The sequence below is a fragment of the Volvox carteri genome (genome assembly GCF_000143455.1).
Source record: "Volvox carteri f. nagariensis unplaced genomic scaffold VOLCAscaffold_60, whole genome shotgun sequence".
NCBI lineage: Eukaryota > Viridiplantae > Chlorophyta > Chlorophyceae > Chlamydomonadales > Volvocaceae > Volvox > Volvox carteri.
This window is the reverse complement of record NW_003307603.1, coordinates 554,833-622,589: the sequence shown is the minus strand read 5'-3', so window position 1 is coordinate 622,589 and position 67,757 is coordinate 554,833. Positions and strand designations below refer to the sequence as shown.

Below are 67,757 nucleotides of genomic sequence, written 5' to 3'. Positions count from 1 at the left end.
CTGAGCGGCATCAAAGCGCCCTGGCGGGCGACATCGTCTCCAGGTAGCCGTCCTGGATACGTCTCGTCCTTTTCATTTGTTTTTCTCCGCATCCTCAAATTCTCGCGCTGATCAATGATGTACAATTGCATCCGTGCGCTCCGCTTAGCATATCTCCAGTTTTCAGTTTTGAAGCTTATAACAAAACAAGGAAGCAAACAAACAAGAAGTTTCATGCATCAGTTGAACGCGGCCGAAAGTTACATACAAATTGCGCTATCGGTGCCCCTGTATTTCCCCGCCTTCCCCACGCTAGGTCTGGAACGCGAACAGGTCACAGCTGTTCAAAGTTTTTCCCACCAAGCTTTAACCCTCGGTGAATATTATTCTTCATAAAAGTCAGTCGTAATCAGTTCACGTGACAAAAGTAGCCTTAGGCTGCGCCGATGTCAGATGCATCTGCAGATGCCGCCTCATGCATCGCATCACGTGATCCATGCAGGACGCCCTGCGGCCGCAGCTGCTGCAACAAATATAGGCTCCTAACAGGAATTGTAAGGCAAATAAGTTCAGCTCTGCAGACAGGGATGATATCCATTCGCAATGAAAGAATTCCAATGGCAGCGGCTTCACTGCCGCAGTCTGGGTGATTGTCTCATTTGTATAATAGTCTCTACTGCAGTGCACGGCCAGCTGGCCCGATGGCTCTACTCTTCGGGAGTCTGGAGCCCACTGTAACAACCACACACACAGTCTGGCACCTGCTACCCTGAGCTGCTTGAGACAATTCAAATAGCTTTAAAAGCTATGTGTCATGGTGAACGGCTTTGAAGCGCTGTTGCGTCCCGGGCAGTTGAGAGACGTACGGAAATCCATATCGACAAGATCGACTTCGCGGAACAACCTGGTGCGTGTCCCTAACACTAAGAAAAGAACAAACTAAGGCCCTTTGTACAAGATCAACTGGCGCGTGAGGTGCTGGTAATCTTCGCCTCTTGAAGAGGGAAGCTTGCAGATCCTCCAGCCGCGTGCCATCCAACGAATAGAATGATGCTTAAACGTTACAATATCAAACTCTTAACCTGGACAGGCTTGCGCCTGATTGTGGAATCTAACCAATCTGGGAAGTCGGAAGTGGCAAGTTTTTGTTTCGGTACCAACTCGCGGCCAGTCACGGGCTTGGCACATTTGCATTTTTTTAAATAGTACTACCCCTATAGAATCACCCGTCCTTGACGGAAGGTGCTGTGCTTCGGCGTGTCAGGTACGCGAGTTTTTGTTATAGTCAGGGAGCTGAAGGATCGATTAAGCGTTTCTGATTCGCTGATTATCCTGCACCGATCACAACAACTTCAATTTCATGAGCATAGGAGTGGCATTTTCGAATTCATCTCCCTGTCTCGAGCACGACGACTCTGCGCGACCCAACCCGGGCGTCAGGCAACAGCGCCAGCCCTTCCCACCCCGGTGGAATCTGCTCATATCGCTGCTCTTCCCTGACTTTCCAGCGGTACTATCTGTGAACAGCGAACTGGTCTGGACTCGTATGGAAAGGTTTTTGGATGCGCTCTTTTGGACTGACACGCACTCCTTACAATCTCTCACTAGCTTCATTACCTAGCAGGCATCGCTTATGCAGATATAAATACGTACATTCGATTAGCAGACACGGAATGATGATGATGGTGGATTATAACACCCGGGTAATGGATCGTTCCCTAAAGGGTTGTCCCCTTAAGTTCCCCTTCAGGGGATGAACTGAGGGAAAGTTCCCCCTTGGGGGATGAAGAACGAAAAGGGGGGATGGGGAACAAGTTTGGTGGCATCAGGGTGGCTCCAGGGTTTGGAGCCCGGCAAGACGGCTGAAAACAGTTTCGGGAAATAACCTGGCCAGTGTAATCATCAGGCCAAGCGTCAGGAAACTCATGACACGGGTTTCTACTACATCGCCGCCAACCCTAATCGCAACCTTTTCCAGAGCTCGAAAGACGCCCAGAACTGAACGGCGCACATGCTTTCGACGCTCAAACGTTCATTAGACTCTACGTGGAACCTGTAACGTTGAAAGTTGGTGGGCGTGAGTTCCTCGTATATGAGGTTGTCTTGGGCAAAAGTAATTGCGCTGCTCTATCGCCGCATCATAAATCTGAGAAAACGGTTGCAGGATCGGGACTGGGACGGCGAGCGTTCAAGACGGTCAGAGCTTCCCGGCGAAAACTACGACAGCGCCGTTTGTGAATGGTACATGCGGCTGTGGTGCCTGCACAGGGCCGGTTGCCGCGATATGGTAGCCTGCTGCTGCAGCATCTTAAAAGCGGCATGGAGTGTGCTGCAACTCTACATGAAGTGCCCCTTGACACTAGAGGCAAAAGGCAAGGACATCAAGAGGCAATTAAGATTTGGCCACAACTATCGTGAACAGCGACCCGCGATCAGGCGATTGGGCATATCCCGAACCCAAGGCGTATTGAAATGGTAGACCAGGAATGCATCCAACCTTATGTGCACAACAATGCGGGAATCGTGTACGAGCAGATTCACCCCGATCGCCTCCGTGAGCTTTTTGGTTTGGGCAGCTGGACACGATGGTAATTTTGATTCCATATTGTAAAAGCTGTTGCTGCATGAAGCCTTTTCGCTGTGTTTTGAATGGCCGCCACTTGCTCGTGCGTTCCTCGAAAATATTTTGTAAACCCGCCGAAACTGAAATGCCCTTCCTTCCAGCGCATGGAATTCAATTGCACCACATGCTGTCAGATTAATATGTAGAACCCATGGATTTCGTCACAGCGCGTGAACTTATTTCATACCCTCGCCTTTCAGTCGGAACCAAGGACCAGCTGAATAGTGCCTGGAAGCAGCATCAAACTGGAACTTTGCATAGCTACCTTAACGTGCGATTCTACGTCGGCGCAGCTAGGACACAGCAAGGGGAGACTGTCAACAAAGACCCAAAGAGCTGCAGTCCATGGCTTCCAGGCGAACCCACTGCCCCTTCCCAGTTCATTATTCAACTTGTTCCCAGAGCTCCGAAACCAGCCCATAACGTGACCAGCTCCCCCGAGCTGCTGCAACGCCGAAAAGTACAGCGCATCGCAGCACAAGAGCTCACCCGGAGTCTCATCAGCGTCAGCAGCATCGCGGACGCAAAGGCCTTGTACGAATCTCACGGCGAGAAATTCAATGCCATCCACTTCGCTGCACTATTCACGGCGCTGGGCCGCCTTGCCCCCGGCCCCGCCTCGTCACCGTCCCACCACACCACACCTGCTGCATCCACGTCACGCGGCCCTGACATGCCGTACATGACAACGCCGCCGCCGTCACCGCCACCTTTACTTAGCGTCCGCCACGGCTTAATCTCAGGACCCACCAACGCCATCACCCTCCCGCGGCCCGCACACCCGAACTCCGCCAGCGGCCCCCTCAAAGTCCTCAGCGGCGACGGCGACGACGGCGATGAGCTGCGGGACTTCGTGTCCACACAGCTAGTGCCACACGTAGGATTACGTCTCATGGGCTTTGGATCACGACAACTTGTTACCGTACTGGTGGCGTTGGCGAAGCTGGACTGCCCGCCGCCGGATTTCTGGATGTCAGAATGGCTACAGCACTTTGCGCGTGGAATGGACAGCCCGCTTGCTGCTGCTACTGCTGCATCCCCGGTGACCACTGCAGGAGTCGTACGGCAGTCGTACAACACGGCAGTGGCGACGGCGGTAGGAAGGGGGATGGCTCAGAATGTGGCGGCAATGCCATCGGAAGTCGATCGGAGGTGCACCCCTACTTCGACTGAGATGGCATTGACCATGTGGGCTATAGCAAAGCTGCAGGTACGGCACCGTCAACACAGCAGCGGCGGCGACTTCGGTGCCATAGCACCTCCGTCTGCGAAGCTTGCCGGCAATGGCGCCGCCACGGGGCTCCGCCACTCGCGTAGGACTGACGGCAGCCTTACTTTGTCTTCTCGAAGTACGATCTTGTTGCCGCCGTCGCCGTCGCCGTCGCCGCCCCACCGCGACGTCGCAGCCGGCCCAAGCCTCGTCTGGCTGCAGACCGTGGCGCATGCGTTCGCTGCCCAGTCCTCCGCCGCCAGCGGCGCCAGCATAGCGTCTTTTCTGTGGGGCGCGGCACGCCTGGGCTATCGTCCACCGGCGGCGGCGATGGCGGCGCTGATGGCGCGATGCCGGGATCTCTTGGAGGAGAACAGCTACGGCCGCTGCTGTAGTCGCGGCGGCGGTGGCGGCGGTGGTGGTGGTATAGGGCCCCGGGAGCTGTCCGAGGTGATGTGGTCGCTGGCAGTCATGGGCTTCACTCCAGGGGAGGCCTGGCTCCGCCGTGTCGATATGGAGCTGGAGCGGCTGGCCGGCGGGACCGAGGGGGAAGGGAGAGGAGGAGAAGGCTTGGCGGCAGTGGCGGCGGCAGTGGCGGTGGAGGACAAAGCGCAGGAGGACGAGGAGGAGCCGCAGCAGGGTGTCGTACAGCTCTCGAGGGCGCCACCGAAGGCCGAGCCGGCGGAGCAAGAGAAGGAGGAGGAAGGAACAGCAGACTGGTGGAATGATCACTTGAGCCATGAGGGCTGTAGCAGCAGTAGCAGCAGTGGCGTAGGTGGAGGCGTCTCTCACGTCGTTCGTCGCCGGCTGGGCGGAGCTCTACCTGGTGGCGGAGGCGGCTTCGCACCCGCCGCCGCCGTCGCCGCCGCCGCCCCGCCACCGCTCCTTCTTGACAGCCGACATGCCGCAACGTGCATCTGGGCGTTTGCGCGGCTGGGCCACAGACCACCGGCGAGGGTCCTCACAGCGCTGTTGCGCCGCGTCTGCGCGGGGGCCCCGGCTACAGCCGCCTCCGGCGCCGCCGCCACCACCGCCGCGGCGCCGCAGGACCTGTCCATGGCTTCCTGGGCACTGGGCGTGTTGCGTTTCCAACCGGAGCCTGATCAGGCAATCGCCCTGGTGAGGGTCATGGCGGTACGGCTGCGTGACGCCAACTCGCAGAACTTGGTAATCTGGTTATCGGCGCTGGCTCGCATGCGTCTTGCAGCCCCCTTGCCCTGGTTCGTGTGTTACCTGGGTCGCATAGAAAGGAAGTTGAGGACCCTGTCACCGCTGGCGCTGGTGAACTGGGTGGATGCAGTGGCCAAGTTGCGGACGGCTCGGCCGCCGCGGCGAAGCCGCCTGGAGCTGGCTGTGAGGGCGACACGATGGCAGGAGCAGCAGCAGAAGCAGGAGGAGGAGGAGGAGGAGGAGGCGGCTTTGAGGATGTCGCCTGCGGGGACGGAAGAGGGGGAATGCGATGGTGGCGGCGGTGGCAGCGGCGGCTGGGGGAAAGTATCTTCGACGGCGGTGGCGGAGGTGACGGCGGTCGCCATGGCACGTGGCCCCGTCCTCAGGAAAGGTGCTGCTGGCAGCTGTAGCAACAGGGCCAGCAGTAACAGTAGTAGCAACATTACCAGAAGCAGCAGCAGCGGCAGTAGAAGCGGAAGCAGCAACAGCACGCGGGCGTTTGAGGGATCCAGCGGTGATAGCGGCGGCTTCAGGGATCGGTGGGTGCTGGTGGCGCTGCCCGGTCCGAAGCCGCCGCGGGGAGCAGCGACCCGTGGGCCGGCCTTGGACCAACAGCACCAACAGCTCCACCAGCACCAGCGCCTTACCTCCCACATTTGCTCGACGGCAAGGCCCTTGGCTGCCGGCCAACGACGACCACCACATTCACCGCCGTCACAAACATCGTCTCCACCCCACCTCACATGCCGCCCTCCACGCACAGCTGACTCAGCTACGCTGACGGCTGCGACGGAGGAAGCAAGCCCAGCGACGACGGCGGCGGCTGTGGCGCCGCAGCCGCAGCCGCAGCCGGCGCCAGTCGCCCAAAGGCCGGGCCGCGGCAGCAGCGGCCCCGACTCGGTGTTTGTCCGGCCTGCAGTACGGCAGCTGCAGCGTCACCGGATGATGTCGCCGCTGCTGCGTCTGCTCGAGGCCCGAATGCCGTACATGGACCTGGAGCAGCACTGCCGACTGGCCTGGGCTGTGGCGCACCTCAACACGGCCATCCGCAGACCGTGGGTGGACTCGCTGATCGCACACACGTCCGAGGCCCTTGAACGGCGGCTCAAGCTGCGACAGGAACACCACCAGCAGCAACAGCAACAGCAGCAGATGCGAAGTGATGCGGGAGCAGCTGCGGCCGGGGCCGGGGCCGCATCAAGTGGACTGGAGGGTCACTCTGTGACTACGGTGCCAGCACCGGCGGCAGCCGCGGCGGCGGCGGCGGCACCGGTGGCGCCGGTCATCGATGCCAGGTGGTTACTGAAGCTTGTACGGGGAGTTCAGATGATGTTGCGGGGTCCGAACAGAGGGTCGGGCTCGCGGCGGCGACGGCGACGGCAGCGCCTGACGGAGCTGCCGTGGGGCCGACGGCTGTGGCGGCTGCGGCGGCACCGCTGTCGAGCGACGGGCGAGGAGGCGGCGGCGGCGCCGACGGCGCTCTCAGGTTCCGCAACTCGTGGCGGGTCGGAGCCGTACAGCTACATCCCGCGGCGCTGGCGGCTGCTGCTGATGGTTGCGATGCTGCCGCAGCTGTCAGCGCTGACGAACGCGCAGCTGCTGCGGTTTGTGCGCACGATGGCACAGCTGCGTTGGGGCCCAGCTGTTGCAGCCGCTGCTGCTAGAACTGCTAGTAGTGCGGGTAGTGCAGCTACTGCCGCGGGCGCCGACCGCGGCTTTCAGGCTGCCGCGGGGGGCGCTGGGGGTTCTACCCTTGGTGCTGCGAATAGTACCGATATAAATTATGGTGATGGCCGCTTCGATCCGCCTCTACGCCCCCGGCGGGGTCTTCAGCGGCGTGTGGTGCGGGAGCTGGGAGCCTACTGCCGTCGGCGCGTGGCGGCGACGTGCGGCGGCGGCGAGGAGGAGGCGTGTGACCTGACCACCCTGGAGCTGTTGAGGTGGACCAGGGGCTGGGATAGCAGCAGCAGCAGCACAGGGAGAGACGGGGGTGGCGGCGATGACGGCGAGGAGGACGGCGGCGACGGAAGGGGGTAGCAGCGGCGGGGAGGTTTCGGGCAGTAGCGCCAGCGGCAGTGGGAGGGCCTGTGCGGAGAGGGGGTTAGCGACAGCGGAGACTGCAGCGGGAAGGGCGCCTCCGCTTCCATTGCCGCTCCTGGGGTACTCCGGGATACGGGGAGCTGGGGGAGTGAGGGCCCTGGGGCGGTGGGTAGGGGAATGGGAGCGGCTGGGGGCGGCGGTAGAGGCAAGGGACAGGAAGCATGGTGGAGGTTGGGCAGCTGCTTCCGCTGCTGAGTGTTGTTATGGACCCGGTGCCGGTAGGGGGAGGGGGGAGGGGGGGGGGACATGGGGGTTAAAACCCGCGGGCTGTGTCGACTTGATGGGCTGTGTGGGCTGTGTGTATTGCCCCCTTCACCCAGAGGAGGTTCCAGAGCAGCTGGGGGCTCCGAGCGATGGCGCCCCCACAGTCCCAGCGCATTTCTGTGTGTGTGCGTGTGTGTGCGTGTGTGTGCGTGTGTGTGCGTGTGTGTGCGTGTGTGTGCGTGTGTGTGCGTGTGTGTGCGTGTGTGTGCGTGTGTGTGCCAGTATAGCAGTGTGTGCAGTGGACCCTGTGCTGCTGTAACTCTTTAACCTTAACAGCTGGCGAATGGCATTTTTTGGGGGGGACATCGATTGCGGGGGGATGTGCACCAGCTCAAGATTGCTATGGGGTGGTTGCCTTCTTCCTTTGGGGAAACAAAGCAGCTTTTCAGTAATGAATCTAATTTTGCTCATGTGTGTACTGCTCATCGCGGAATGGCCACAAGGGACATCTGGAACGTCTGGCGTTGGGTCGCTGTAACCTTCATTGCCGTGCATTGTCCGTACGGTCCACCGCGTCCTAGGTGGCATGGCATGCTGCAGTCGTACACGTCGCCGTCGGGCTGGATGTTGTCCTGGTTTCGGTGGCGTTGATTGCATGTTGCCGTACATATGTACGGCATGTATATCTGTGTATGTGTCATGGCAGCCTGCCAGTCACGGCTTTTGCGGTGCATGAGTACGGCTGGGCTTATGGATTTAGGGAAAACAGCTTCTGTTTTTTCTTTTCTTCTTCTTCTTCTTCTTCTTCTTCTCCTTCATGATGTTTTGTGCTTATTATCTTATCTTGCGACCCATCGTGGTCTGTCATGTGGGGGTAGAGGGTAGGTAAAGTCTTTAGCTAAGACTCTCCTTAGAAAAACAGGCATTGGACTTGCAGGTTTCGGAGCGGAACAAGCCGGACACTGCCGGAATCCATTGAAGGCAGCTGGCCAAACGCACATGGAGGGCGGGTGGCGGTGACGGTGCCCTTAGCGTACAATATAGCTGGTGACATAGATGTTAGCTTGTATTGGTTGCCAAGTCCGTTCTTTGTGTAGCTTCTTGGCTTTCCTCGTAAGAGGGTGCAGGACGTGCACCTTGCGTAGTCAGTGCCTGTGAGCAGTTGTCAATGTTTGGTTGTCAAATTTTAAAGACAACCAGGTGGCAACGTGGCTTGTTAATTTTTTTCTTTTCCTTTTCCTCTCAGTACTGTGGCGTTTCTGATTTGCTTACGAGGGAGAGTGGGTTGGTGAGTAAGCGAGTGCTGCTGGTTGGGCTGCGAGGGGCTGCGCGTATGCGGCGCATACGCCCAGTCGGACAGGGCGGATGGGATGTAAAGAGCCTGTGTAAGGGGAGATTGGGGTTCAGGGGGTAGAGGTGGGGGATGGTGGTGAATATGTGGATGGCGGAATGGCAGCGATGCCGTCCTAACGTAACGCCATGCTGTGGAAAAGGCGAGATTGTTGTGTAAAGTTTTAGGTCATACGCAGAGGCGAACCTAAGTAGATCTGGGTTTCCTGCGACCTTGCAACGTGGTACTGAGTTTCACGGAAACTGGCAATCAGGAAACTTGTGTACGGCACCCCGAATAACAAGCACTAGCAAAGCGCAATCCCAGGTATGCCATCACACCATAGTGAAAAGGGTATGCTCTTGCTTATAATTTTCCAAAATCTGTGAGCGACCGTGGCGTTTGTCGTCAACTTTTGCAGCTCATTAGTCTTTGAACACTCGACTTTTAGCAAATGGCCGACGGGAGCCTTGCAGGATTTGCAACGCTTGAAGAGCTGATGGAGGTGTGAAATGCAAGCCAGACCGATGCTGATCATTTACGAAACCCTAATCCGACTGTCCATCTCGCGTCCCACATAGGAGTACATCCCGCCTGAGAAGCTGCAGCAGGCTCGTCGTGTCTTATACGGAGTAAATATGGGCCAGCTTGTGACGGGGATGGCGTTGGATCTGGCGTTATGCGAGCGTGCAAAGTTGATGGACTTTGACCTCCGCAGCGCAGTCTTTCGGGCAGCGCCGGAGCAGTTAAGGCCAGCTCGCATTGTTAGGATCGGTCTGATTCAAAATAAAATTGTGCTGTCAACGGATGCTCCGTTCGCGGAGCAAGCCCAGGTACGCGAGATGTGTGTGTACATTGGACCTGACAGCGTCCGCGCCTGAGCCATGCTGACTGAGACCCCTGTTCGATATTACTGTCACATAGGCTATCCGAGATCGGGTAGGGCAGATGCTGGAAACTGCAGGACAAGCTGGTGTCAAGGTCGTGTGCCTACAGGAAGCCTGGTACGTGGGTCGTTCCCAAGCGGACGCGCGCACGGCCAGAACGTGCAGCAACAGCAGTCCAATCAGCATCTCACACGGGGCAAGGAGCGGCAAACCATGCTTTGTCCGCCCTTCTGCTTAGTCCCCAGCTCCTAGGAACTCAGGCCTCCAAACACGTCCTGTAACCCACCTGCTAGAGTTCCCCGCACCCAGCCATCCTTCCCCCCACTCCCACCCCTGCGCGAGCCGTGTCATGCGTACAGCACTGAAAACTTTCCGAACTCAACCCCTTCCGCACGATCTTCAACGGTTGTTAACCAGCGCCCTGCAAGACTACGTGCAAACATTTGCGTTCTCCCACACTTGAAACCCGCATATGGCACTTACAGCCCCCTGGGGAGCGGGTCTACAGTCCTACTGCCGCTTAAGGACCACAGCCACAGCCGAACTCCGTCATGCCTTGGCCCTTTCTCCCCTTCTCCCACCCCCGGACACCACCCTCGCTACGGCCCACCCCCCTGGCGTTCAGGCACATGCCATTTGCCTTCTGTACCCGGGAGAAGCGCTACTGCGAGTTCGCCGAGTCGGCGGAGACGGGGGAATCCGTGGCCTTCTGCCAAGCAGCAGCAAGGAGGTACGGCACGGCGCGGGAGCTGAGGTCACACGTGAACACAGACCCCTGTGTACCATCATCGGTGCTTCCTTCCTACTCGGCTCAGATCATTAAAACACAAACCCCCTTGCTGTTTGTCCGCGAATTCTTTTGCTTTATCCCCCAACTTCCTGTCTTTCTCTTTATCTCTCTGGCTGTCTCTTCCGCGCGTGCACACGTGCACGCGCAATTGAGACGACGCTGAAAATGTGCGACGGTCTTGTCCGGTTGTGAAAAGGCTTACAGGGGCTTGCTCCAGCCAGCACCATGCCATAAACAGTGGTGTGACCCAAAACGCAGCGCAGCCCATGGACCTACAGCGTACGGCTGAAGTGTACGGCAAAACTGTGTCATGGGGGTCCTTATACAGGGGTAGCATCTATTGCTTAATCCCAGACCTGGACGTGGCCATACGAGCCCTAAGGATGCCTAAGGGCCAGGTTGCCTAGGACTGTCCAAAAATGGATGAAAACGCAAGAAAGAAATAATGGTCCTATCAACTCAACACGATGTGTGTGATTGGCCCCGCCCTCCTTTACAGATGGGGCATGGTGGTGATCTGCCCCATTTTGGAGCGCGACGCAGCCCACAGCGACACGATTTGGAACACGGCGGTCGTGATTGGCCACAACGGGAATATCATTGGCAAGCACCGAAAGGTGCGCCCCGGCCGTGCGTGTGTATGCGAACTGTGTCTTGCTGTTGTCCCTATTATTGTTCGCGCTGCGGAACGCCTTTGCCTTACGTTTAAAAAAATCGGTAGTGCGGGCACGGCGCTGCATTAAAACCACATGTAAGGCCGATCCTGCACTTCCGACCGCCCCTGCATGTGGTTTTCTCCTCATCTCTCCCCCCCCCGGCCGTGATCCCCTCTCCCGCAACTCCCCTCTCCCCCCCCCAACCTCCTCTCCTCCCCAAGAACCACATTCCCCGTGTGGGCGACTTCAACGAGTCCACCTATTACATGGAGGGCAACACCGGGCACCCCGTGTTCGAGACGGCGTTCGGGCGCATCGCAGTCAACATCTGCTACGGCCGACATCACCCCATGAACTGGCAGGTGGGTGAAAAGGGGAAGATCCTGGGCTTCTGTTATAGCTGTCGTACAGAACGGCACACATACACCGCACTCTTTCCCCTCTTCACCCATCCGCATACCCTCCTCGTTTATAGCTGTCGTACAGTACGGCACACGTACACCGTACTCTTCCCCCCACCCATCCACCACCCACCCATCCGCCTACCCATCCTTGTCGCCGCCGCCAGGCGTTCGGCATGAACGGCGCGGAGCTGGTGTTCAACCCCGCCGCCACCGTGGGCGACCTGAGCGAGCCGCTGTGGCCCGTGGAGGCCCGTAACGCCGCCATCGCCAACAGCTACTTCGTGGCGGCCATCAACCGGGTCGGCACGGAGGTCTTCCCCAACGAGTTCACGTCGGGAGACGGCAAGCCGGCGCACAAGGTCGGTGCGGGTCGCACCGGAAAGGATACAACAGAACAGGAAAAGGAGGAGAGCCGGAGAAGAAAATATACGAACGTAATTGTAGAGGGCAGCTGGTCTTCGGCCCTTGAAGACACACACGATTGGGAATGGGTTCCTACTTCCGTTGCCAGTACCGTACCTAGTACCGTACCCACTACCGTACCCACTACCGTACCAATAGGCGAGTCATTACACGGGAGTGAGATGCGGACCGGACGCGGCACGGCACTGCGCCATAAAGAGAACTTGCTCGCGCTTTAGTTGCGTTTCCTTTCTAACGCATTTCCATACCCGTATTGTCGCCGCTGGCGCCACCGCCACCGCTGGTGCTGCTTCTGCTTCTGCTGCACACAGGAGTTCGGTCCCTTCTACGGCAGCAGCTATGTGGCCGCACCTGACGGCAGTCGCAGCGCCTCCCTGGCTCGCCACAAGGACGGCCTCCTGGTCGCGGACATTGACCTCAACCTCTGTCGCCAGGTGGGTGGTGGTGGGTGTGCATGTAATTGGGGAAGGAAGGGCCGATGGTGGGCACGTCGTGTGCGTAAACTTTCCCCGCAGCAGCTTCTCCCACCTCGCATAGCTGCACCATGGAGTGCCATTAATTTTCTCTTGTCGTATTGTCTTACTCTCGCTTTTCACCGACCTGTTCCGCATTCTCCCACCCTGTTCTCCCTCCCTCCTTTTGCCCCCCACTCCACATACGCAAACTCGGCGGGGCTCCTGCTCTCGGCGTCCTCCCCTGGGTCCCCTCCGGCCTGTGGCCCTTACGAACGGCCTCTTTGGTCCCTCTCAGACCAAGGACAAGTGGGGGTTTCAGATGACCGCGCGTTACGAGATGTACGCAGAGTTCTTCAACCGCTTCGTGCAGCCGGACTTCAAGCCCCAGATCGTCCGCGACCCCTCGCTGTGAAAGAGGTCGCCGTGGGAGGGGAAAGAGCCACGAGGGGCCGTGGGGCCCGAAGGGCCGTTTTATGGATGTGGTCATGGTGGTGAACAGATGCGGACGCGGACGCGCAGGGCACTGGTGCCACTAGTACCGGGCACGTGTGTGTATGTATGTATGTCACCCTACACCTCAAGCTGAGCTGAGCGGTGCCTCTTGTACAATGTGTGTGTGTGTTTGTGTGTGTTACACACCGATCTGGGCCGGACGCTGGCCAGGGGCATCTAACCGTATACCCCAACGGGAACGGCCGCCGGAGACTCTCCTCCTAGCGGTGGTGGGAGAGAGGTGCGTGATGGGCCACAGTCCCCTCCTGCTTATCCGAGGGCGAGTGTATGTGTGTTTGTGCTGCATGCTACGTGGCTTGGCTGGGATGGAGGTGTGTCTTATTTTGCAGGTGTCCGTCGGCTTCCGTTTGTTCGACAAGCGCGGTGATGTAGCCTGGCGGGTTGGGGGTCCTTACAGGCGCTAATTCGTGTACTCCATACATATGTATGTATGTATGTTAACAAAAACTCCTGATGTTCTGAGACGCATGCACATACCTACAAAATACGTATTATTACAGAGTGTACTATTCCTCGTCGGAAGGGGGAGGGAGGAAGGACCCAGGCAGGGTGGCAGCAGCACAGGTCTGCGAAGGAGGAAGCTCCTCTTCACTACCAGGTGGTCTAAATGAGAGGAAGGAGTGCTCTCGGAAGGTCGAGGTGGGCAGAAGGGATATCCCCAATGTTTTTGCTTTGCGGTTCGCTTGGTGGCTGCTCAGCCAATTTTGACGAAAATTGACGCGGACTTCCTTTTCATTGGAAAACGTGAGCCATGTACATACGTCACGGGCGTGGACCCGCCTCGCCTGGGGTTAGTAGTAGTGGCAAATTGTAATGCTGCTGCTGCGGGCGGCAGGGGCATTTGGTGATGGGATCGTGTCCTAGCCTCGATATCCTCAAAGATAGCGACAAAACACACACACACATACATACACACGCAGCGGCAAGCCCCCATGCTCTATATGCCACGTGATGCGATGCAATCCACAAGCGGAAACCTCGATTACCCGCTCAAACACCGAGAGGTGCAGTGCTGCAATGCGTTGCAATCTAGTCCGCACCTTGCCCTGTTGCTCCCCCCAAGTCTATATCCTGTTGGTAGCCCACAACAGTGAAAGGAGGATTTAGAGCCGTCGCCATTTGGAAACCACCTTCATTCCCCCAATATGTGCACTCTCAACATTACTCCGGCCTACTGGTAGCAATTCAACTTCATCCATGCTGAGTTTCTGTCCTGACGCCTCCACGTAAACCTCCATGCATAATTGTTGGTTTCACTGCTTTCCTCTAGACGTGCATAACTTACTATGTTTCGCGGTGCTAAGGAGGTTCGTTTTGGCGGCGACTTGTTTCGCTTGGTGGTCTGACGGGCGCAGGCAGTTGACATTTAAATCCTTTCCTTCCTTCCTTTGATGCCTGCATGTCTCTTGGGTACCTACAGCTTCTTTGAAGCTTAGCCGACTCTACCTCTTCCTTCAAAACAACATCATCCTCATTATCATCGGCCTGCAGCTGCCCCAACAGACGACTGACCGACGTACATCAAGCAACGCAGTGAAATAGGCGCTTTCACTCCTCTCGACTATCATTCGACATCACTCTCACGTCGCACAGCAGCTCACGCGACTATTTTCCCAATCAAGTTAACAGAGCCCCCCTCACCGTAAACAGAATAAAGTCATTCCCTGAGGCCACTAGGACAAGGAATCTAAACACCTTCCCGGCCGGAAAACCAACGGGCGCTACTGCCCCCCTCTTCATCCCAGTTTTCTCAGGATCCTGCTACCACATCTCTACGCCGCTAGCATTTCACAACTCAGCACTAGCACTCAGCAACCACTTGCACTTGACGGATAGCGCAAAACTCTTCCTCTCTTAAGGAGGTTGGCGGTTGAGGCACCGTCACCTCTTAACTCCATATACATCGTCTAGAAAGGGACAGTGGCGATTGAGGCCGCAGCGAACCGAATACACATCCGTCGCCCCTCCCCCGGGGGCCCCCCCGCGACCCCAACCCCAGCTCAACATATCCCTCTTCAGCCCTTAGTTCCAGGGGCCACATCGTGAAAGCATCATTAGCTGGTCCTTCAAATTTGGATTGGACGCTGTGCCATGGGCGGCTGCCAGTCGCCCCGCCGGGCTGCTGCTGCCACAGCTGCTACAGTCACCGGTGTGGCTGTAGCCACGCTGCTGCTCGCTAGCAGCTTGGCGACTGCGGCGACTTGGTCCAGTGACGCCGCCCCGCCTCGGGATGAATCCACAGGTGACCCGCGTATGTATGTTTGCATGTTTGTATGTGTGTGTTTTGTACGCGTAAAAGCGTGTGTGTGATGATAATGAAAAGTAGGTCGGGAGAGAGAGTGAATGTGGCTGGATGCCTGGGTTGAGGGAAGGAAACAAGTACAGTACGCACTTAGGCGGTTCAGGACCGAGCAACAGCCATGATAATACTGGCTTGACTGTAGGCAGCGTTGGCATTGGCGGTGACGGTGACGGTGGCGGCGGTGACGGCGGCGCTGATGCTGCCGGCGCCTCCGCCGGCAGCGCCGCTGTGGACGCCTCCCCTCCAACGGTGCCGTTGACCAGCTTGTTCGCTGTCGTCGACGGACTACTCCGCCCCACCACGATCGCGCTCGAGGCATTGACGTTGGCTTTCGGAGCCGCCAACGCCAATGCCAGAGCCGCCGCCGCTGCCGCCGCTGCTGCCGCCGCCGCCACAGCCACCAAAGCTGCTGCCACGGGCAGCGGCCTGGCGTTAGGGCAGCAGTACGAGCTTGGCGGCGCCCCTCTCGCCGAATCCGACTCCATCGCCGACATCGGTGGTGTAGGAGGCGGCGGCGACCCCGCCGCCGCCGTCGCCTCCGCCATGGCGATGGCTCGCGATATGGACCTACAGATCCTTCAACTACGCATCGCGCAGCTAGGGGCGCTCCGCGCGGGTGGTGCCAGCGCTGGCGCCGCCGCCAGCGCTGCGGATGCTGGCGGCGACGGGGCCAATGCTGAGGGCGGGGACGATATGTACGACACGTATCTGGATGATCAGCTGCCAGAAGGCACTGACGCAAGCCAGAATGATATTATGATCTTGGAGGACGTTGGCCAGGGAAAGCTGATAATTGCGCCGTACGACATGGATGGCTTGTACGACATTGACGATCATTTGGAGGCGGATGAGGAGGCGGGGCAGGTGGTGGACGGCGGCTGGGTTGACAATGCTTTTGAAATGCAGTTGACCGACGCGTATGACGGTGATCTGTATGTTATTGGCGACGAGGCTGCCTCCAGCGCCGACGACGCCGACGACGCTGACGCTGACGCTGATGCCGAAGACGTCGGCGTGCCGGCTGCGGCAGCGGACACTGCATCTGCTGCCGCTCAGTCGCAGGACTCCATGTCCGCTAGTGACAGCAGCTCCGCCTCGAGGGGTTCCTCGTCGTGGTCGTCCCCCTCGGCTCCAGGCGCCGCCGCCGCCGCCGCCGCCGAAGTTGTTCGGATCAGCCGCCGTCGCCGCCGCCTGCTTGCATCAGGGCCCAGCTCTGGTGGGTTTGAGGCTGGCTTGTGTTGCGCATCCTGGTGGCGGTGTCCTGACATGTTTCCTCGCGCAAGAGACAACCTGCGTTTCAATCACCTTCAGCACCGCCCTCCGAACACTTCGACACATTCCTGAAAACTGCCGCTGCACGCATGTACGGGAACATCCACCACACCACCACACCACCACACGCTGACATGTACACGAACATGCTACATAGCAAATTTGAAGGCACGCGCTGTAGGCACCACATCACTGTAGGCATCGCGTGCACAGCGCTCATCAATCTGAGCGGTCATTTCTTGCCCCGGGTCCGCCGCCGCACGTAGTGGGCAGCGGCAGCGGTCCGGGGCCCGACGCCGACGCTGGCGACGTCGCCCCTAGCGCTAACGGCGATGCCATGCGGAGCGCCAGCGGCGACGCCCCCCCCCCGGGTGCCAACGGCAACGTCAGCCGAAGCGCCAGCGGCGACGCCACCGCCGTCCCTAGCGCCAACGGCGATGCCATGCGGAGCGCCAGCGGCGACGTCGGCCCAATCGTCAGCGGCGGCGTCGGCCCAATTGTCAGCGGCGGCGTCGGCCCAATCGTCAGCGGGGACGCCGACACTCCCGACCAACGCCTCCGCCGCCAGGGTCCAGGCCCGGGCCTAGGCCCAGGTCCAGGCGATGGACCAGTTCGCCGACTACCCCGCCGGGATCCCCTGGACCAACCCCCAGCCAATGTAAGCCATGCAATGTACCCACCGTCTCACACCGCCCTCCCTGCCGTTCTCTCCTTGCCGTGCTAGAACGACTTTGTTGTTCTTTCTTCCCCCTTCCTTTCCCACCGAGATTTTCTCACAACATAAAAACAAATCAACACACGCTTCGCTGAAAAAAGCTCATCACGCCAACTGTCACGGCAGGTCTGGGTTCCCGGCATCGTGCGTGTCAGTCGAGAGCCCGACGGCAATGTACGGGTAAGTCAAACTGCCGTACTGAGTCCACTGTTCTGCTGGAAGCTTATGGCTCCCAAACCTTCAAACCTCGAATCCGCGGTCCGAGGAAGAAGAACCCTCGCGGGCCTTACTCCTCCACTTCTCACCTAAAACCATCCGCGTGCTAAACCCAGTCAAGTTGCTTATCTAGGCTACAGGCCACGTCTGCCCGTCGGGTTCCGTTGCATATCTTCTTAGGTAGGTCAGGAACGAGGGGAACCGCGCCCCGCCTCTCTTCTTAGGCACGACTAGCTGAGCTCAAAAAAAGGAGTAGAGGATGGTGGCGCCGACCGTTGCGGGGGTTCTGTGTCAGTTAAGACGAGAGACAGATTTGGCTGTACTGCTGAAGCAGCAACCCTCTAGCAATCCCTCAAGCGGTAAGCACACACACATGCTCAGCTCAGCTCAGGGTGGGTCGGATCCCTTACACAAAGCAGAAAAACGGCAAAGGGGATTATTTTACCTTCTGTTTGCTTAGTGGTGTAAGGTGTTTAAGGTGACCGGTGATTAAGGGATTTTGAGTAACAGATTCGGTTGTCACCGGTACTCAGTGCACCTTACAGGAACACACCCTCTCTCTCCGTCTCTCTTTTGCGCAACTGTACGGACAAAGCTTGCAACTTTTGCCACGCAGGTTCGCGTGGGGCCGCTGGGCGCCATTACTTCCGTCACCGTCGCACCGCAGAACAATGTCAGGGAGCAGCCACGCGCGGCAGCCGCAGCCGGCGGCGGCGGTAGCGTTCCTGTTCCCGACCTCGCAACCGCCGCCTCAGCCGTCTCCGCGGCCACTGCTGCTGCTGCGGCCGCTGCAGCGGCGGCGGCGGCGGCGCCGATCCTCCGCGCCACCGATAACAGTGCTACTACTCCCGCCGCCGCCGCTGCCTCAGCCGCCGTCGGGCCCCAGCCCGGGGTTGCATCTGGAAGTGCCGAAGGGCTTCCGCAGCCGCCGGTGGTAATGCCTGCCACCGCCGCGGGTGCCGTACTCGGCAGCGCCATAGGGGACCGCGTCGGTGATAGCATCGGCCGCGCCGTCGTCAACGTCCGCGACTCGGTCTTTGGCAGTCGTAACGGCGGTCGTACCGGGGCGGACGCGACCGACGCCGCCGAGTCGCTCGATGCTGCCGTAGCTTCCACCCGCAGCGGCCTGGTCAACGTATTTGAACCCAACCCAAGCGAGGTTCTCATGCAACAGTCCGCTAGCCGCGGAGACGACTCCACCGTGACCGCTGTCACCGCCACCCCCCTTGGCGCCGCCGCCATCACCACCACCACCGCCAACAACAACAATAACAACGGCGGCGGTGCCGGTTTCAACCAGCGACCTGGAACGTACCCCATTTCTGATCGGGATCGGATTCACAACGAGGTCCAAAATCGGATCCAGGATCGCGAACGCGAACGTGATCGGGATCGGAATCGGGACCGCCCCGTTGTGTCAGTTAGTGTGGGTCCAGGGGGCTCGCTCGTCCAGTCCTTCAGCGGCCCCCAGGGCCGTATGACAAACGTGGGGCTCGGGGGCAGCATCGCGCGAGTGGTGGCATTGCAGCCCTGAGACGAATGTCGGGGGGAATAAGAGGAGGAGATGGGTTCGAAGTACTACACGAGGGTACGAATAAGGGTACGGCGGGCGGGCGGTATGCTTGTTTGGAGGGCCCGTGGTGAGGGAAAGATAAATTACACAAGAGCCAGTGACCCAGTGTACGGCACCGGTGTGACCTTTGTGGTGTCGTGGCTTTGAGGACGGGCAGTGGTCTTGGTCATTGTGGGGTGATGGATGAAGTAAGGGAAGTGGGGGGTGGTGGAAGGGAAGGGAGAGGAAGGGCGGGAAATGGAGGTGGCCATGGGACCATGACAGGGGGCAGCAGCAGGAGCAGAGGAGCGTGCGTATGTCCCTTGTCGAAACTGCGGAATTGTGACATTACGATGGTTGGAATTATTGTTGACGTTTTACTGCTGACGCTAGTCTTAAGCATGCGCAATAGGCATACATGCTTAGGACGGAAAATGAGGCGGTGCGAGGGGGTTAGGGGTCTCAATCACGGCTGTGATGTGATGTGCTGCTGACATGTTGGTTTGGAACTTCAGGGAACTTCAGAGGTCAAGGCAGTACGGATGATGTACTACACGCCGTACTCATACCGATGTAGGGCGTTGCGTAACTCTTCCACGTGCGTCGGGTGGTCTTCACAGTTCCGAGGACTGCGGCTTTTGCGTTAAGGAACTCAAAAAACTTTACCTCCTAAAACTGTGTTGTTGTTATACACAATTTCCCCAACTTTACATCATACAAGCCTCTATCATAACATGCGTTGTCTTTCCGAATAGATAGGCGACTTTAATTTGCACACCGTACGACGTACAGCACTGTACAGCACTTCCACCTTCTCACATACCAAGCACCTCTTCACGCTTAAAAAATACATATCCAAGTCCATCACGTCATCACCTACCAGGCCCCCGATAAAAACCATGTAGCGCATAAGCCGTGAAAGCCTGGAGCCAACTCCTCCGTCAGGCAATAAGCCACCTGCACTTAAAATACTACAATATAGCAGCCATATAGCCACAATCACAACTTGCAGACTCAACATCATAACAATGACCGAACCGGGTTAACCCGGTCGGTCTATTTACCATAAATAACTTTTCTGAGAACAAAGACATCAAAATGGCTCGCAACAGCTCAACGGATCAAGCCGCCGGTGTGACGGCGGAACGATCCGAAGCAACCATATCAGTTTCCCTTCTTAGGGAAATTACGAAGATGGAGCAACCTTTTGGACAACTTCGATCACTGGCAATGAGAGCACTTTTTCAAGGAAACTACCTGGAGAACAGAAAACAGGTAATAGACATTATGGCAGGACCGATAGGACACCGAATAGTGCAGACAATACAACAGGAGCTAAAAGCTCCTTACGTTGTCGTCGGAGAACCGGTGGCTTGGGAAGCTCGCAACGACGAAGGAGTCGTTGGACAGATCAACGTCTACGTGCCGGAGGAATGGATTACGCCCGTAAAAAACTTAGCGGACCACTGCGGACGTATCAATCTAGCAGATCTCCATCTAGGAGAATACCACATTCAAGATCTTGTGGTAGACATAGTGGGGGCATCTGCCCAATATTTCCGACTGTCAGGACTACCTCCGGCATTTCCTCAGAAATGCCTATTCTGGCTTATCGCGGATGCCTACGGCTTTGACGTAGATCAATATGGAAAACAATGGGGGATAGTGGAGGCTAATCTCAATACAGCCGTGGTGTGGGTGCAATGGGATCAGCCCGCATTACCCGCCAGGATGAATATTTTCTCCATTGAGGAAGATGGCAGGCGGATCCACAGGGGGCCGTGGAGAGCGCAACACACGTACTATGATACACAGACTCCAGCTTTGCCACGCCCACCAAAGATCCAACGACGAAACCGCGTGATACCGAATCTCCCGCCGCCCATTTCGGCGGCGGCAGTCATCGCGGCGCGAGCACGGCCAAATCTAGCGACGCCAGCTGTGGGTGAGGTAGGAGGATCAAGTAATGCACGTTAACCCATGGCTTCTGGACAGCCCCAGACAATCCAGCAAACAACTCGACAACAGCAGATGCAAAACCGAGTATCCAACGAGGAGGCAGCAGAAATGGCAGGCAGAGCAGCAGCTGCCGTTGTATGACGACAAGTACAACAACAGCAGCAACAGCAACAACAGCAACAGCAACAACAGACACAGCAACAGCAAACACAGCAGCAACAACAGCAACAGCCACAACAACGACAGAACCAGCAACCACAACAGCAACAGCAGCAGATACAGCAACAGCCGCCACAGCAGCAGCAGCAACAACAGCAGCAGCTCTCATACACAACTACCAATCAACCGGTGCTACCGACATCAGCTCCTATCCCCAAATCTCACTCCATCACGCACCCCTTGCTGGGTCAACCGATTCAAGATGTAAACATTCTGGCCGGAAATAGGCCAGATGAACAGCAATGGCAACTACAAAACAGACGGACGCATCATGGAAACCCAAGTCTGCCCACTGACCAACCTGTGCTGGGCAAACATGCGGACAAACCAACGTCACGCACGTCATCTCCAGGGGTCAGTCCCCAGCACAAGAGGCGGGACTCGGTAATAAACCCGCCCAGGTTTCATGTTCTTCCACATGACGACCCGGGTGACCTCATGCAAGTCGGCGAGGAGGAAGAAGTGGGAAATAGAATAGTAGTGCGCGGAAATGGAGATACGGAAATACCCCCTAGGTAAATGGGGCGACGGACAAGATGCAGGAGGCCTAATAATAGACCCCTTCGTATAGCGTCCCATAATGTAGCAGGTTTATTTACGCATTCGGCATTTACTCGTATCCATGCTGCGGCTAGAGTATGGGCCCAACATAGGTTGGATGTCATTTGTTTACAGGAGACACATCATATGGGAGATGGAGACCTGACAATTCTCACTAGAGAATTGCAATTCGCGGCTCAGAAAATAGGGATACCGGGATGGGATATAATAGCACAATCCCCCACGACCAATGCCCGGACGGCTGGAGTGTTAGTGCTAGTGCGCAAAGATCTTTATCGCGACTTTAAAATAATACAAACACCGGCACGACTACTTCCGGCTAACATTCCCCAAGGCCGTAGCGCGTCGGTTTCGTTCACGTGGTGTGGTCACCGTATTCATTTGATTAATTTGTACCTCATGACATCTACTTACTCGATAGATCAGAGGAAGGCGTGTGTGCATTCTCTTGGCGATGTGGTAAACAGGATAGGACAGGATGATCATTTGCTTTGGGCTGGAGATTTTAATTTTGTCCATAATCCGATGCTAGATTCCACCACAGGAGAAGGGAGTAGACCCGCGGACTTGTCCTTAGCTAAGGCTTTCTCCGAATGCTGCCCGGATATGGTAGACACATATCGCTACCTCCACCCTGCCCGTCGCGACCTTTCGTTTTTCTATAAAACAGGTGTGTCGGGAGGGTCACGTCTTGATCGAATCTATACTTCCACAAACCTCACCCCCTTCATCGCTTCCTCTACCATTCCAGTGTGCACTTCGACAGACCACCGTTTAGCTATTATTGCTCTTTTACCTCGTCTTGTGAGAACGCGTGGTCCAGGCCTTCCACGGCTACACACGCATTTCTTAGATTTCCCTGACTTGAAGGGAAGCTTCTTGCAATGGATTGGTGATGAGTGTGCGCAGAGACCCGCTGAGACAGACACAGTAGCTATGCTACAATGGTGGCCGTTGTTTAAACATCGAATGTTCAATGAAGTAACTGTTCTTAATCGGCAAGCGCGAGAACGTCGTTTTCCCCCGGGGGGGCAAGTACGTTTGGCAATAGAAAATGCAACACGGGCACTAGAAGAGGTGCAGACCGAACATATGAGTACACAGAGGATCCAAGCGGCAATTGACGCCCAAGTAGCGGTTGTACAAGCGGCTAGAGCTGAAGGTGCACAGGAGGCGGAACGGGTTAGATTACAGTGGATTCGTGAGGGTGAACGACCTAGTAGAGGGCTAACTGCCCTGGTGCATCCGTCTAAGACTCTACAAGTTATTCCAGCGTTGCAAGATAGAACGGGTCGTCTTATTACAGACACGATAAAGTTGCCACAGATGGTTGCGGATTTTTGGGGAGAGATTTGTTCCTCCCCAACTCATGTGACTGAAGAGGCTAGGATGGCTGTTATAGAGGCGCTGCGGAACCGCCACCTTGTCATTCCGGAGGAGGATGCGTATCATGTAGGAAGATCGGAGGTGTCTGACGCTGAAGTGGAAGCGGTGCTCAAGGAAGTGACGCCAGGCAAAGCGCCCGGTCTAGATGGCATCCCAATTGAATTATACAAGGTGTGTCGGAACGAGATTGCACCAGTTCTTGCTCAACTGTATACAGCCATGGGCCAAACCCAAATGCACCCAGATGGCTTTTTGCAAGGTGCTATCATGGTTATTTATAAAAATCGGGGGTCTCCCACCTCCCCGGGCAGTTATCGACCGATTACCTTGTTGAATACAGATTACAGGATTCTCACCAAAATTTTAACCCGTAGGCTGAGTCCAATACTAGGGCGAATTATCACGCTCGAGCAGTCTGCTTTTCTGCCGGAGCGCTTGATAGGTGCAAATGTTCTTTTCCTGCGGCATCTACCGCAACTTATGTCGACGACAGGACAGTCGTGTCTCCTGGCTTTTTTGGATATTGCTAAAGCTTACGATTCCTTAGATCGTAATTTTTTATTTGAAGCAATGGATGCTATGGGCGCAGGAGTAGGGTTAATTAGTTGGACTAAACTTCTTTTATCCGATGCAGCGTCGAAAGCGGTAGTAAATGGTTTTGTTTCCCGTGAAGTTGCTCTTACAGCGGGTGTGCGACAGGGATGTCCGTTGGCACCGTTGCTATACTTGTTTGCCGCGCAGGCGTTACTATGTTGGTTACAGTACAACCGAGTGGGGATTCATTTACCCCAAAATAATTCAGAATTGGTTACAGGTGTGCAATTTGCTGATGATACGGAAGTTGTTTTAGAAGGAATCCAAGCAATTCCGGCTTTCCTTGACTGTATGAGGGTGTACGCACAGGCTTCTGGACAGCAACTTAACCTGGATAAGGTTGAGCTGTTACCTCTCGGCACCCACCCACATCATATAACAATAAATCAAGACTTGAAGGTCGTACATATGGCTACGGCTCTCAATCTACCTTTTACGGACGTGGGAGAAACCACAGTCAGGGACTGGGATGTGCAACTAGACAAAGTCTGGGCTCGGTTTCGACGCATCTCTGTGTTAAATCTTTCCATTTTTGGGCGTGCACATGCAGCGGCTGCATATGGGCTGCATCGTTTTACGTGGCATATGGAACACGGGGGGTTTCCCCCAGAAGCTAAACTCATGAATATTGAGGCTAAAGCGGCCAAGCTTATTGATAGGAACCTCGGACCGGTAGCACAAGAAAGACGACTCACCGGGGTTCCTAAATATTTGTTATATGGCCATCCAACTTTGGGCGGTTTGGGGGCATTAGCAGTACGACAACATGTGCAAGCGCGATGGGCATGCTGGGCAGTGCGTTTTGTGGGAGCATTACTCCAACCAGTCTTAGTGCGTCCGCCTTGGGTGATGGTCATGCAATCTTTCCTACATAGCCTTTACCCCAAATATAATCCTATGTGTATTTTTACGTCCCAGGTGGGAGTGCCTTGGTTTGGATTAATCATTTTACCGCCAGATGTTCAGCGCATTGTGACAGCGTTGGCATACCTTCCCCCAGTGGAAGATGTTGATGATCACCCGTTAGTTCCTAATGCGTGGTGTTGGAATTTGCCATTGTGGGGAAACCCTGTTCTTCCAGAAAAAAGGGTGAATGTCCAGTTAGATAACATCCGCCCAGGACTAGAATTTCGACATCAGGCCCTCCTGGGCTGTAAAGCATTGCATACGTTGGGAGATGTTCTTTGCGCGCGCGAGGCCTTGGATGGAGTTATGAAGGCAACGGACCAAGCAGGCCTAGCAATACGCAAGGCTTGGCATCAAATAGTGGATCAATACCTCCAACCGCAAACCCCACTAGCTAAATCCCTATGCACCTATCGTAGATGGCAGGAATGTATGGATGCTATTGGCGCTCTTCTAGATGATATTCCAGCGAATTGGAGACAGGCGGCTAGTCTTTTGTTGCCGCTGAGTGTAGAATCTAGGGAAGCAATGGTGCCCCCTATTGAGTCGGTTACCCAAACCCTAGTGTCGAGGCTTGGTTGGAGATGGGGTGTAGGGCCTCCAATCCGATTCCAACACTTATCCGTTAAAATAGCGACTAATATGCAACTTTTACCTTTTTCGATGGCTCGCCGTGTGGCCCATACCCTTTTCATCAAAGAGGCGACGGGTTCTTCTGAGATATTGGATGAAGCTATTCTTCTTTTGCAACGGACATTCCATCGTTTATGGTTTCATTTACGGTGGGAAAATGAACAAAAAGAGGTTTGGTGGCGTCTCGAGGTTGATGGGGTGCCTATGTTAGGAAATTCCCATCTTAGGATGTCGCGCCCAACGATTTGTGGTTGTGGAGGTTATCCAATAGGTTCAGTGGGAGGTGTATCCCCTCGCTATCATCATTTCTGGGCTTGTCCGGTGGCACAGGCAGTAGCAGATCAACTTACTCTTTCAATAGGAATGCCAGTCTCAAGGAAGCAACTTTGGCTTATCCAAGCCCCACAATCAGTGCAACAATGTGTTTGGGATGTTGTGGCTCTTGCTGCGGTGTCAGCCATGGAGCATGGGAGACGTTATATGGCTGCAAACATCAAAACCAACCCGGCACTGTTACCTGGCCCTTCCCTTACGGAAGAAGCAATTTGTCGAGTTATTGTTGACTTTTGGGGCCGCATTCAGGGTTTCGCAGCTTTGGGAATTCCACGGAAAGGTTGGGATTCCGTTGGCGTACATCACCCCTTCTTGAGAATTATATCTGGCAAATTGATGTGCTCGCGAGAGCGGTTACCGATGAGAGGTTAATTATCTGAGGTGATAATCTTTTGATATATCAGTCTCTACTGCAGTGCACGGCCAGATGGCCCGATGGCTCTACTCTTCGAGAGTCTGGAGCCCACTGTAACAACCACACACACACACCTGCAGCGCCTACTAGACCTACTCACTCTCAGTCCCTGCACGCTAGCTCCGCGCGCTGACTGAACCTCGCACTTCCCCCAGCCTCACGCGAGAATCACAAGAATAGTAACGGTAGCATTGGTAGCGTTGCTGAAAAATTGTTTAAGCCATGTACAATAATCCATCGTTCCATACAACGCTCGTACGCAGACCATCACCCACTTTCATACTATACACTGCGCGGAAAAAGGGTGTCAGGTGCCTCAACGATCACATGGCCACGACGATATCCTCAGGCCTTTGCAGCCCCTCCTGCAATGGCACCAAATGTGCCGTACTTATACCGCATCGCCGGATTGATAAAATCCGCCATCTTGGCCGCCATCTTTACAGCCACGGCACCATGGCAACTGTTTATTAACATATACTACAACATGAAGCATACCGTTGGATGTGTCGGAGGTGTACTTAACACGCAAAAGTGACGCAATCTTAGCGGATTTGACTTTGTCGAGTTTTGTCTTCAGGAGACGTCACGACGCGGTCACCAGATCTGACTGAGATCGCATAATGTGCCACCATGAAGCTTCCAGGATGCGGATTCAACTCCGCAACTCATAAACTAGTCCCCTCAGCAAAGTCGTCTCCTGGAGGTTGAAAGCGGCATGCCGTAGCACGTGAGAAACGAAGCATGCGAGGAAGAGCCGACGGTCAACTCGAGCGCGTCACGTGATCGTTTAAAAAGGTCTGGTTGCGCAGGGAAGGGAGCACTCGGAGGAGCCTGGCGCTGTGGAAGCCACTTTTTCAAAGCACTCAGCAAAACTCGGCTCGCATAGCACATGAACCGTATGGATATATATATTTTTTCCTATGTAAAGACTTTTCACCAGACTTTCCCCTGCTTTTCACGACACCAGGGAGCAATTTGGAAGTCGTTTTCGTGCGAAGCCGCCGCATCTAAGAAAGGTTACAATTACATCGTTTCCTGTAAAACTCAACTTGGAACTTACCTATGTATTCCTCATGGCTTACGCGGAGCTCGCTGGTTGGAGTTCGTCCACGACGGCCGGCGAACGTCAGCCGGACTCTCCCCGCAGAGAACCATAACCTTTGGGGATCGGTTATTCTGTAGTTCCCCAAAGTTCGATTTCGTTCTCACGTAGCTTTGTAAGCGGCGGCTCGCGCAACCTGCTGTCCATGACATGCCCATGGCTAGGCCCGCAACAACGGGATCAAATGCTTCGCTTGTAGTTGACAAGCCGTACTTCAGAGTATAATTTGTATGGTTGCTGTAACTAAGTCGTCTCAGGACTTGTTGGCCAAAAGGTTGCGGAGAGTTTGGGAACATTTGAAGTGTGTCAAGGAAGAGATAAGACAATACGGGTAAGGGTATCTGGAGCATATATAGACCTGAGATTAAAAGGATACATTTTGTTTCATTCCTAAAACGAGTCTTTCTGTAATGCAAAATAAAACCATTTTGGATCCACTTGCAACGGACATGCGTCAGTTGCAACTATGAAACCGCAATGCTGACGATCAACCGACCAAGGCGGTTTACTGGACAAACGAAAAACAAACCTGGTAATCCCAAGCTTCCTGAAGTGCACAAGATATTGCAAAGTCTATGGGAGCACAGTACTACACGCGACCGTCTCGAACCTCGAGTGTCTCCGTTCAGGATGTAAACGGGTGATAGAGGAATGTTCACTGAACGGGTCTTGAAATGGTCAGCAGTGACCGGTTTGATAAACCGTCAGTAAATCCTCACCAACTGTTCACTGAACGCTCAGGAGAGCATCTTAGGGCATCGCGGAAATTAAATGAGCATGAGTGCGTAGAAACCAACGTAAATCAAGGACTGGGCTTCATGGGGACATTGTAACATCCCAATTTAACGCACGTTGTACCGCTACATCATTCGCCATGCCCCGCATCGATGCCAAATTCTTGGCTCTGCCGCGTCCAGGGCTTAGGTGTCGGCCTTCCACAGCGTTTGCTCCCTCCACAGCGTTTAGGCCACTAGGTATATTCGCCTTTTGAGAACACCCTAGCCGGTTCCACGTCTTTAGTCTGTGGCTTCTGGCTGTTTGTTCTTGCTCCTGTCCTGGAGGGTTCGCGCAGGGCCCTGTGTACCCGCTGCCACTAACCTGCTGTGACCTGTGATATATTAGCGATATGGGGAGTGAATTCTGCTCAAGGGCTGTTGTTCCTCACTGCACTGCACTGCACTGCACTGCACTGCACTGCACTGCACTGCACTGCTGCCTACACTGCCAAAAGGCGCTAAGGTGTGTAGACAGCTGCACACCGCAGCACAATACAACACAACGGATTAGATAAAATCAAATCAAATCGAGTCAAATCAAATCAGAGAGCTCCGGTGAAAAAACGAACACCTGAGGGAAGACATCACAGCCACCTGCGACCCGGGTTCCCCTCTGTTCATCATAAAAAGACACAACAGTCGTACAACAAGGCGAATGGTAACGGGTAACATCTTATAATACTACCAAAAAGCCCTCTTTAACAACTACCAACACCTCCTTCCCCCGCCTTGCTGCTGCTGCTGCTGCTGCTGCTGCTGCTGCAATCTGCCGCCAGCCCGGCTCGGGTGCTCTGTCCTCACCCCCTGCCAGATCCTCGCCTCGCCGGGAGGTCCCACCGCACCCTCCAACAGCTTCGGCGGAGGGGCGAATCGCCTCATTGACCTCTTTCTGATCTCTTTCTGATCTCTGCACCATCAAACACGCACATCCAACAAGGCGCTGTCACCGGCAAACCCATCCGCGCCAGCCGCCCAGCCGCCCACCCAGTCACCCCGCCCTCCTCCCCATCAAATGGTATGTTCCTCCGTCAGCAGCGGGTCATGAACTCCATGTCGACTGCCTAATCCCGCATGCAGTACAACGTGCGGCGGCGGCGGCGGCGGCGGCACCTCTACATCCGCATCCATCGGCAGCCCTAGAGAGCCACGCCGCCGCTGTACGGAAGCAGCGCCAGCGCTATCGCCGTGCTCCGCGGCAGCCGCCGCCGCCGCCGCCACGTCCTCGGGCCCCGCCGGCGCCGCACCCGCCGCCGCCGCTGTAGCCGCTGTAGCCGCCAGCAGCCCTGCCTCCGACGCCGCCACCCTTCTCAGCGCCTTCCGCGCCTCCTCTGACCAGTCGAACCGGAGGATGCTGCCCAACAGGATGAAGGCCTGAGGTTGCGGGTTTTGGGCGGGTGGGTGGATGTGTGGCGATAATACAGGGCGGGATGGGGTGGGGCGGAGAGCATCATTCTCGAGGGCAAAGTCCGGGAGCAGGGAGAACTGCCAAGTACCAAGTACCAGATCCAAGCCACCAAGTAATGTAAAGAGGGGTGGGGGATGAGACAGTTGACAGTTGACAGTTGGACGATGGACGGGCAGATAGAAGTATCCAAAGCAAGCCACCACTCCCCCACCAGCGTTTCTCCTGTCAACCAACACAGCCCGTACGACGTGTCGTACCTGCAAACCGGACGCAAGTCCCATAGCTAGCCACAGCCCCATGGCGCCCTTGTGCTGTCGGAGTGCCAGGTACGCGGCCAACGGCAAGCCGAGGAACCAGTACGCCTGGTACGGCAATAAAAGGGGTTGCGTACGGCAACACACGGCAACGAAAAAGGCAAGAGTACGTGCACATGTGTGTCAATGAAAAGAATGCAGCAAAGCTGCCGGTGTCGCACGGGGGCCTCGTATCGCCCCCCTCCGACATCCAACCCGGATCCAACCCCAAACCCTAAGTTCCGCCTGTCACCCTCACCGCCAAGTTGACTTTAAACGCCAGCTCCTGCCTCCCGCTGCCCCTCAGTACCCCGCCGCCCACAGCCACCAGAGAGTCAGCCAGGTTTGACACAGTCAGCACCGGCATTAGGGAGACCACTGCCGGGGGGGTGAGGAGGGGGGGTTGAGGGAGAAGGGAAAGGGTTGAGGGGGGGTGAGGGAGGGAAAGGGGGGTTGAGGGGGGTGGAAGAGGAGGGCAAGGGAGGGGAGAGAGGAAGGTTGTCCAAAGCGTGCCCAAAGCGTGAGAGCTTGAGAAGGGGGAGGTTGGAAGTGGGAAGGGATACAGACGAATACAACACACACGCGCCACCTGAACACGAACGAATACCCCCTCGCCTCCCCTTTCCCCCCTCCATGGAGCAACTTGAGCATCCATGGCGGGGGGAAGGGAAGCAGGGGGGAGGAACGTAGTGCGAATGAAAAGAACAAGATTGAGAAGCAGCAGGCACATGTGGACAGACAGACAGACAGGCAGACGGACACTACAGACAGACGCGAACAGACAGACGAAAAGGTAACAACATCAACCACCAGCACCACAGAGCTTTCAGGTGTAGGAACACACATACACACATACACACATACACACATACACACATACACACACGCACACAGCAAAACCCATTCCCAGCTCACCCCCAGATACCCGCCCACACGCAGCGGGGGATGTTCCGCCTCACCCACCCACCCACCCACCCACCCACCCACCCACCCACCCACCCACCCACCTAGATTGGTGATGTTGACATCCTGCGTGAACAGCTCCACCCAGCGCCGGGCGCCGCTTAGCAATCCCCCGCTCACACCCAAGGGGGCGCACAGGCCCAGAGCAAGAGCCACGACCGCGGCGAAACGGGCGTGGCGACCGCGGCCCGCGCCTGGGGTAAAAGGTACGGGGTACGGCGATATGATGTACGACAGTGTACGGATTACAGACGTGGTTAGCCCCGGGCCCGGGGCCCAGAATCCGGATCCCGATCCAACCCCACTGGCATGAAAACTGGGGACGCCCACATCAAAAGGCCTCATTAGAATCCCGGATCCAAAATGGTTCCACCACCATTTTAGATCCATTTGGGGATAACGCTCAGGTACGGCCCCTGTCTTGGCCCCTTGGGTCGGGCTCTACCCTGTCGGCGGCTTTGCTGTGATGTGAATGCGGTACGACGGATTGCACGTGGCGTCTCCACCCCACACCCACTCATCCACTTACCTAACTCATTAGACACGCGGGTGGCCGCTGCGGAGCTGAATCCCGCTACCAACATAAACAGTAGCGCGTGGGTATCGAACGCCAGACCTGATGGATGATACACACAAAAAATACAATTCGATCCTCAAGAAACAAGACCAAAGTAACACCTCTATATTTTCGCATCCATTATAAAGGGGAACGAGCACACCAAGCAGAAGGGAGGCATCCAGGAAACCTAAACAGGCCGAGCACGTTCCCACGGTATTTCATTTTTTAATAAAAATTGTAAATATAAACATAATTACCCCTAGAGGCAACCAAACCCTGGCTGGTCGGCTGACACGACGCCCATCATCGCCGTCCGCTGCGGCCACCTGCCACCGCCCTAACCCCCTAACGAGCTCTTTTCCTTTGCAATCAACCGCCAACACATCACATCACATACCCCGCACACATTCCCTCCCATCCAAGCCCCGCCCTCCCTTCCCAATTGCCCAGTGTACCACTCCGCCACCCGGGCCCACCCACCCATCGCCCCGAGCTGCACTTTCGCGTCCGGCAGCGCTCCGGCGATGATGACCGCCGCCTCGTACACCCACCAGTCCAAGCAGATGGCGGCAGCGGAGGGCAGCGCAATCTGCCGGCGGCGGCGGTGGTGGTTGAGGTGGTGCGGGTTAGTGGGAGGTGAGTTAGGAGGGGGGAAAGGAGGGGGGAAGGAGGGAGGGAAGGAGGGAAAGACTAACCACGAACGAGTGAAGCTGCTGCCAGGGCAAGAGTGTACCAAGGGAGGGAGGGAGGGAGGCAAAAAGTCTACATAGGCCAGCAACATTAACAGCTAGGTACATGAGGAATGACGACGGGACGGAAAGTGGTCAAAGGACAAGACAGGGGGGAGAAAGGGACCGGGGAGGTTGTGTGTGTGTGTGTGTGTGTGTATATTGGGGGGGGGAAAGGATGCGGGGGGAGGGAAGCCCGGTTAAAATTTGCAGGAGTAGAGTTGGGTGCGGTGTTGGTGTTGGGTTTAGGGTCAACAGAACAAAACATCCAATCTGACCGAGATGTCCAACATAATAAGGGCATCTTCAGGGAGGGGGGTTGCAGAGCGGCTAGGGGGGCGCAAGAGCGGCTGGGGAAGCGTGGAAGTCTCGGTGTGTTTGGAGCCCCCCTCCCCCTTTCTCCCTTCGCAGGGGAGATTTATATAGATCGTGATCCTGACAAAAATGCAATAAAACACGGAGCTTCACCTTCTCTTCCTGGACATACATAGGTAGAGCACGCACCAATGCCCCTGGGAGATCCCGGGATCGAGACCTGTCAGATTCGAAAATCAATCCGATGGTGGAAGGAAAAGAGGTCCTGGTCGAAGGACGGTGGTATCCTGGGAAAAAGTTGACTTTCAAGCTGACCAGGAAAGGAGTTGAACCGCCGCCGATCCGGCAGATTCCGTTGGATCCCGGAGGTGGGTGCGGAACCAGAGCGATCCACTGAGAAGTTGGCTAAGGTGGCTGGATGACAGGTTCCCCGAAACACTGCGGAAGACAGGGTCTGCCGGGTAGCGGCTGCAGGATGAAGATATGGCCCCCCTCTCCCCAGCTGCATCACACACCCCCGCACCCCCCCGCCCCACCATCCCAGTTTCAAGGCCCACTCACCCGCATGTATTCGCCCCAGCCTTGAAACGCCTGCTTCCTGAAGCCGCCCCATGTACGGCACTCAGGTGCCTGACGAAACACATGCAGCCACACCATGGCTACAACCAGCAACGACAGCTCCAGAACCTCCAGTGGGTGGGTGGGTGGGTGGGTGGGTGGGTGGGTGGGTGGGTGGGTGGGTGGGTGAGTGGGTGGGTGGGTGGGTGGGTGGGTGGGTGGGTGAGTGGGTGGGTGGGTGAGTGGGTGAGTGGGTGGGTGGGTGACGAGAGAGAACAGGGGGTGCACCACATCATGTGAGTACGGAAGTTCCCACAGCCTTGTGGGTCCGGGGGGTCAGAGTGTTGGGGTGTCGGGTTGTCGGGGGGTTGGGGGTTTGGGGAGAGGCGGCAATGAGGTGAGAGGGCTGAGAGGGCCTGCACCTATCAACAGATCACAAAATACACACGTTTACACATACACACTCACACAAGCACATAAACATGCACATGCAGAATTGGTTTACAGCACCGCCTGCGGCTTCGCGCTGTTTGGCTGGGGTCCACGTCATTAGCGAAGTTTCGTACATCCATAAATCCGTACACCCATACACGTGGGGTTTTACACGCACACGCACATACCTGTAGTACGTTGTACGCCACTGCCGCTCCCAGCATGCCCAGGCCAAACTGGAACATGAACACGTGGTTTAGCAGTGCAGTAGATGCCGTATAAATGCACGACACCATCGTCAGCGGTGCCACCACCCCCTGCGTCCGCGTTGGTGGGGGGGGGGCCGAGAGGAAATGGTTCGTGGGGAACCATTGGGGTCCGTGGGGCGGGGGCGGGGGCGGAGGCGAGAAAGGAAAAAAGAAAAAAAGAAAAAAAGAAAAAAAGAAAAAATAGAAAAAAGGAAAGAAAAGAATAGAAATAATAGAAAAGGAAAGGAAGCGAAAAGAATAGAAATAATAGAAAAGGAAAGGAAGCGAAAAGAATAGGAATAATAGAAAAGAAAAGGAAGCGAGCGAGAAAGAGAAAACATTTCGGCCGTCGAGAAAGTTGCCGCATGCCTCATGTCAATCGTGGAGTGTGGCCTGCGACGCTCTGTATGCACGTATGTATGCACGTATGTATGCATGTAGTGCGTATTTTGTGGTAAAGAAACCTGCCAGCGTGGGCTCCACCGATGCAGCAACCCACGCAACCACACCAACCGCCCACCTGACTACTCAGGTAGTTTTTTATACAACCGCTAACCGCCCAGCAGCACAGCGCCGGCCACAGCATCCGAACATATCCGGCCGCCAGCGGCACCACCTCAGTGTGCTGCCGCATGACCGTGATCATCACCCAGTCGGCCCGCACCCACAGCGCCAGCGGGAGGGCGCAGGTGAGGAGGCAGATCAGCGCGGCTCGCTGCAGCACCAGGCCCAGGAGCGGGTAGTGGGCAGCGCCAAAGGCCTGCCCGCAAAACGTCTCCACGGCGCTGCCCATACCCACAACTCTGTAGGCGGAGGAGGAGCAGGAGGGGGAGGAGGAGGAGAGGGGGGAGGAGAGGGGGGAAAGACGAACCACAAACGAGTGAAGCTGCTGCCAGGCCAAGAGTGTACCAGACGTAGAACTGACCAAGGGGGCAGGAGGAGGAGGAGGAAGAGAAGGAGGAGGAAAGGGGGGGGGGAGGAGGAGGAGGACGAGGAAGAGAGGCAGAGTGGGAGGAGGGTGTTTGGGTGGCGACGAGTGCATGGTAGTAAACAGGGATTCCGGTAAAACCCTAAAACCCTGGAAACCACCCACCCCTCCAACAATCCCCTTCAACCCCCCAACCTCAACCCAAGACCCCCCAAACCCCAGCCTCACAGCGACAAGCCGGTGATGTGGAACATACTCCTTGCGAGCGTTACGGCAGAGAGCTCCAGACGGCCCAGATGCCCAACCTGCCGTACAGACAGATGTGCGATACATGCCGTACGTGTCGTGCGGTATGGCCACGACATGGAATCATCTGGAATTAGCGCCGGGGCGTATGTATGTGTGTCGTTTGGTGGCACATACATACTGACAAACATAACATCAAGGAACGCGGCGACTGGATGGGAATGGGCGTTTGGGAGTCGCGTCGTGTGTACATCTGCCGTTCGTATTCCCGAATCCACTGTATGCCGTACACGCACCTGCGCGGTCGTGATGAGATAGGCGACGAAGGACACCACCTCGCTCAACGAGATGGGCACGGCAAGCCGGAGAATACTGCCGTACAGAGGTACAGAGGTAAACGTGCGGAGAAAGAGGACACGAGGGGTGTGTGTGGAGCGGCTCGGGAGAGGAGGGGATTCAGAGGGAATTCCAGCGTGTGTGTGCCTTGCGCTAGGCGAATGACATACTGACTGACATACAGCGTTAAACATTTACATGCAGGCATACCCGCATGTATACATACATACAGACGCACAGGTCGCGACCAGGAAATTCTCATAAAATTCGGGAGTTGATGTTGATGATGATTGTTCTGTATCACATCGCGCGCCTTGCCCTTCTGGTCGCCGCATCCGCGGGAAGGGAAGGCGTGCGCATGTTAGCAGAGGTCACCATCTACGTGTCAATATGAGTTACTAAGGTAAAGGTGCAGCAAGAAAGGACTAGCAGCGGGAGGTTCCCAAGCTGTGACAGGGGTGCCAACGGATAGCGGATCGCGGGCATCAACGGACCTACTTTGAGGTCGCGAGGTTGGGTTACTAAGCCTGAGCAGCAGATTTAAATCTCAAGTGCTTAGATGGCTCTTTTAGGTTCTGGTCGTTCACGTTCTCGTTGAAATGGAGTTGAGGCTAGACGGAAACGAAATTGCAGGGTGGTTGTCCCGACACGAGATGGGTCGGCGGGTCGCAAGCTGGAATCACGGCGCGAACCAAAACATAACCAGTACATTTTTGGTAGATCATCTGCCTGCTTCGGCAGAGCACAACAGGAGGGAACGCACCGCTTTGCCTCAGGCCACCATGCCCTCTTTTGGGCAGTGCTTTCATCCTCAAGCTTAAATGGGTAGCTGTCTCCTAATTTTGCATCATTTGCTCCATGCTCCGTTCCCAGCAGTGGTGTGCGCTGGTCGTCCAGCTGCATGGTTTATATGGTATCTCTGGCTATTAACTAAAGAGGTTTTAAATGTCTATGAAAGCGCACTTTCCCTCAGCGTTGAAGGTTAAGCTCAAGGAAGCTTCAACATAACGACCTCGTCGCCTTGTGGGGCCTCGGGAATTTGAGTAGTTAAACCGACGGTTGTACGATTTGTACGCGGTTTCAACCTTTCCGCTTTTCCACCCTGCGGCCTATGGTCTGTCCAGTGTTGATTTGTTAGTAATTGGAAATGGCCGGTGCGGACGAGGCGGACTACTTGGAGCTCCTTGTTGCCAACAGCCGAATCGGCGAATGGGTGGACCGTATTCGAGCCCGTGGCAATCCAGCCAGGTGTGTGGATTAACCATGTTAAACTATTGAAAAGTCAAGCGTACACTCGTGCCTGAAAACTTATGCGTCGCTCCCATGCTATAATTTCGGCCGCCGCTGCAGACAAAAGCAGGCGCTACTGCTCCTGAAGCAAGCGGTCGAGAACCGCAGCACCTACGCCGAGGAGGCGCGTCAGGCCGGCGTTGTGCCGCTCCTGACCCGTCTGCTAGGTCTGACAGGTGCGTCATCATCATTGCCGGCCGTCCATAGGGCCCTATTCCCCCGACATATGCCTCGGACTACGCACACACTGCCTCACCATATATTTCCTCCGCCTCCCGTTGTGCATCCCCGCCTGTTGCTGCTGTGTGGCTGCTGCCGCTACCAGGCTCCCCCCCGGAGGACCCGGTACTTGCAGGCAGGTTGTCGTCTAGAGGGGGTTGCCAGTTTCTTGTTTCCACCGCGCCGCATATCATGTTGTGCGGCCGCGTCCTGCGGCATCCTGGTCACCAGGTCATTTTCCAGTTCTCGGCGCGAGGTTATATTACAACCGTCTCCACCTTTGCCGCCAGCGCTGACACCGCAAGAGAACGCAGAGCAAACCTTCTCTCTCTCTCCCTCTCTCTCTGTGGCACTCTCTGGTACTGAGTTGAAATGCCATAATCGCCCCGGCGTGTTCGAAGCCTCAAAAGACCATTTATGACGTCATAGTCTAATGACATCTCATTTTTCATTTTGCCATTGTTGGCTCTCTCTCTGATTTATGTGTGTGCCGCTGCTGACGACTCTACGGATGCGCGAACGGCCGGATGCAGAGGATGAGGAGGTGTTGGACGCTTGCTCGGCCATTATCGCTGCTTGCTCTGGCCCTATGGCGACAGCCGGCAAGGTGATCCTCTTTCGCTGCTGCTGCTACTGCCACATCTGCTGCTGCTGCTGTTACTGCCACAAACCGCCTATGAAAATGGTATGCATACCTGCACCCCGAAGCTGACGTATGCACCATCTGGGAGTTTTCGGAGTACCTAGTCATCGGCTAAACCACCATTTACCACTTATCGACCGCTGCCGTACCGCCAGGTCAGCACCTTTACGTACGACAATGCTGTCGTACACATCCGTGAGGGCGCCCTGGGCGACGGGCTTGGCGCCAAGGTGTGGATGGTAGCGCACATGTTGTGTTTGGAGCTGGCTTCGAACCGGGAACTTGTCGCCGGACGCCGAGTGCTGGAGCTGGGCAGCGGCTGTGGCGTCTGCGGCCTGGCGGCAGCGGCGTTGGGTGCCGGACATGTCGTGCTCACCGACGTGGAGGGCCCAGTACTCCGAAACCTCCGCTCCTGCATGCACCTGAACCACACGTCCTTGACGAAGCGCAGCGACGGATACGGAGGCGCGGCCGTGTACAGCAACACAAGCACACGTGTCACTGGCCCTGCGGAGGTGTCGACCGCGGTACGGTACGGCAAAGTACGGGATTCGCTGGCGACGGAGGCGCCGGCGTTGCCGTCCGACGCGGAGCTGTTTGACGAAGCGGAGGAAGTGGAGGATTTTGACGACATGATGTCGGATATGATGGCCGTGGACGGCGCCAGGAGCGGCTCAGGCAGCGGTGACGGGGACGAGAAGAACCTCCGACCCGTGGGTCATTCGCCAGCAGGACCTGCGAACGACACATCCAATGCCGCTGGCGCTTCATGCAGTAGTAACCCCTATCACGACCCTCACCACCGCCATCATCATCAGCAGCAGGGCCTAGCATTAGAGACGGCCTGGGAGGTGGGCAACACATCCGTCCGGTTGCTCGACTGGGCCGAATCAAGATCCCTCTTGGACAGCGGGGTGGTGCTGGAGGAGCTGGGGCCGCAGTCCGCGGGAGTAGCAGTAGCAGAGGCGAGGACGGCGGAGGAAGGCTCCGCCGGTGGCACTGCGGCAGGCGGTGAGGCGGACATGCCGCCCGCCATCCCCGTGTGGGAGCGCTTCCCCGTAGTGATTGGCTCGGAGGTGGGTTTGGGAGGTGGGGCAGTGCGTGTGGAGGGTCGAAGACATTCTTGCAAAAAGCACAGGGTCAGCTGCCTCTTTAGGGTGGGGTAGGCAGAGGAAATGGCGAGCTGCGTGGAAAAGCTGGGTAAGAGTGTGTGTGTAGTAGGGGGAAGTGGGCCCCATAGAGGGGGAACCCAAAGTTGATGTGGTGGTGCGATGTCCAGGGGGGCTCTCGTGGGTTTTAGCAGCGGATGGACCCCATTCTTGGTGAGATGCTCTCCGAACCCCTTCCCCCTCCAATCCGTTTTCCTTCCCCTGCCGACTCGCGTACGGCAACCTTGCAGGTCATGTACGAACGAGTACATGCGGAGCTCGTGGCGGCTGTCCTGAAGCACCGTTTGGCACCAGGAGGCTGTGCCGTACTGCAGTGTGCCGTACGGGAGCTCAAGGTGCGCACAGCTGAAGAAAATTAGACACGGAAAACACAGTCACATGGACACAGTTTCACATCGCTGTGGGATTTATTCTCGAAAATTGTTCTTTGCTCGGCCTTTGCTTTCCTTTTCTTCGTACGCAGGTCTTTGAACACTTTGCTCGGGAATGTCGTCGTCGGGCTTTGCGCTACCGCCACCGCCACGTGGACCCGGTGACGCTGTTTAACCCCGCCACCCCGGGCGGCGGAGGGAGCGCGTGCCCGTTCGAGGGCATCTTGGGCCGTGCGGATGAGTACGAGGGGGGCGTGTTGTTGATGGCCATTGACCACGAGGACAGTCCCTGCATGCAGTGGCACCGCGACGACTGGGAGGCGGGGGTGTGAGGGACTAGGCGGCGCGAGGGGGCTGAGGAAGGGGGTCCCGCGCGTGACGGCTTCCGTCTGGACGGCTTTGGAAATGGCTGAATAGAATGAATCACCGGAGAGTGGCCCCCTCCGTGCAGGGGCCTGCGTGTGCACGCATGTGCTTGTTTTGTGGTGCTGCGCCAGTCTTATTAATATTTCGTGATTCTTCTTGCGCTTTGGCGGAATACTGCTGGCGTATGTGTGTGTATACATGAGGGGCACTGGAGGGAGCGAGAGGAAGTCGTGAGGGGGTGGTGGGACAGCCGTGCTGAAGGGCAGATGCAGTGGTGGTAGTTGTGTGTGTGTATGTAATGACATGGGTCCTTGAGGGATTTGGATTGTTCGCATCGGTCTGTGATGCCGTACTGGTTTCTGTCGTACTGGTGCGGTTTGTGTTTTTTCGGTTACGCAAATCCTCTTTGGGTTGGCGGACTGGCGTGGGCGTTACGGATGCGTCTTGGGGCAGGTGCGGTTGAGTTTTAGCGGACGGTGTATAGCGCGAGCTGAGGTAGTGGCTCAGACCGACTGGGAGAGAGTGAGCGAATTATTTACTACGGGTACTGTGCATGTGGGGGCAGGCAAGCCGCCAGTGTACTACTTCTGAGGGTCGCGCGGTTGTTGTGCGGCTTTTGGCTGGGGTCTACGGTATCGGGGGTTGCGGTGTCTGAGGCAATGGCGGTACGGCATCCGTGCGGCGTCTTGCGGGCCTCAGTGATGGGAGTGCAAGATTCACTGCTACCCTTGTGCCCTTGCGCATACCAGACGCGGCATAGCAGCGGCAGCAGCAGCAACAACAACAGAGAAATAAAGCTACTTGATTGATAGGAGTGGATATACTTGGGGAGCGGTCTGGCATTATCGAGGTTGCTGAGGGAAGGCACGGACTGTTTCATCTTTATTTCTTCCTGATGTGTGATGTTCCGGGTCAATTTCGTTCTTCCACGGCATGCTGGAAGATGCGAAGTCCCGCAGACTGGAGTCTTGGACGGTTGATCAGTGATGCCGCCATGCATTTGGCGAAGTGGTACATGATAATCCTATCTTGCTGATGATCTGGTAATCTTCATGATGGTTGGAATGGGCGAAAAGTTGTACCTCAAAAGGCGCCGTGGTGGGAATGCTGTCATAGGTCAGTGGATGGATGCAGTGTTTCGTGGGTATATTGTGTGCTATACTTTATGCCTCAAAATCTTGCTGTTTCTACCTGTCAACCTGTCAAGAGCCATATATGTCAAGGGCGTTCAGTTTGACAGGGCATGCGTGCGCTAGGTGGATTAATGGTTCTCTTCTCTATGGCGGATTCGCAGCGCTGTGGTCTGATCTGCTTTGTATGTCGTGCAAGGCGCGCTGCATATCGTACAGCTCGGCAGGTATCCTTTGGGGTGAAATGGTGATGTGGGTCGGGAGCTAAATTAGTGTTGGGACAAACTTCTGCGTTTCCAGGATAGTTTGGCAGCCTTCGGCTGCGGCCTGAAGTCAGGTCAGGTCCAGTCCTTACATATATATGCAGTTTGTTGACGCAGGGTATTCGACGGGCCATGGAAATGTCGCTGGCGAGCACTTACAAGCACACAGATTAGCTGGTTATCGAGCGGCCCTCTGCCGTTCGTGGATGTTTGGGAGATGGGATGGATGGAAAACGGGCATCGGGGATCGTGTAAGGGAGCTGAATGGATCGCGTCTGGGCTTTTTGGTTTTCAGCACCCGTCCTGGGCTCCTGGCAACGCATCGTTGTTGAAATGGTCCACCATAGAAAGGTTGCTCTTGTGCCGATTCGGTTGAAGCTTATCAACGGTAGCAGCAGTACGGTTCCCAGGCAGGCGACAGTCAGGGAGATTCCGGCTGGTTACGGCGGGCGTGCTTTGCTCGACTAAAGCGCGCGGCTTCACAGACATGCCTAGGGAATGCTGCATAGATAAAGACCGTCGTTTAGGTTTTACTGTGAGGTGTACAGGGTACACCTCACCACTTATCATAAGCGTCAGTGTCGGTATAATCCAAACTGGTAATAGAAAGAATGCGCTGACCAATGTTTAGTAGACTAATAGGTGTCCAGACATTTAAAGCATTTCACTGCATCGAATGCTTTCGTGTCCTTGTCGTTTTCGTTCGTACAACTGCCGCCAAGAGAGACATGAAATCGGCGGTCAGCTCTGCCTAAAGAAAAGGGGTTGTGCATTAAATCCCGGCTAGGCCCTGAGCTTGACTATTTAAACTTTCACTGTACCTAACACGGAAGATGTCGGCCGATACGGTGCATGAGCAGTATGCCTCTGTGTCCAAGCTTGCGAAATATCCATTTGAGCCGTATTGGCCTGACAAGAAGCTGAAGATTTGTGTTACGGGCGCCGGGGGCTTCATTGCTAGCCATTTGGCTAAGCGTCTTAAGTCAGAAGGGCACTACATTGTTGCTTGCGACTGGAAGCGGAACGAGCACTTCGCGGTAAGGGGGATGTCGAACAGCTTCATGCTGGCTTATGGTTGTAATTCAGGTTTAGGGGAGCATCCTTGTGATCTGTAACATTGTATTATTGGGCGTTCACTCCTTATAGGAAGGAAAATGTCGAGAAGGTTTGTAAAACATGTAATCCTTAGGATTTCTTGTGGATATCCCTTGGATTGAGAAGTTTGTTACTAGCACGGGCAGGTGCAGACCGGAATGGACCAGTTTGAAGGGAACGTCGAGCACGTCATTCAACGGTTTGCAGGTATAGGTCAAGGCTTTAGTACGGTTTATACGTGTATAGTGAGATGCGTTTGTGAAACCCGTCAATTTCCAAATCACTTCCCTGGCTTTGCACCCGACCCCACGGCCAGCCGCCCCGCCCTATGTGGTCCCCGTCTGAAACCTTTCCCTTGCCTTAGGCCCCGTGCGTATGTCATCTGCCTATGTAATCTCTCCTTGCCTTAGGAGGAGGAGTTCTGCCACGAGTTTCATCTGGTGGACCTCCGGTTGTTCGAGAACTGCAAGAAGGTAGCCGAGGGATGCGAGCACGTCTTCAACCTTGCTGCGGACATGGGTGGCATGGGTTTCATCCAGTCCAACCATTCCGTCATTTTGTACAACAATACTATGGTGTCGTTCAACATGATGGAGGCTGCACGGGTCTGTGGCGTGAAGAGGTGCGGCGGCTACACGTGGATATCCATGGGCTGAGGATATGCGTAGTGCAGCGCGTTAGCCTTACCTGCCTTCGGAGTTATTATGCAGGATTTGAGAGGCACTTGTGATTTAGTCAATTTAGTTTCCTCAAAATGTTTAGTGGGTTCCTGCTACTGCAGATTCTTCTATGCCTCGTCCGCCTGCATCTACCCGGAGTTCAAGCAGCTTGACACCCAGGTGGAGGGCGGTGGCCTCAAGGAGGCGGATGCATGGCCCGCGCAGGTGAGGGAACGCGGAACGGCCAAGAAGGAATTTGTTGACCCGACCCGCCCACAAAAGACGTTGATTTCTATACAGCAGCATCCTGTCTATCACAGCGGTACATGTTTTTGTGGATGCTTGTCGGTGGCGGTTCCTATATACTGTTGCTGGAGGCCTGTGCAAGACCCTGCCAGCTTCTCTTTTTGGATCCGTCCTCAATGAATGTCATTTCCGCCCGTTTTGTGCAGCCTCAAGATGCATACGGTCTTGAAAAGCTTGTAAGCGAGGAGCTGGGCAAGCATTACGGCAAGGACTTCGGAATTGATGTCCGCCTCGCGCGCTTCCACAACATCTACGGCCCGCATGGCACGTGGAAGGGTGGCCGTGAGAAGGCTCCCGCTGCCTTCTGTCGCAAGGTGAATCCGCATTGCGGAGTTGAATACGGAAACTGTGTGCTCGTGTTCCGGGACATTTATGGATGCAAAAAGCAATCGGTGCTTGGGAATTGCAAATGTACGAGGTAGATTGCGTCCAGTTGATGTCAGTTGGGCTTCTCGTCTACAGGTTCTCACGTCCACCACGGAGATTGAGATGTGGGGTGACGGCAAGCAAACTCGCAGCTTCACCTTCATCGATGACTGCGTGGAGGGCATCTTGCGGATTACCAAGTCCGACTTTACGGAGCCCCTGAATTTGGGATCTACCGAAATGGTGTCCATGAACGAAATGATGGAAATGGCCATGTCATTTGAAGACAAGAAGCTGCCGATAAAGCACATCCCAGGTCCTGAGGGTGTGCGTGGCCGCAACTCGGACAACAAGCTTATCTTGGAGAAGCTTGGCTGGGAGCCCACAGTGTCGCTCCGGGACGGCCTCAAGTATGTAACCTGGTTTCTAATGTTTTATTGACATTCGCATGACATTATTCGTGTAGACCAATGATCTCGATAGCTTGGCCATCTCGCGTCCCGCCTCTCAGGCATTTGAAGTGGATGTTTGCGGTGCGCAGGATGACGTACTTTTGGATCAAGTCCCAAATCGAGAAGGAGGCTGAGAGCGGCGTGGACGCCAGCAAGTACAGCCATAGCACAATTGTGCAGACCAGCGCGCCGGTGGAGCTCGGTTCGCTTCGCAAGGCTGATGGACAGGAAGGATTCTAAGGATTTCTTTAATGCATGCCGTACTATGTTAGCTGCTCTTTTACCGAGGTGTGACTTGATGCAACGTCAGTTACGGGGCATTTCCGCCCTAGTTCAACGTCCGCGAGCAGTGAAGGTCGGTATTACCGCAGTATTCCTGCGGGTGGCAACGGAGTTTCAGGCAGGTTTGGACATAAATTACAGCTTTCACGTGTCTAATCATGAATTTAGACGTCCCGCAACTGGCTTGTATCGGGAGATGAATCTTGGCTCGGATTACTTATGCGCGCTTTACTTGGTCAAACCTATGATAATGTACTATAAAGGCTTTCGTGTAACATTGTCGTGGGGTTGTGTAGGTGCATAAAAACATGTATGTCTAAATAAATAGGACATAACCAGTATGAGCACAGCTTTCATAGGACTGTCGCAGATCAGTATCCGTTCCGTTCGCGCTGCGACATAGGCACCCCCTTTTTTGTGCCTTGTGTGACGTCCGGGCAAACCGCCGTGATGTAAGGGCAGTGATGTAAGCGTCATGCATGCTCCTATTGTTTGCCATGCTGATTGCGTAAAGTTTATAAACCATCGATCATGAGTGTGAATGGTAGTTCTTGTTTCCATATACAGCTGTGACATTCGCACTTTCCAGTTACCTCCAGTTCCAGCTGCAAAATAGCTAATGTATAACCCAAACGTCGCTATGCTTTATTGAAAGAGGATGGGCCGCCCCGCCTGGCAGATTGTATTGATGACGATGGATACGTAGACAACAGTTGCGATCTCGCCACTTCCACGCTGCATCAAAAGCAAAAATCCCAAAATTGTACGTGGCATTCCAAAGTCGGACGGAACAGTACCGGGCCAAACAATGTCCTGCCCAACAAATACGTCCAGTCAACAACCTAAAGCCACTGCCAAACCGGCCTTCCCGTCGTCCCCTTACATGCCGTTCTTAACCTCGCGACCTCCCAACCTGCCTAAAAGTGAGCACCTGCCCCGGCCGGCCCGTGAGCACGGCCCCAATTCAAAACTCCAAACCCTTCTAGCAGTGACATCACGTACCCTCAGCCATCTTGCCCTCCAGCTGCTGCACCGCCTTCAACATGCAATCCCTTCACGTGTGCCTCCAGTTCATCTAAGTCTCCATCATCGTCTTCCTCCTCGTCATCGTCGTCCATAACCTCCTCGTCATCGTCGTCCATAACCTCCTCGTCATCGTCGCCCTCGAATAACGCCTCCGCCTCACCTGCGCAGTGCCCGAAGAGTGTGTGACGCATTGTGACACGTCAACAATGAATTCCTAACCGCCTTGGGGTGAGGAACAGCTAATACTGTAACGCACGGAAACACGGGAACCCCTGGCAAAAACCAGGTCTCCATGACCCCAGAAGCGTTCAAACCATGACCAAGAGCTGGCTCGAATCCCCCTGCACTCACCATCGTCTAGGTTGAGGTGCGTGGAAGGACCCGTCCCTTGTGACCCGGACGGACCCGCGCCGCTCCCGGATGGGCCCGTGCACATGCCCTCCGCAGCTGCCTCCTCCTCCTCTGCGTGGCAACATTGAACAAACGAACACAAAAAGGAATTCAGATAGCACTAGACAATACATGAAAGCCCACAATCTTATCTCCGGTTTGCCGACACAAATTGTTGGGCTTCGGTGGCAAGAACATCATACGTCGCGTTGCGTCACAAGCATCCGCCAGCGCTATAATACCAAACGATGAGGCCGTAACGGTGTGTGTGCGTCAAAGCGTGTTCCTTGTGGCAATCCGTCCTCCCACAGCCCCTTTATATGTTATGCAGCAATGCGAGTACGGGGTTCATTAGGCCTCTTAAGAACGCGGGCTTACCGGGTGTCGGCCCCATCTCTGTGACAGCTTGTCGCGCTGCCTCCGCGGCCGCCTGGGCTCGCACAAGCATGTCCTTAATTGCGTTCTCCTCGTCCTCCTCTCGAGCGTAGTCGTCAGCTGCGGACGCATCGTCCGCGGCCACGAAGCCCTCCTGCACGTGCGCAGGCGATCAGGTGAAATAGCATACAAGCGGCAGCCGCGACCAAGCATGTCAACCGTGATGATATCCCCACCCGACGCAAGATATCAAGGTGGGCGGTGCCATAACCCGCCGAAGTGCTTAACGGGACTGACAAAGTCAGGACTCGATGCGGAGGCAACGGACCAAGGCAAGTACGCAGACCAACAGAAGAGGGGGAGTGCATGTGGAACAGCGACCAACCAAGTGACGAGCTTGGAGCCTTATCGACCGTTCCAGCCGCACCTGCATGAAGATTTCGCGGCCGTTGAGGATGCCTTTGCGGCGCCGCTCCTCCTCTTCCGCTGCTCTCTTGGCTGCCCTAGCATCACGTTTCGCACGGTGCCACGCGCGGAACGTCTGCGAGATGGAGCACCGAAGCATACAGCGAAAACAAGGCACCAAGATAGGCTGCCGTACCTAAGCAAAGGGAAGCTGCTCACGAGGCAAGGGTGCCAGCAGCCTACGAAACAGCAATCCAGCCAATAGCAACCGCAAACCTAAATACCCGCATATTGCAGTTCTTAACTAAGAGGAGGCAACATTCCACCAAGGATGACAGGTGTGAGAGCGCGCCGCTCAAAACTGTCGACGCATTCATGGTTTTCCGAAGGACAGCCTTTACTGATGTTTGGCGCCATCGAGCACCAGGATAGTGTACCAAGCATCGCAAAGCAACAAGCGCTGGTGTACGTGTCTCACTTTGTCCTACTTCTACCCATCAGAAACCAAGCTCGTGCGCGCCTTTGTCGAGGGGAAGATTATCTTGACGCCCACAACTGACAAGTTCCAAGGTTTCAATCCTCAGCTCCACCCCAGCCCTCAGAGGAAGCTGCCCACAGCCTACCTCTTCCGTCACTGGCGTCCGGGCCTCCACCTTTGCTCTCTCCTCCTCTATGCTCTCGGCGATGTCCTTGGCATTGCGAGCTTCCTGCATATAAACAGACAGCGGTTCAGCACATCGTGCGACATTGCATCAAACAACACGCTACCTGTCCTAATCTGCTCTACCTCTCATCCCACCGAAATCCGAAGCCCTCAGGACGGCCGCTCACCTCTTCCAACAACTCCTTCATTTGGCTCTTGAGCAGGTACCCCGCCGGTAGCGCGTGACGGTACTTGCAGTCATCGCCATTGGGGCACTTCCAGAACCTGCAGAACGAGACAGTCAGCCATACGAAATCAGTGCGGTTACGTTGCATGGGCAGCATCTGAATCTCGCCCGCCGACCCCGCAGCAGCACGGCATACACGCACGCTCACCAGCCGTAGAGCTTCCTCTCAACTGCGTCCAAGAAGAACTTGCAAATAATCTCAGTGGGCTTGTTCTCGTTGGCGTGCTTCTGCTTCACAGCCGCCTCAAGGGTGGCCTGGTCCCAGTCGTCCATGCCCTGTCAGGCCAAAACCCAGACAAAAATGACGCATACTGAGACAGACAGAACGCAGACAGTACATTACAACTGCAGCTTAAGACTTGAAATGTGGATTTTCACAATGAAGGACATCCATGGATGTGCTGGGAGCCATGAGTTAGGTAGAAAGGACAGGTGGTCACCGGTATCACTTACACTACTACGCCAAAGTACCATGCACATCGCCCCGCGCTGGGCATCTGCACTGGCCAAGTGTGGGTAAGCCGCCTCAGCAGCAGTGGCACACACACGCATGCCTAATCCTGAGGGGGCAGGTCATGCGGATCACCCAGCAAGCTCGCTACGGCCCATCAGAGGCCCTAACCCTAGCCCCCTATTAAGATCCTGTCCGGCCATCCCAACGGTGGCGCATCGGTCCATCCCAACAACGCACCCCATCAAGCACGCACCTCCTTGCCCTCTTGCTCGTCGTCGCCTGGCCCCTTGCCAACGTCACGCTGATCCGTGTACAGCGAGATCTTAGGCCCTTTGCGCTCCACTGACAGGTCATGACTAAACTTGCATTTATTGCCCTTAGTACACTGGTTGTGGCGAAAGAACTCGCACACAACCGACTTGGGATCGACACCTGTGTTGTGGCGAGGAGGGATAGGTCGGGATGGGGTGTACCAAGCAAGAGTTTGCGGCGTGGCGCCACAATACACAACACATGCGTCTTTGTTATTCAATGCTAAGATTGCTGCGCTACCTAAAATCCGGTGGGCGGAGGTGCCGAATGGAAAGGTCGCTGCGCAACACCAAAATGCGCCTTCATTTTCGCCGTTGCCCGACTTGCAGCAGCAATGGGGTGCCATCAGGGCGGTTACTTGCTTTCGAGGAACGCAACAGGAGAAGCGGCCAGACTTGCAACAGCAACGAGCCACCGCCCTGGACATGGCTTTAAAACCTGTTGTCGGTCCTGCTCGTTGCCGATGCTGTAATCCTGACTGCCGCTGCGATTGCGGTTGCTGCAGCTGCAATTGCGGCGTCCCACCACTGTGAACCCTTGAACTGCCCAACTGTCAGTCAATGGGAGGGTTCACAGGAAAGGGCGCAATGGCGGCCTCAAACCAAGGGAAGGTGGCTCCTGCCACGAAATGGACACGGCGCGAACCCAGATGGCTACTGCTCCTGCTACCGCTGCTGTTATGCTGCTGCTCCTGCCGTCAACCAGGGCTTAAGAACCCAGATGGAAGTAAGCTGTGATGACGTGTCCTACCAATCGTGCATCACCACGGGCCCCAAGTTGCTGCCACTTGTGCCCGTAACCCAACCCCAGCTCAATGTGCACGTCTTGGCCAGCTGCAGACCCAGAGTGCATGTATGGCGGCCGAGTAATACGGCCCGGTTAGGACAGCCCCTCTCTGCCGGGCAACAGCTGCTCACAGCCCGTTAGCGTCGCCAGTACCATCATCCACCCGCCAGGCTACGTCAGGACCTAGCCGTCCAGGTGGCGATGTGGCCAAAGACAACAATGCATTAACGTCTGTAATACAGCCCGCAGAAGCTCGACTGGGGTCAAAACTGGTACATCGAAACCATGCATATACATGTGCAGGGCTGCACGTTGCTGCTTTCCCGAACAAGCCCTCGCAGCAGCAAGTGCCTGCCCTGCTTCCGATGACTTTAAGCCTGCCCGCATTACAAGGGTAGATCGGCGTGTCAGCTGGATAGCAGCAGACACGCGGCCAGTGATCTGGTCAGCCGGTCAGACAGCCTCCTGGAAGGAGAGGCCAAGGCAGGCCACGGCCCCACCACACCCTGTAGAGGTGACAGCTGTTGTTCGTGGCATTCGTTCACAGGCCGACACCAAAACGCCGGTCCAGACCCATCCTGTCTACATGATGCTGCCAGGCTGGCTCGCGTTTTGCTTCCCAATGGCTGGCCGCCCCGCCAAGGCAACCTGGGAGGAGCTGTGCTACCACCCTTGATATGTTTCCAGCTGCTAACATTCATACGAAGACACACCATTGCTGTTCTATATCTGTCTCCGGTGCTGCACATTAATACTGCACAATACCAATGCGCAGCTGGGGTCGCTGCTGCGGATTCCGCCACTGCCATCGCTGTCGCAGCACAGCTCCCTGGTCCGCCAGAGCAGCTGCTGTGGAGACGCCGCCGTAAACCACCTTGCTGCTGTGGGCACCAACCCCATTATGAACGCGATGACTCGCCAACTGACTCGCGTGTCACTGAGGCAACAGGGCTCCCCGCTGTGCGTTATAACGCATACAACCTCCAACTCCCATTGTTGCCCCAACAGGCCACGCAGCCCCAACAGGCCATGTGCCAGTAAAACGTTTCGACTGCTTGCCAGAGGGTTTGGGCGCGATACGGGCCGGAGTATGAGTACATTGTGCAGCAATGCAGTGGCTTTCGGCCATCCGCCTAGTTCGGCCTGGCAGCTCTGACGTGTCGATTGCCCCATGCCGGGTATGCTACTGGTTGGCCGGCCGGGCGCGCATCCCTGCGCATAGCACAGGCCGGTCGTGCATAGGAGCACCGTCGCGGCTTGCCCTTCCCTCACCCGCCAACGCTTCTATTAATGCCTGCTGGCGGCCGAACCGCCAGAACAAGCATCCAGACTGTCTGACTGTTGCTGCTGCTGCTCTGCTTCCTGGACTGGGGTTATAGGCTTCAACGCCTGTTGCAGCGGCCGTCCCGACTCGACGCAGGCCGCCTCGACTCCACGCAAGACGGCACACAAACGAAGGCTAGGAAGGGACACGGGGCCACTGAAAACCATGCCACAAGGCAAGCTGCCTGTGAGCCCGTAAATGCAACGAAAGGTATGAAGCCGTACTCAAGCGTCTCGATGTGACCTCTAGCTTTGGGCGTTTGATGTCTCAAATTCCTTAACATTCCATAACCGGTCAACCACATGTTGAGTTCGTGGGCATAAGCCAGAAAGGTGTTGGCCAGCAACGCTGGCTGTTGTCACACCGACCCTCCCGTCCCGTGCTGGGGGCACGCCACCGGCGCTTACCCTCGGGTACTTTGGGCTGCTTAATCGCCACGGCAAAGATGTTCCCCACCTCGTCTTCAGGCTTCTTCTCTTTCTGTGGAAAGAATACAGATGAACTGTGGATTTCGCACGGGAAAAATGAACAGGAGGTCCACGCCATCTTACCTTCTTAACCTCCACCGGCTTATAATTCGCCAGGCCCTGCGTGGCATTCTGTTTGACATTCTGTACAAACCTGCATAATAACATGGCGACGTGAATTCTGCACCGCTTGCTTGCTGCTGCAAAGACTACGATCGCCTACTTCTGAACCTTCGCCGACTTGTTCTTGTTCTTAAGGCCAAACGTCTTGTCTTCGGCAGCCTTATGCGGTGGAAGAAAAGCAAAAAAACACATTGAGAGGAAAGGTTCCTTGCGGCGCCGCGCCGACGGGTAGAGCACGCCCAAAATTTGGCTCACTTTTTGCTTGGCAGCTGCCTTTGCCTTATCCACGGCTCCTCCCTTCTTTGGCGGCATTTCTTGGGCGCGACCGGCAAGATGGGAACAGAATGAAACTTTGTGCCTGCCCCTCGGCAGGCAGGTGGGGAATTAATAAAGACGCGCCCTATGCCAGGTAGTTTTCACATAATAGATTGCTATTGGTTGGACGCGATGTCCCATGAAGCAGTTGGCCGAGCATCAAGACGATGTGTAACAAAGCAAAGGCGTAACCCGGGATGCTCAGTTGGGCCTTGCGTCGTTACATTGCCCCCCCTTTAGCAATGGACGTCCGCGGCCATTATATCGAGCATTGGAGCCATCCCACCTCACGCATTGTGCGCTGGTTTATCCTTTACCCATGATATCGCATTCTGCGATACCTGCTTGTTGTCAGAATCGAACCGCCGACCCGAAGATTTCATCGGAAGTCGTGCGGCCCCGTCTCGATACCATTGTAACAAAGCAAAGGCGTAACCCGGGATGCTCAGTTGGGCCTTGCGTCGTTACACGATGGCCCTCACAAGGATGTATAGGCATGTAAAAGTTTTGGTGATACTTGATTATATCTACATTTCAAATCCATCACAATTCAGCCAAAGATTACCTTGTGCTTCTGATACTGTCTTTTGTTTAACCAGCGAAAGACACTGTAGTGGCATTTTTTCAGCGTTTATCCTAAAGGGAAGGGTTATTAAATGAACGTCCAAGGCAGAAATTCGCAGCAGAGTTGGCGGCACGCACCGTTCTCGGGACGCTCTCTGCCGGCTCGGCTCGCTCGCCTTGCTCGGCCGTCCGTGCGTGCCAATCAGAACTCGGGTGCGTTCTGAAAAAGGCAAATGCGACTTCTGTCATGTCTAGGCAGAGATCTTAGCAAATGTAAAAGCGTCGTCGTCGCCGAACCTCCAACCTTGTCCAATGGCTTCGCCTACGTTTCCTTTTGCGCTATCCATGCCAACTTATGCTACATCTGTCGCTATCCTGGCAGGCAAGATCTGGGGCGCTGAGGATGAGAATGCAGCTCAGGTTCGGCGACTCATCAACCGTGACCGCAAAGAGTTCTTGGGCAACGCCCAGGGTGATATCCTGGAGAAATACAAAGTAGAGCTAGGGGATGCCTCATCAGAACCCAGCTCGAGCCAGGGTCCAACAATTGGAGCGAGTAAGCATTTGGGGTATGGACGGACGCGGTTCTGCGCACATCTTCCTTATCATCCCCCACCCTTATGTTGACTTTGGTTGTGCTGTTCCCGTGCAGATACGCCGAACCCTTTCAGCAGCGGTGCTGGTGCGAGCAATCCCTTTGGGTCGGCACCCTCGGCGTCGCCATTTGGTAGCAGCCCCAGCAGCACTGCCAGTCCGTTTAAGTCAACAATTGAGCCAGCCGGCTTGCGGCCAGATATGTCTCCTGACCCCTTCGTGAAAGAAACGCCCGTTAGCTTCCTCAAAAGCATAACGCTTACGCAAGTGGTGAGCCATCGGGGGCAACGCTGCGTCGCTCCGTGGGTAGCAATTCCATATGGCAGGGGGCACCTTGACACGCACCCGTGTTGGAGGCGTGTGACCACCATGCAGGCTGGGCATTTACTGCTTCATCCAGTAGACTCCGGCTTTTTTGGTAGGACTGGCTCGTACAGTAAGAGGGGCCATGATCCAGTGTTATCGGCTCAACGTGTGAACGGGTAATTGGCATGGCCTCCTGATTTGCACCCTAATGACTGCTTTTCTTTGTATGCGTCCCTGTGTATCAAACCATCACCGTTTTTATTGTTTCCCACTCTCCCGACTGTTTGAGTCGTTCGGCAAATTATAAACATATCGATGTCTGAAGGTGATGCCATGATTGACTCCCTACACCTGCCTTACGCCGATCCTCTACAGGTCTTATTCTGCTCCTTCTCCCTGATCATCTTGCTCATGCTGGCCACCTTCAATGTTGTTCTCAACACCGGTGCCATCCGTCTGGCTGGCATTGATTGATCAACTGTCTGGTTGTCAGGAGATGAACGCGCTGACGTTGCGTTTTGACAGTGGTGGGATGCCTACGCTGCGGTAGCCGTGCGGAGCCAATTTTTGGAACGATTTTGGGGGCGAGCTTGGGCATGCTGTACAACGGCATGTTAGCAATGATTGAGCGGAGAGGAGGGATTGAGAATGGTCGTGTTCTATGCGATTTACGCATCCTGTGTTCTTGAGTCATAGTTGTTGGTCTTGTATGCATGTGCTATGGCCGCTAGGGTTGAGATGGTTTAGGGCTGGACAGGCAAACACGAGCGGCTTCTGTAGAGGTTGCGGTTGTGGTTGCTGCACTTGTGGACATTAGACATATTTGTTTCTCATGTTAGACTCCGGATTGAAGCCATATCGTGTCGCTGCGCTGCAGCGGAATTCTAGATTCTTCTTCTATACATTGTATAAGTCATGCTCGGAGTCTTATGTAATGAATAAATGGAATGTTAACTGCGCGGCTGCGGCCTGGACGAAACTGGTGAAACTATAGATAACGAGCAAGGTCGTTGCATAACCGTTGTCTTGGCGAAGTATCGGTTGCTAACCGTATAGCGATAGCAAGGTACCTTTGGAGCTAAGTAAAACGAACTTCTAGTACTTCCCAATGCTCTATCATAGGCTAACGGTGCTACTGTTAGAGGACAGCTGCAAGGGAAGCTCGTGAGTTCGTCGATCCATGTGCCTCATGCTAGCCCTGAAACTTGGTTTAACATAATCTTATGGAAGACGGCCAAAAATGTTTGTCATCGTGGATTTATGAAACGCACGTTGACAGAGCACCAGCATTGGCCGACTAACAAAACAGGCAGGACACAGGGCACGACGTCGAGGCTTACACGATGTCGGTAAGAGTATTATGCTTCAAAGGAAAAATACACAGGCAAAGGTAACGATCAGAAGTGGTGTCAACTTGCCAGGGTCGATTCCAGACGCACACTGTTGCGTCAGAAGGCGTTGAGCTGGATGACAACTACCAAAAGATGGTCGCTGATAGTAAGTAGTTGCAGATGTCCACATTGCTGATTGGCACTTCCAGACCACCGGTGAACTGTAACTGTCCTTCACTTGTCCCCACAGTTGAGGAGCAGACGCAGAGAAGTGGCTGGCTGTTTGGACGGGGCGGTAAGCGGTAGTAGTCTAGTGGGGTGGCGGGAAAGAGGAAACGATAACCGGACCCTCAACGAGGCTTCAGTGCGTGCGCACACGCACTTTCCCCCCCCCCCCGCAAGGCGCAAACCATCTCAAAACAGAACCCATCCAAAAACATGCTTTACCTCAGCCGCCCAACCTCAAGTGCGACCCTTCTGAATACTTGGCACAGCTCGATACCGCAACCGCAAACGGGGATCACAATCCTTGATAAAAATAGGATACCCGTCATTATGTAGTTTAGCACGAAGCTGCTAGCTGCTGTGGTTAAGGACGCCCACGGCCACCCGTGTTTATCCCCGCAAGAACCCAGCGGCAAGAACCCAAGGGGAGGCTCTTCGTAAGGCCCAACCCTGACAAGTGTCTAGAGCTCCATGAGTAAGAACTCTCTTTCCCCACCTCCCGCGACAATGGCCAGTTGCGTTTTTGCAATTTCGCATCATACAAACTTCATCCTCTCTTTCCGCCGGCTTTGTTGCAGCATTCGACAAAGGCGACTTGCAGTACCTACGGGATTTTAACAACTCCCTGCGGTACAAGGTAAGAGGCCCGTGTGTGTGTATATATGTGCGTGTATGTGTGTTGCGCTTGCGCGGGGTGTGAACTGCGATGTGTTTAGTGATGCCCTCCTCATCCACCAGCCTGTGCACCTTTTACGGGGCCGTCTTTGGCAGACGGCGACATGCAGGACAGAACAGAACATGACATGACGAGACAGGAACGTGAGCGCGCGGTGCCGCCTTGAAGGGCGGTGTGCCGGATACCGTCCTGCAACAGAGTCATACTCAGCCTCGGTCGCCGCAACTAGCCGGCCCCTGGCCTCCTGCTCCCTGGCCCAATGCATCCGAGTCACGTCTGGGCCCGCTCGTGTTGTCTTTAGCGCGTGTTTTTTCTTTGGGTTTGCCGTTCCTTAGCTGCCATGTTACGGCGCGCAGGAAGTGGAGATAGAGGACAAGGAGAAGGAGCTGTGGGAGCGAGAACGCGCCCGGGTCGAAGCAGAGGCGGCGGCAGCGGCAGCACAGCAGGCAGCGGCGCTGACACGACGGAGCAGCGGCGGCAGCGCGGCAGCGAGTTTGCGGGGCCCGCCAGGTGTCTCGACCCGGTGCGATTGGTCGGGGGGACAGGGCGAAGAGAGGTTCGATCTTTTTGGGGGAGCTAGCAAGGACATTGGAAGGAGGAAGCTACGGTGTGAATCATCATAACAAGGATGAGGGAGTACGACGCTGGCGGGTTTTGTCTTTTACATCGTGGTGCACTGGCGGGTGCGGTAATGAGCTAAACTCTATTTGCGTGTTTACAGCCGTACATAGAAACACGTACAACAGAGCAGGAGACAGGGGGCTGCTGCCTTCTACCAGGCCGGCTGGGTTATGGCTCGTATTGGCCGTACATGGGTGTCGACGGTACAGTGAGCGCCGTCATGTGCAGGAGCGCGTGCTGTTTTTGCAACTGCTACTGCTGCTGCTGCATTCTGGACCCTGGAAACCGCCTTCTTGCTGCTGTTCTCGTACCTGCCATACGGAATCAGGTGCCATTGCTCGCAACATCTACATTTAGGCTCGTTCCTGAAGTTTTGTTGACGTGTTTTCCCTCCGTAACCCCCCGGGGTGAAGCAAGGGCACGGAGTACGTTAATTGTCTCTCATTGTGTCCATGTCCCACTTCCGTAAGTTCCCCCTCTGTCGTACTCTCGACGCTCTACTCCCTGCAGGCCTGCGCCCCTGCTGCTGCCGGTCAAGGTCAAGCCGGTGGGGTCGAAGCAGCAACAGACGCCCCGGGTACGGCAGTTCAGCGATTAGAGGCAAACACCGTAGGAGTTTCTTTAGCAGGTGTAGCGATGTACTCCCAAATATGAACTGCGGTAAGCCGCACGTTTTTGGGGGGGAGAGAACACCCCTGCGCCTACGGCCGCGAGGTTTCCTCTCCCCGCCCTCTTGCCCTGGCAGCAGCTTCACTCGTTCGTGGTTCGTCTTTCCCCGCCCTCTCACCACTTTAGTCAGTGAGAAGTGCACCCCTAAGGTCGCCCCTAAGGTGGCTTAGAGCCGAACAACTGTCGCCTTTCGCCTCCTCCTGTCTCCCCCCTTCTGCTGTTGCATCTCTTCACTTTTCCAGCCTTCATGCCCAAGTCGGCAGCTTTCGTATATATCCTAACAACCCTGCCCTCCTCCCCGCTCCCTCTTCCCCGCGTAGTCCGCAGCCGCCTCCCCCTCCGCTGCGGGTGAGATTCCCAGCAGCAAGCGCGCACGCACGGACGCCTCCAGCGGCGCCGCCGCCCTCGCCTCTCCGCTCACGACTACCGCGGCTCTGTCAACCACCGCCGCCACCGCCACCGCTTCTACGCCAGCGGGCACACTCCGCTTTGCCAAATCGGAGCCGCCCCCAGTGAAGCCATCCGCGAACATCTCGACAACGGCGGGGCCGAGTGGTGCAGCACAGCCAGCTGCAGCCACTGCTGTGTCCCAAACCCCTGGAAGCCACGGTGGTGATCAAGGACGGTCGCTAAGCGCACCACGTGCGTGGTCAGCACAGGATGCGCCGGGTAGCCGCGGCAGCGGGGATGGCGGCGCCGGTACTGCAGCCGGTCTGACAACTCTACTTGGCGGTTATGGCAGCGACGATGATGATGACGACGGCGACGATGATGGTGGTGATAAGAATGGTGGTAAGGACGGAAAGGAGCACGATGGCGGACGTGGGTCCGGATCAGGAGGCAGCTGCATGAGCTACCGGCCTGGCCGTAGCGGAGGTGAAGGGGATGATGGGAGGAGCCCGGCTGGCGTCTCGGGAGTCCCAGCCGAAGGTAATGGTGGTAAGCGCGGCGAGGACGGTGCTGCGGAGGCGAGTCTGGGCGGCAGTGCCAAAGAGGCCGTGGTGGGTACCACTGCCGTTGCTGCGGAGGAAAGGGAAGGCGGATGCAGGGACAGGGGAGGCAGCGGTGGTTTCAAGTTGCTTCCGCCACCTGTTGGGCTGCTCAGTCCAGAGGAGCTGTTGGGCGACCCACGGGTCATAGCGGAGGGCCTCCTGGCTACGCGGCGCCAACCGCAGAACGTGGAGGGCGGCGACGCCTGGGACAGCGAAGAGGCGTCGGAGTTGGAGTCCTCGGATGTCGAGGCCTAGTAGTTTCCCTTCATGAAGGTGTATGTGTGGTGTAGGTAGATTTCTTTGAGAACGTGTGTACGTTTGTGTGTGAGCAAATGTTGCACCTAGCTTCTTAAGGTGTTTTGCCATGCGTAATGAACATATCAGCTCCAGCCTCGGACTGCTATTATCGCAACAGCATTACGGGCTCACGGTTCTAGGACCATGTTATCGCGTGACCTGGCTGTCCATTTTTTCAACAACTGGAGGCCGCACCGCAGAGAGAGAGAGAGAGAGCGCAGAGCACACTTGCAGGAGCCTTCCTGATCATCTCAGATCCCACAAGAACCTATGCACCCCCTATCCTGCTCCTTCCCGACGATCATCACAGCAAAGAAGCCACCACGGATGATACATCGCTGAATATTATCCTTACTACATACCAAGTCGTGCAAACGCCGACAGGTAACTCCTTGCCCCGGATTTGGCATGCAGAAGATGAGGCAGGGTTCTCACTCCGCATACGACATCATGTTCAAACCCGTACAATATCACGACATTCAAGTCAACACGTGACGTTAGACAGTCCATTTCCCGAAGTCGCTAGCCGTAACAGCCGTACAGCCATATCTGACGTACTTCTCCCTGTTCAACTCAAAATATGACCTGCGTTGTGGCAGTCTATCCAAGTCCACCAACGTGAAGCGTGTGGATTTTTCTACTACACAGGTTGACCTGTGCCTTCGTGATTTTCCCTAGTAATTCCTGACCGCACCGTTCGCTTTTACTGCAGCCATCACACGCTGCGCGAGCACGAGCATCTCTTCCGCACCGCCTTCTACGCACCCACCCTTTCATGCACAGCTGCTATCGCAGCTCACGGCGAGTATCTCAGCGCTGAAGAGCACTGTGCAAGCAAAGTCGCGACGCGTGCACTTCCAAACGAAATACTCTGTACTCTCCCATCCATGTATCGCGATCCACAACGAGGTAAAACGCCATCCTGCGGCATCGACCGGAATGAACTCGTTACGGTTCGTCATCGACCTCTTGCACCGTGCCCTCTGTCCACCCGGCATGTAAACCCAACGAAGGCGCGACTGCACGCCCGCTGACAGCGGATGCAAAGGGCGGGCTGCGTCATCTATGTTGTACCACAGAGCCGCCTTTGTACGGCACCGCCGCCTCAACTCGTAACAACGTGAATTCGGAGCAATATAGCGAAAGCCTGTTGATCTCCTGGCTGACAATGCCGTAGCCCAGGTTAGCTAGGTGCGAGAAAAAGAGTGCTAAGTCCATGACACCAAACTCGCCACGGCCCCAATGCGATCGCAACTCCGATTGCGAGTGGTTCAGGTGCTTCTCGCGCAAATGAACTTCTACGGCAATCTGCTCGGGCAGGGATCGCGAGTGCTCACGCCACTCCCCGAACAGCGGAAACTCAAATGACTCGACGTCGATTTTCAGTACGGGAATCTCCTGCAACCCTAGCGCTGAAACGAACTGGCGGTACGTCACAAATGTCGTATCAACATTAGCCAAGGCGGATGACCCCACACACAGTCTGTGGAAGGTATGGCGGTCTGAGAGCTTCTTGCCCTCCACCGTGCAATCTAGCGTGACCACCTGGCAGCGCGTCTCATTCAAGATGGCCTCTTCGAACCTGTCGTACATTTGTACGTTTGGCAAAATGTAGCGGCAACAGCAGCATGCGAACAAGTGGCAGCACCTTTAGCTTAACTTCGTGATACGTATCAGTGATAGCCTCCATGTTGTGCACTACTCGCGAGATTAGAAATGAGGGGATCGGACAATGTGCGGAATCAATCCACGTCCGGGTTGCAGCGTTGCACGGAATGAGAGGAGTGCATAATGAGAGTGGCTATGTACATGAAGTTGCTGCACAACAGTGGAAATAAGGATATCTCACATCACGGCCGAGAGAAGCCCTACACGACTTCGCATGTGCAGCAGCGGGCAATCCTACCCGAAGGCCATGTTGCTGCCCATGGAAATGACGGTGCACGGTTCCTTTAGGGCAGCGGGCTCACAGAGCCATTTGCCGCCATCACCCTCGGGACCCACACGGCGCAGCGGCCGCCCTGGCGGGCAGCTGATGAAGGGCTGGAAGAAGCGGAAGCGGTCCCATTTATGCTTCGTCTTGTCCAGGTTATTCTTCGACACGATATACTGGCAGTGAGGGGAAGAGTATGTAAATAGGGGGGAAATCCAGTTCGGTGTGAGTTTTGGGAGATGGAGGTTTTAGATCTGAACAGCGCTTGTGGTCCATCACGAGGACACCAACCCCGATCCAAACCACGGAACGTGGAAAGCATGGAGGCCTTCCCCAGGGGACAACTGCCTGTTATCAAAATGTGTTTTTAGGTGCGTGCCTGCCTTTCGATAGCTCACGGGAGGTGCCTCTGTACGGCCTAAGCAGAGGAATGGCCCTCCATGCGGTACGTGGTACTCTGATAGCACGACATGGAGGTGGCCCGATTGCAGCAGGGCGGGTCCCATCTCACGATGGACATTCTACTGGGAGTGCAGGCATACCTCCCAAAGCCCTTGGTGCGTGCAGTCGACAAGCATCGGGCGCTCACCAGCTGGTTGTGTTTGAACCTTTGACACCTCCAAGCGCTTTCAGGCTGGGATCGAACCGCCCCCATTCAGACCCACGGAACTCCCACTGTAACGACGCAAGGCCCAACTGAGCATCCCGGGTTACGCCTTTGCTTTGCTACAATGGTATCGAGACGGGGCCGCACGACTTCCGATGAAATCTTCGGGTCGGTGGTTCGATTCTGACAACAAGCAGATATCGCAGAAAGCGATATCATGGGTAATGGATAAACCAGCGCACAATGCGTGAGGTGGGATGGCTCCAATGCTCGATATAATGGCCGCGGACGTCCATTGCTAAAGGGGGGGCAATGTAACGACGCAAGGCCCAACTGAGCATCCCGGGTTACGCCTTTGCTTTGTTACACCCACTGCTACAAAGTAGCCGACGATCTAGGTCTAGTCGGCCAGTATGTGGTGAGCTTCCAGCACTGCTGTCGGGGGAAAGCTCTGTAAATTTGAAGTTCCCCCGATGATCGCATTCTACCCAGCCTTGGATTGTCTTACTTAATCTCAGGCGGTTACGATTGGGTTACCAACCACCGGGGTTATGATTGCATCGGTAAGTGGCATTTACCTGTTCTGTGGACATAAATAACTGCGAGCGCCAAGCGGACAGGTTACGAGTCGCTTCCAACGCCCATTCACCGTCGTGAAGAGGGACGCGCAGGGGAGTCTGCGTTCCAAACCTAAGAATATTCTCTGATGCAGTAGACACGGCCGCGTGAAATACGGAGCACAGCAATAAGTGGAACAAGGACACGATGCCAGCATTCATGATGACTTCGTGCCCAGGAAAGTACCAGCGATCAATTTTCTTGTAGCAGCACTCCTGATGTGGCTGTTAAAATGTCGTTATCAAAAGGTTGTACCAGCTCACTCATCTCATTTGGTGCTACTGTATCCAAGCACGTAATCTTGGTGATGTTATTCCCACTCCACTTGCTCAGACTAAGGCATTCAGTAAATAAAATAGGGAGGTGGAAGAGATTGCTTACGCCGCAGTTAGGAAGATTTAGTATCACAAGGTTTTGCTGGGTGTCCGGTCGCTTATGCCGCTTTCCAGAAACTGAAGTAGCCGATTTCCAAACTCAGCTTAGGCTTACAATGCCAATAATTTGGTCCGCTTAAACAGTTACGCTAGCGATCAATAACATGATACGCCGTACACCTGAGTACACCGAAGTCGCGACAACATCAAACACGAGGCCCGAATGTCTGTCAACCAACGGTACAGCACTGTGGGACAAGTCGGGTGTCGGCTTCCTCGAAGCCGGAAAAAGGGCGGGCCCCCCCTGCATCCGTACAGGCCGGTAGCTAGCGCGGCACGTGTGACAATTGATGGGTAGTGTCAACGCGGTGGGAGATGTGCTTTGTTGGAGCAGTGCTGATGGTGTGAGAGCTAAGCTTGCACCGGCGGAATCGTCAGCACCGCCTGCGGGCTCGACGCGAATCGCATCCATCCTGGGTGCATGCAGCATGGACAGTGCGGCAGACCGCAAGTCGGAATGCCCGTGCGGGGAAATGGTAACGAAAGCTGGGTGAATTTCGGTGCTGTCTGTGATGTTTATCCCCGAAGCGCCAGCGGCCTCAGCAATCCGCCCCACAGCCGCGGGCTTCATCGGGGCACACCGCAAGTCTCCGGAGGCCCCGAGCATTGGCTAAAGTAAATACAAATGAGCAGCTTGCGTATTTCATAGAGAAATGTAAGCAAATTTGTCGGCCTGCTGGTGGCAAGTCGGAATGCCCGTGCGGGCAAATGGTAACACAAGCTGGGTGTTCAAGTTATCATACGCTGTCATCTCGGAAAGCAATGATGAGATACACGGCACCTTTTTGAGATGAAATTTAGCCCGAGAGGCGTTGATGTGACTATGAGCTCGGTCAATGGAGGCAGCCAAAGTTGTTTGTGCTCATACGATCTTTGTTAGCTACATGCGAGATACCTTGCAATAGAGAATGCTATATAGTACCGATAACGCGTTTCAGCCGGGTGAAATATTATGTTTGGTCCGTTACACACTCAAGGCCTGGGAGTTCGAGTTATCATACGCCGTCATCTAAAAATTCAAATATGAGATACGCGGTACCGTTTGAGATTAAATTTAGCCCGAGAGGCATTGATGTGACTTTGGCCTCGGTCAATTGAGGCAGCCAAAGTTGTTTGTGCTCATACGATTTTTGTTGGCTACAGGCGAGATACCTTGCGATAGAGAATGATAAATAGTACCTACAACGCGTTTCAGCCGGGCGAGATATTATGTTTGGTCCGTTACACACGCACACACGCACACACACACACACGGACATGGGCAATCCTACAGGTCGGGGCCCCCCTGGGCGCTTCGCGCTGGGGCCCCGCCCAAAAATGCGAAGGGCATGTTGCGGTATGTCGCAGGTACTACTAGTAGATTTTTACCTGAGGATGCCTTACACTTCGCCGGGTGTGACCGTGTTCGGGGTGTCGGATCTCCCGCCCAAGACCTTCGACGCTCTTAGGAGAGCCTGCTCTGAAAACGAGCAGACTCTGGATAGTGTTGCATAGGTCGTGCGTAGAGCTGGAAGTAGCAGGTCGGGACGGGGCACTTAAGCTACTGGCCGACCTTAAGGTAATGTAAGCTTACATTGCCGCCCGTTGGCTGGTCCGCGAGTTTTAGGTCTTGGGTCCGGAGCGGCGGTAAGTGCCTGGACCTTTTGATAGGAATATTTATTGGCTTCACTGGCGGCTTCTCGCTGGCGGCGGTCCCCAATTTGCTCTGCCTATGTACGCCTCTTCGTCCTCCTCCTTGCATCTAGGCTGCAGCTGTGTGCCTTATCCTTAGGTCTAGGTTTCTACACAAGGCATGTTTTGGTGCGTCAATGTTGATAATTGGGCATTCACAAGTGATTGGTGAAGACATGTATGTTTGCGTGTGTGTAGACAGGCGAGACAGGTGCAGGTGAATGTAAACATGGGTTACCCTGTCTGTTACCCATCAGTAGTGTATTACCCCGACCCCTTGGTTACCCCTCGGTAAGGGGTTACCCCTACCCCGGGGTTAGGTTACCCACCTCCCTTCGTACATAGCCACATGGGTAACCCCTAACCCTACACCCTGGGTTACGCTTAAGGGGGGGGTTACCCCCCGTTTTATGCCATAGGGCTGCCCCCTGGGGACATGGTACTTGCCCCTTCGTGCTCTGTTTGCCTCCAAAGCCCAGCAACATAAACGGAACTGCATATGAAGGACGCTATGAAATGGGAACCTGAACGCCTGGCAAGGATGCTGGAACGTATATGGTCCCACCGCACCTCTATCATTCCCTTTGGTCGTCAGTATCCTTTATCAGTTGCTTTGTCTGAAGTACGAGGTAGGATGGTGCTTATAGGTGATCTGGCAGCCCTGAGCCCTCGGCTCGTATTTGGGCGGTTTGCAGGTACGGGGAACACACACACACATATGGCGGCGGGAAGCCGCATTTTCAGTTGCTTGTAACAGGAAGTGCAGACCACGTTCCGAGCTTAAGTAACCGTATAGCGTAAGGCACGGAGCAGCTCGCTTTATAGCAGAGTGATTGCTTTGATGTCTTTTGGGTGCGGTTAAGTTCTTTAGATGCCCTAGGCCGACCTAAGAAGCGTGGTTGGAACACAGTTGGACCTTACCACCATTTTTAACGAGTGTAGAGGACAATTTGCTTTGCATGGATCTGCTCACAGACGAAGGTGATCGGTAATTCCAACCCTGGCTGTTTTTTCAGGCACAGCCTGGTAGGAAGGTGGTCTCGTGTGTATTTGGCCGCATTTCTTCACTTCGACACAACCCTAGTACGCCCGGTATTTGTAGGAATGCGTTTGTCATTCACAGGAGAGCCATATTGGCAAAATCCCCCTCGTTGCATCCGTGCAAGCCCAGTCGTAGTCGGAGCCGAGCTTGCTGAGGTGTCGTACATGCCGGTACGGACCACTCCTTCTTCCTTTCCAGGCCTGTGTCTATTACCGCGACAGGCGACGTGCCCTTTGGCTCGGTTTCTTTGCACTACGGTTTAGAAATCCAGCCCCCCCCTCTCTCTCCCTCCCTCTCTCTCTCCCCTCTCTCTCTACTAGATATATACCTATCTATCTATCTATCTATCTACCTATCTACCTTGGTATACCTTCCGCTCTGGTACCGCCCCCTCCGGAACCCCCGACCCCCCTAAATAAGCAACACCCACCCACCCCGGTGTTGCCCTCGACCAGCGCCTCGTAAGTCGCATGCTGTTCCCAGTACTGCTGAATTTGGGGCTCCCGAATGGGGCTGTTGGCGCGGAGGCTGAACTCAGTGGTGGGCAGCCGTACGGTGGAGCTGTACGGCCCGGACACTACGGTACGACACGAACGGGCGGGTTGGGGGTGGCGTTAGGAGGGAGTGCGGGGCAATGAATGCGAGGGGGTGACAGGTAAGGTTGTGAAGGGGGGGTTGGGGGGTAGATGAGGGGGGAAGGGGGGAAAGACGAACCACACACGATTGAAGCTGCTGCCAAGAGAGGGCAAGAGAGGGGAAGGGGGGAGCGCGTGACTTATATGGTCGTGGTGGCGGTGGTGGTGGTGTTCGTGAAGGCATCCATGGTCACGTGTCATGATGTGGTCGTGATTGTACGGCCATGGTGGCATGGTCGTGAAGCCCCCCCCCCCCGTGTGTTTCAATGCGCAGGAGAGGGGGAGATCCCCTGGTGCTAAATGCTATGCAAACTGTACCAAAAATCTTCACCTCCAATCCAGGCCCCTCCCCCGGTGCTCGTCGTCCTTTCTCAGGACGAGCTTTGCCCACACAATGTATCCACCCTCTCACCGCCAACGGCGTTGGCGTGGTAGCGTTGGCGTGGTAGCCCGCTATAATAATCACCAAGCATCATACCGAAGGGCTCCTAACACCTTAAGCTTAAGAGGGCAAGATTACTACAGTTAACACTGGTAATGTAGTAGGAGATGCTTGGATGACCTCAAATGGTGTACTAGATACAGTAGCTTTTAACATCCCCCCCCAACAACGAAATACAAAGCATAACATCCGTCCGATGTGATCCATCTCCATCTTCAGAATAACACAAGGTCCTACCTTGGTGCCTTCCCGAGTACTGCTGCTGCGTACAGAAGCCAATGCCTTAGGACCGTTCATGCCGTGTAACCCAGAAATATAAGACCCTGCCTCAGATGGAGGCGACTGCCAATTCCCGTCGTCGAAGTGATTAGGCCGCACACACATGATTGAGTGATAGTAATTATAGATCGTTTCACGGATGGCATTGTTGTGCTGAAGCATGTAAGCACAGTAACTATGATGGCCCGTGAACTGTAGATGTCCTCACACGCACTCAGCATTCTATTAGCCACCATATCCTTGCCCAGCCCCTGCATCTCACACGACAAGCAGTCCTAGGCTAACTAAGGCAAGCTTATTAGGTACTGTGCCATCCCGTATATACGGGATCCATGCCGCCGTACGGCACTGATGCCTCAACCCGTACCAATGTGAATTCGGAGCACGATACACATAATTTGTTCATCTCCTGGCTGACAATGCCGTAGCCTAGGTTAGCTAGGTGCGAGAAAAAGAGTGCTAAGTCCATGACACCAAACTCGCCACGGCCCCAATGCGATCGCAACTCCAATTCCGAGTGGTTCAGGCGCCTCTCGTGCAAATGAACTTCTACGGCAATCTGCTCGGGCAGGGATCGCGAGTGCTCACGCCACTCCCCGAACAGCGGAAACTCAAATGACTCGACGTCGATCTTCAGTACGGGAATCTCCTGCAACCCTAGCGCTGAAACGAACTGGCGGTACGTCACAAATGTCGTATCAACATTAGCCAGGGCGGATGACCCCACACACAGTCTGTGGAAGGTATGGCGGTCTGAGAGCTTCTTGCCCTCCACCGTGCAATCTAGCGTGACAACCTGGCAGGGCGTCTCATTCAAGATGGCCTCTTCGAACCTGTCGTACATTCGTACGATTGGCGATGTAGCGGCAACAGCAGCATGCGAGCAAGTGACAGCACCTTTAGCTTAACTTCATGATACGTATCAGTGATAGCCTCCATGTTGTGCTCTACTCGCGAGATTAGAAATGAGGGGATCGGACAATGTGCGTGATGGGGAATCAATCCACGTCCGGGTTGCAGCGTTGCACGGAATGAGAGGAGTGCATAATGAGAGTGGCTATGTACACGAAGTTGCTGCACAACGGTGGAAATAAGGATATCTCACATCACGGCCGAGAGAAGCCCTACACGACTTCGCATGTGCAGCAGCGGGCAATCCTACCCGAAGGCCATGTTGCTGCCCATGGAAACGACGGTGCACGGTTCCTTTAGGACAGCGGGCTCACAGAGCCATTTGCCGCCATCACCCTCCGGGCCCACACGGCGCAGCGGCCGCCCTGGCGGGCAGCTGATGAAGGGCTGGAACAAGTGGAAGCGGTCCCACTTATGCTTCGTCTTGTCCAGGTTATTCTTCGACACGATATACTGGCAGTGAGGGGAGAGTATGTAAAAAGGGAGGAAATCCAGTTCGGTGTGAGTTTTGGGAGATGGAGGTTTTAGATCTGAACAGCGCTTTTGGTCCATCACGAGGACACCAACCCCGATCCAAACCACGGAACGTGGAAAGCATGGAGGCCTTCCCCAGGGGACAACTGCCTGTTGTCAAAATGTGTTTTTAGGTGCGTGCCTCCCTTTCGATAGCTCACGGGAGGTGCCACTGTACGGCCTAAACAGAGGAATGGCCCTCCGTGCAGTACGTGGTACTCTGATAGCACGACAAGGACATCCTACTGGGAGTGCGGGCATGCCTCCCAAAGCCCTTGGTGCGTGCAGTCGACAAGCATCGGGCGCTCACCAGCTGGTTGTGTTTGAACGTTTGACACCACCAAGCGCTTTCAGGCTGGGAGCGATCCGACCCCATTCAGACCCACGGAACTCCCACTGCTACAAAGTCGGCCAGTATGTGGTGAGCTTCCAGCACTACTGTTGATCGCATTCTACCCAGCCTTGGATTGTCTTACTTAATCTCAGGCGGTTACGATTGGGTTACCAACCACCGGGGTTATGATTGCATCGGTAAGTGGCATTTACCTGTTCTGTGGACATAAATAACTGCGAGCGCCAAGCGGACAGGTTACGAGTCGCTTCCAACGCCCATTCACCGTCGTGAAGAGGGACGCGCAGGGGAGTTTGCGTTCCGAACCTAAGGATATTTTCTGATGCAGTAGACACGGCCGCGTGAAATGCGGAGCACAGCAATAAGTGGAACAAGGACACGATGCCAGCATTCATGATGACTTCGTCCCCAGCTGCAGGAAAGCACCAGCAATTATTTTTTTTGTAGCAGCACTCCTGATGTGGCTGTTAAAATGTCGTTATCAAAAGGTTGTACCAGCTCACTCATCTCATTCGGTGCTACTGTTTGCCCCCGCCTTTATTACCTTCGATCACCTTCGCAACTCATTTTTATCCGTGTCGTACAAACACCCTATAGGGAGAGTTTCGCTAGTCATTTCCAAGCTGCCAAATACGTGATCTCTTTCGTTTAGGGCACTTATAATTATCGGAAGATCTCCTAGTCATTTTTGCGCGGCTCGATCTCTGTCGGGGCGAAGTCGCCGAGCTGTTTACTACTCCTTTTACCTGCTTTGTAATAAACAAAGTACTTATGTGAGTCTGAAATCCTTGGCAAGTACATTATCGCGCTGTGCGATCGATCATCAAGCTATCATAAAAAAATTGCTGCGATGCGCGAACACTTACTCTGCACCACCTTCCGCTGGAATGCTGATCATCCTGGCTGCCGGTGAGACCGCTTTCTACTCCGCCTACCTTCTCGTCTGTGCGACTCGTTCACAGTCAATCCATGCCGTACAATCCTGTATACTAAACACCTATACTCCATGCCATGTGTTCATGTATAATAGCTTACGTGTAGAAGCTTAGTAAACGATTACATGCAATTTTTGACCTACAGCTCAAGGTGCTCTGGTAGTAGACACGCAACCGCATATGCCGGTGGCCACCGGAGCCATGGCTCCGGTGCCATGGCTCCAAAAGATGATTGATGCTTTCGCTGTTCTCGGTCGGGCAACGGATGACCCATGGGTCATCTTTGGAGCGCTGCTCGCTACTTTCTTTTCATCGGGTTACTGCTGTTATCCATGATAATGCCTGGTGAGTTATCAAATGTGTGCTGTATCCAAAATGTACGATTCGTAGCTTTCGTAGCCAACAAACGCATTGTTCTAGTAGCTGCTTGCAAATCATAAATAATATAGCATTTTCTTGTATTAATAACCGTTGCACATCTAGTTAAACATCTTATACCAGCCGTGCCGTTCGCATTTTGGATGCGTATGAACGGTGTACTGGTCGCTCGTCCTTGCATCACGTTTCGTCGAGGAGCTTCTTTTTTATTCATGTTTTTGCAAGCTTGCCTTAAGGGGCTGACTGCGCTTCACGTTTTGCGTCACATTCGTCGGTGCCCAGTAGACGACGGCCGCGCCTGCTCGCCGTTTTCTGGTAGCGCACTCTGGCTGCATTCTACTTGAAATAACGCATACATACGTAACAAAAACTTCATAAGCGCCCCGGCATTCTGTCACGCGCTGCAGAAACGCGTCACGGAATCCCGTGTCGGAACTGCCACTTCAATCTACCGTAGTGCTAAGCTAATTTGGTGACATATAATTGGTGAAAATCACCAATTGGGTGCGCCGTGGAAATGGGTACTGGGTTCCTGTACGACTGGTCGCCAAATG

At 55.3% G+C, this 67,757-nt stretch overlaps 9 protein-coding genes across 9 annotated transcripts; 6 read left to right on the top strand and 3 right to left on the bottom strand.

The window, feature by feature from the left end:
- Window positions 1-9,070: 9,070 nt before the first annotated feature.
- On the top strand, window positions 9,071-12,643 carry VOLCADRAFT_66898 (uncharacterized protein; the record flags this gene model as incomplete). The annotated part of the gene is made up of 9 exons (XM_002956394.1): window positions 9,071-9,121; window positions 9,198-9,449; window positions 9,541-9,620; window positions 10,129-10,233; window positions 10,793-10,910; window positions 11,171-11,311; window positions 11,518-11,712; window positions 12,088-12,210; window positions 12,527-12,643. The coding sequence occupies 9 exons, from the start codon at window positions 9,071-9,073 to the stop codon at window positions 12,641-12,643; spliced, it is 1,182 nt and encodes a 393-aa protein (XP_002956440.1).
- Window positions 12,644-14,835: 2,192 nt separating this feature from the next.
- VOLCADRAFT_97404 (uncharacterized protein) lies at window positions 14,836-18,783 on the top strand (the record flags this gene model as incomplete). Its single annotated transcript, XM_002956393.1, has 5 exons — window positions 14,836-14,986; window positions 15,552-16,262; window positions 16,585-16,976; window positions 17,160-17,213; window positions 17,866-18,783. The coding sequence occupies 5 exons, from the start codon at window positions 14,836-14,838 to the stop codon at window positions 18,781-18,783; spliced, it is 2,226 nt and encodes a 741-aa protein (XP_002956439.1).
- A 9,913-nt stretch (window positions 18,784-28,696) lies between these two features.
- On the bottom strand, window positions 28,697-34,482 carry VOLCADRAFT_66930 (uncharacterized protein; the record flags this gene model as incomplete). The annotated part of the gene is made up of 10 exons (XM_002956335.1): window positions 28,697-29,059; window positions 29,351-29,455; window positions 29,646-29,764; window positions 30,394-30,543; window positions 30,879-30,965; window positions 31,389-31,497; window positions 32,513-32,629; window positions 33,139-33,258; window positions 33,710-33,992; window positions 34,346-34,482. 10 exons carry the CDS (start codon window positions 34,480-34,482, stop codon window positions 28,697-28,699), a joined length of 1,590 nt encoding a protein of 529 aa, XP_002956381.1.
- A 1,364-nt stretch (window positions 34,483-35,846) lies between these two features.
- VOLCADRAFT_97402 (uncharacterized protein) lies at window positions 35,847-38,723 on the top strand (the record flags this gene model as incomplete). The annotated part of the gene is made up of 7 exons (XM_002956392.1): window positions 35,847-35,947; window positions 36,050-36,165; window positions 36,742-36,815; window positions 37,007-37,564; window positions 37,673-37,927; window positions 38,251-38,355; window positions 38,484-38,723. The coding sequence occupies 7 exons, from the start codon at window positions 35,847-35,849 to the stop codon at window positions 38,721-38,723; spliced, it is 1,449 nt and encodes a 482-aa protein (XP_002956438.1).
- A 2,195-nt stretch (window positions 38,724-40,918) lies between these two features.
- Window positions 40,919-43,796, top strand: VOLCADRAFT_77112 (uncharacterized protein). The gene is made up of 6 exons (XM_002956391.1): window positions 40,919-41,187; window positions 41,656-41,867; window positions 42,027-42,129; window positions 42,357-42,524; window positions 42,673-42,986; window positions 43,118-43,796. Exons 1-6 carry the CDS (start codon window positions 40,984-40,986, stop codon window positions 43,266-43,268), a joined length of 1,152 nt encoding a protein of 383 aa, XP_002956437.1. The 5' UTR covers window positions 40,919-40,983; the 3' UTR covers window positions 43,269-43,796.
- Window positions 43,797-43,851: 55 nt separating this feature from the next.
- VOLCADRAFT_107216 (uncharacterized protein) lies at window positions 43,852-50,258 on the bottom strand. The gene is made up of 12 exons (XM_002956334.1): window positions 50,118-50,258; window positions 49,963-50,021; window positions 49,824-49,893; window positions 49,680-49,752; window positions 47,104-47,282; window positions 46,545-46,672; window positions 46,338-46,434; window positions 46,130-46,213; window positions 45,529-45,642; window positions 45,105-45,255; window positions 44,688-44,796; window positions 43,852-44,496 (listed from the first exon to the last, which is right to left on the bottom strand). Exons 1-12 carry the CDS (start codon window positions 50,172-50,174, stop codon window positions 44,493-44,495), a joined length of 1,125 nt encoding a protein of 374 aa, XP_002956380.1. The 5' UTR covers window positions 50,175-50,258; the 3' UTR covers window positions 43,852-44,492.
- A 468-nt stretch (window positions 50,259-50,726) lies between these two features.
- VOLCADRAFT_121523 (uncharacterized protein) lies at window positions 50,727-52,591 on the top strand. Its single transcript, XM_002956390.1, has 4 exons — window positions 50,727-50,954; window positions 51,124-51,297; window positions 51,394-51,605; window positions 52,017-52,591. Exons 1-4 carry the CDS (start codon window positions 50,834-50,836, stop codon window positions 52,113-52,115), a joined length of 606 nt encoding a protein of 201 aa, XP_002956436.1. The 5' UTR covers window positions 50,727-50,833; the 3' UTR covers window positions 52,116-52,591.
- Window positions 52,592-53,125: 534 nt separating this feature from the next.
- VOLCADRAFT_97398 (uncharacterized protein) lies at window positions 53,126-56,410 on the top strand (the record flags this gene model as incomplete). Its single annotated transcript, XM_002956389.1, has 6 exons — window positions 53,126-53,138; window positions 53,223-53,267; window positions 53,776-53,834; window positions 54,230-54,396; window positions 55,005-55,071; window positions 55,484-56,410. 6 exons carry the CDS (start codon window positions 53,126-53,128, stop codon window positions 56,408-56,410), a joined length of 1,278 nt encoding a protein of 425 aa, XP_002956435.1.
- Window positions 56,411-57,511: 1,101 nt separating this feature from the next.
- Window positions 57,512-66,099, bottom strand: VOLCADRAFT_97397 (uncharacterized protein; the record flags this gene model as incomplete). Its single annotated transcript, XM_002956333.1, has 8 exons — window positions 57,512-58,034; window positions 58,359-58,561; window positions 60,408-60,457; window positions 63,188-63,334; window positions 64,072-64,096; window positions 64,481-64,946; window positions 65,276-65,478; window positions 66,085-66,099. 8 exons carry the CDS (start codon window positions 66,097-66,099, stop codon window positions 57,512-57,514), a joined length of 1,632 nt encoding a protein of 543 aa, XP_002956379.1.
- Window positions 66,100-67,757: the final 1,658 nt, after the last annotated feature.

Bases quoted from the DNA above. Each gene is read 5' to 3' on its own strand.
- VOLCADRAFT_121523 (XM_002956390.1), top strand. From the start codon at position 50,834: ATGAACGTCCAAGGCAGAAATTCGCAGCAGAGTTGGCGGCACGCACCG. The intron at 51,298-51,393 runs GTAAGCATTTGG...GTTCCCGTGCAG, and splicing joins GGGTCCAACAATTGGAGCGA to ATACGCCGAACCCTTTCAGC. The intron at 51,606-52,016 runs GTGAGCCATCGG...GATCCTCTACAG, and splicing joins GCATAACGCTTACGCAAGTG to GTCTTATTCTGCTCCTTCTC.
- VOLCADRAFT_77112 (XM_002956391.1), top strand. From the start codon at position 40,984: ATGTCGGCCGATACGGTGCATGAGCAGTATGCCTCTGTGTCCAAGCTT. The intron at 41,188-41,655 runs GTAAGGGGGATG...TCCTTGCCTTAG, and splicing joins AGCGGAACGAGCACTTCGCG to GAGGAGGAGTTCTGCCACGA. The intron at 42,525-42,672 runs GTGAATCCGCAT...TCTCGTCTACAG, and splicing joins CCGCTGCCTTCTGTCGCAAG to GTTCTCACGTCCACCACGGA.
- VOLCADRAFT_107216 (XM_002956334.1), bottom strand. From the start codon at position 50,174: ATGCCGCCAAAGAAGGGAGGAGCCGTGGATAAGGCAAAGGCAGCTGCC. The intron at 46,673-47,103 runs GTGCGTGCTTGA...TTGGCCTGACAG, and splicing joins ACGAGCAAGAGGGCAAGGAG to GGCATGGACGACTGGGACCA. The intron at 45,256-45,528 runs GTGCGGCTGGAA...GCGCACGTGCAG, and splicing joins GCCGCGAAATCTTCATGCAG to GAGGGCTTCGTGGCCGCGGA.